The following is a 66,111-nucleotide window of genomic DNA, read 5'->3' as shown; positions in this document are numbered from 1 at the left end:
ACCTGACACAATGGACATGACACCGGGGACTGACACAGGGGATATGGCACAGGGGACATGGCACAGGGGACTGACACAGAGGACCAGACACAGGGGCATGTTTCAAGAAATTCAAAACACAGTCACTTCTAGTGCCGGTTATATAAACATGAGCAATTTCAATTGACTAGATTATTCATTCAAAACGACTTCCTTTGTGTGTTTATTTGATCATGTATTTTGAGGTATTAAAGATTCATCCTCACATCACCAGCGACCCAAACAAAATGCTGACACTCTGCTTACATTGAATAAGTATTTTCTCCAGTGATTAGTGACCAAATCTGAGACAATGTCCACTTCCTGTGAACTGGTGGGAGACTAGACTTCGGTTTATTCCCACATCTCTAGGTCAAGAAAAAGACAGGCAAAATATCTCACATCTAGCCCCCAGGGCCTGAAATATAGCAGAGATCACCTCCCCAACTCTCATTATTTAATATTCTCTGAGAGGCTGTTTGAGGGTCAGAGATTTATGATGATATTCAATAAGACCCATGTCACATATAGCCTTGGATCACTGGATTTTCAGTGTGAATTTGCTGTGTGTGTGTGTGTGTGTGTGTGTGTGTGTGTGTGTGTGTGTGTGTGTGTGTGTGTGTGCGTGTGTGTGTGTGTGTGTGTGTGTGTGTGTGTGTGTGTGTGTGTGTGTGTGTGTGTGTGTGTGTGTGTGTGTGTGTGTGTGTGTGTGGAGATCATCATCTCTAGAGAGGGGAACACTGGATTGAGAAATATAGACGGAATGGATTTGTACCACACACACTGCATCTCATTCATATTCTCTCCATCAGTCTTTCTCCTGCCCGCCCTCTCTCTCTCACACGCACACACACCACACACACAAGCCTAATGATAATGTTCACATACAGGACCATCATGAGAAACCATCATGTTCAGAAAATTTGCTTCACCATTAAACAGTTTGTGATGTCAAGAGAGACAAGACAATCAAGGCTAATTTATCACTACTACTTAAAGTTTTAGCCATGTCTTTCTGTCTTCCATTCTGTCTGCCATGGTCGTCCTTAGGAAAAGAAGTCATGCCGAGGGCAAATGTCCCCCTAAAGACAATACATCACTCTGACATTCTGTGATTTGAGGGATGATAAAAATTATAAAAAGACAAAAAGCTAAATATATGAATACTACTATTGCCCACGACTTTAACTGTCACTCCAGATGTCCAAAGACAGACAATTGCAATGACAATGACACAAAATAGTAAACAGACTGTAAACTGACATTAAGCTCAGGCATTGATCAATGGTCGCATTTGCAACATGCATATTTTGGCTAGCTACACTATATGACCATAAGTAGTATGTGGACACCTGCTGGTCAAATATCTCATTCCAAAACCATGGGCATTAACATGGAGTTAGTGCCCCCTTTGCTGCAATAACAGTTGCCATGCTTCTTGGAAGGCTTTCCACTAGATGTTGGAACATTGCAGCGGGGACTTGCTTCCATTTAGCCACAACAGCATTAGTGAGGTCGGGCACTGATGTGGGGCAATTAGGCCTGGCTCGCATTCGGTGTTCCAATTCATCCCAAAAGTGTTCGGTGGAGTTGAGCTCAGGGCTTTGAGCAAACCAGTCATTTCTGTATGGACCTCACTTTGTGCACGGGGACATTGTCATGCTGAAACAGGAAATGGCCTTCCACAAACTGAATTATCTAGAATGTCATTGTATGCTGTAGCATTAAGATTTCCATTCAATGGAACTAAGGGGCCTTGCCTGAACCATGAAAAACAGCTCCAGACCATTATACCTCCTCCACCAAACTTTACAGTTGGCACTATGCATTGGGGCAGCTAGCGTTCTCCTGGCATCCGCCAAACCCAGAATTTTCAGAGAGCATTTCCAATTGCTCCAGAGTCCAATGGCGGTTAGCTTTACACCCCTCCAGCCGATGTTTGGCATTGCACATGGTGATCTTAGGCTTGTGTGCAGCTGCTCGGCCATGGAAACCCATTTCATGAAGCTTCCGACGAACAAGTATTGTGCTGACGTTGCTTCCAGAGGCAGTTTGGAACTCAGTAGTGAGTGCTGCAAGCGAGGACAGACAATTTTTATGCGCTACCTGCTTCAGCACTCTGCGGTCCCGTTCTGTGAGCTTGTGTGGCCTACCACTTCATGGCTAAGTCATAGTTGCTCCTAGACATTTCCACTTCACAATAACCGCGCTTACCAGGGCAGCTCTAGCAGGGCAAACATTTGATGAACTGACTATAATGGTGCCATGTTGAAAGTCACTGAGCTCTTCAGTAAGAACAATCTACTGCCAATGTTTGTCAATGGATATTGCATCGCAGCGGGGGTGGCTGAAATAGCCGAATCCACTCATTTGAAGGGGTGTCCACATACTTTTGTATATATAGTGTACCTAGGCCCCTTATGAAGTATCTTAAAACTACATCAGTCCACTGTAACACACTGACTATGGGTAATTCAACAGTAATGGAATTTCACTGAGACTCAGATTGTTCACTGAAAATGTATGTCAAACAAAACCCGATTTAAAAGCTTAACAAACCATACATCAAATCAAATGTTATTGGTCACATACACATGGTTAGCAGATGTAAATTTGAGTGTAGCGAAATGCTTGTGCTTCTAGTTCTGACAGTGCAGCAATATCTACCAAGTAATCTAACAATTCCACAACAACTACCTAATACACACAAATCTAAAGGGGTGAATGAGAATATCTACATATAAATATGGATGATCGACAACTCTATTCACAAGGACTACTTTCAACAATTTACACTGAACATTTTATTAAAACACATTTACTGGAAGAACTGTACAGACGCAAAATTTGTTAACAGAATTTCGGTTAAATGTTTTATGCGTCTGTTATGTATCTGCTCCGAGATTCAGAGATGTCTGCAGAAAGAATGGGCGTCAGCTATGACATGACACATTGACTAAGACATTTGGGGGGGGGGGGGGGTTATTGAACTACAGTAAGTGAAGAGGATTTACAACCGGTAACGGTATTGCGGTAACAGAATATTATCATGGGTTCCTGATCTGTACTATACATAAATACATAATTATAGATATAATGCAAATGTCATTCTCTTCATGGGGATGTATCCTAAATAGGTACACAAAGGTAAAAATATGCAATTTCCTCCTTTGCATATTTGGTTATTATTCTACACACGGGCTATTATTTGAATAAGCTCTGCCCCCAAACAAGACCAAATTTTGTTGGTCAGGACCAGACCAAATCTGAACCAATCATAGATGTCTATGTTTCACAAGTTTGGACATCAAAGTACAGCACAGCAGAGCTCAGTATATTACAGTAGAATATAGTACAGTACAGTATAGCACAATAGAGTACAGTACAGTACAGCACAATAGAGTACAGTACAGTGAAGCACAGTAGAGTACAGTACAGCACAGTAGAGTACAGTAAGGTACAGTACAGCACATAACAGTAGAGTACAGTACATTATAATTTAGTACAGTACAGTTAAGTAGAGAACAGTACAGTAGAGTACAACAGAGTACAGTACAGCACAGTACATAACAGTATTTTATTTATTTATTTCACCTTTATTTAACCAGGTAGGCAAGTTGAGGTCAAGTTCTCATTTACAATTGCGACCTGGCCAAGATAAAGCAAAGCAGTTCGACAGATACAACGACACAGAGTTACACATGGAGTAAAACAAACATAGTCAATAAGACAGTATAAACAAGTCTATATACTATGTGAGCAAATGAGGTGAGAAGGGAGGTAAAGGCAAAAAAAGCCATGGTGGCAAATTAAATACAATATAGCAAGTAAAACACTGGAATGGTAGTTTTGCAATGGAAGAATGTGCAAAGTAGAAATAAAAATAATGGGGTGCAAAGGAGCAAAATAAATAAATAAATAAAATACAGTTGGGAAAGAGGCAGTTGTTTGGGCTAAATTATAGGTGGGCTATGTACAGGTGCAGTAATCTGTGAGCTGCTCTGACAGATGGTGCTTAAAGCTAGTGAGGGAGATAAGTGTTTCCAGTTTCAGAGATTTTTGTAGTTCGTTCCAGTCATTGGCAGCAGAGAACTGGAAGTAGAGGCGGCCAAAGAAAGAATTGGTTTTGGGGGTGACTAGAGAGATATACAGTATGCTATAATTTTGTATAGTAATGTGCTTTACAGTAGAGTTCAGTAGAGTACAGTAGAGTATGGTTCAGTACAGTATAGTAGAGTGTAGTTCAGTACAGTACAGTAGAATGCAGTAGAGCACAGTACAGTAAAACATAGTAGAGTATAGTGCAGTACAGTAGAGTATATTAGAGCACAGATCACTACAATACATTATAGTGTACTCAACTCTAGTGTGCTCTACTGTTTACTGTACTGAACACTACTGTACTGAATTATATTGAACTGTACTGTCCAAACTTGTGAACCCAACTGTGGTGTGTGGCTACTATGATTTCCCATTGTAGCCAATTAGATTTTTCAGAAATTCCGTTACCGATTTGGTCATTTCAAATCACAAGGCAATGTTTCTTAAACTTACAGAAGGCTTCAAAACTACATCTAAGTGTTGATATCAGTTGGCAGGGGTCTTTACTTCAACATTAATGTGCTTTGATGTATTTCTAATACCTTGTAAGACATTTTCTGCTAGATGTTGTCTAAGACCCCTTTTCCATCTGCTTGACCAGAAATCAAAGCCTTTGATCATGCCTAATTTGTAGGATGGAAAATGGTTTTAAAAAAATTATATGCCTTCATTTCTCAAACATATAGACTCTTAGCTTTCATTTGACGCCCAATTTGACATGCTCCTATGACCTTCACGTTGGTGCTCATGGGTCCTTTTACATGGAAATGATCCTAGTACCAACGGGTTAAACAGAAAGAACTCCTCCAGAGACAACAGGTAACCATCTATACCATGGAGACAAGACACACTGCAATCAGAGACCTTTCACACTCCCAGGGATCGATCAGCAGCTAGTCAGGACGGCCTGATGACCATAATGCTGTGCAGTGTCCAGGCCATTATCTGACACAGTGACAGTCAGGCTGAGGTATTAGCGCACGTCGTTCCACACATAACCAGGCCTGCTGTGTTCAATACACAACTAAAATAAGGTAATCAGGTAATATGATATTGATGGGCTCCCGATGATAAGGGGATAAGGAGAAGGGTTTGTGTGTGTGTGTGTGTGTGTGTGTGTGTGTGTGTGTGTGTGTGTGTGTGTGTGTGTGTGTGTGTGTGTGTGTGTGTGTGTGTGTGTGTGTGTGTGTGTGTGTGTGTGTGTGTGTGTGTGTGTGTGTGTGTGTGTGTGTGTGTGTGTGTGTTTAACTTAATGTGTCTTTTAACAATGTAAATGTATGTTCACACAGGATGACATTCCAATGCATTTCTAACTGCCACTTGCTCAGTTCCATCTTGCCTGAGTTGATCAAGCTGAAGTATTGGTGTGTTCAGACTAATGGAAATCAATGAGACAGAGAGCGTGCTGTTAATAAGAGCATTGCATTTCCACTTACTCAAGCTAAACCAGACTGAAGAGTAGCCACACCCCCATCTGATTAATGGGATAGCTCATCAGGATTGCTGAATACAGTCATTACAATGCATATGATGGAAGTCAACAATAACAGTACATGACTCACAATAGATTCTCTACTGTGGACCTTTACTACAATAGATTTTAATGTAATTACAAGCCTGGTGATGAGTTATTACATTTCATAACATGACATCTAATAACATGACAATAACATGAGCAACATACGTTTGCCTTATTTGGAAAGGAAACTAGAAGTTGTCTAAAGCAGAAAGAGACTAGCCATTCAGCCAGGGTGGCATTAAGCCCAATTTGGGGACCAAATATAATGTGACACTCAGCAAGACATAGACTACATTTAGGAGCTTATTATAAAGTGACACAGACAATCTATGAGGGAGAGTGGAGCCAGGGCCCCTCCCTCCCATGCTGTAGGTCTAACCTGTCACCTCACAGAATGGATGCTGATTTAACGACAGAGATGTCACTCCCTGTAGGGGCAGGGGTGAGGGCTTCTTTGCCCACCCACTAAGAGCCTCATTTTCACTGGCACAGTTTGTGTGGTTTGTGTGTGGGTAGGGGCTGAATGAAAGACAGAGATGTCACTCCCTCTAGGGGCAGGGGTAAGGCTTCTCTGCCCACCCACTAAGATGGTTTCACTGGCACTGCTTAGCTCTTACACTATATTCTGATGAGCCTGCCAAGGGTCTGTGCCTGTGATGTCTGTAGGCTTGCTGTGTGTTCTCCTCCGTAACCACTGTATCAATCCCAAGGGCCTGGTCGGTAATTACTGGGAAGCCTCACCAGTCAAATTCCTGCACTCTGTCATCTCTCCAATCCCTGGAATGGCTTTTGGCCACACTTCTGCTCTACATGACTGGGATAAGTCCATAATCTGTTCCATGATTATTTATCAAAACCCAAGCCACATTGGTATTCATGCTTCATGAAGGGTTGCCTATAATGTGATCCCTACCATATGGGGCATGACGACTAGTCCCAGCATACCATCCAGCAGGAGAGGAACTGGAAAAGACAGTTGCGACCGACCCTTTCTTTCTAATACCAGAGTTTGATTTGAAAGAAGCCAATGTGTCATTGAAAAGGGAAAATTAGTAAGACATTTAGTTCTTGGAGGATGGACATGTCGATACTACTACAGGTTTTCATATTTTAACATCATTTTCACAACCTCACCAATAAAAGACTCACAGATGCCCTCTCAATATTATTTCAATTTTAACACAGGAACTTATACAGTCCACCTTTAATGAGCCACCTGGATGGATAACCTGAGGAGACGTCCTCAGGGCAGGAGATTAATGATGTTTGGGCTGGTGTGATACATCAACATGAGCTACAGTGAAACTTAATGACTCCCCTAACCAACTCCCTGAGGAGCTACTGGGGGTGACAGACAGAGGAGATCTACACTAAATACTGAGAAAAACCCTCCATAGCGTTGCTCAAGTGGATGACGGATTATGCTAGAAATAGTGAATATCGATAGGTCAAGGGATCGTCAGAGCATTATGTATTTAACCCTTTGTCAGCATCAACACAGTGTTTTGGTCCAGGTACCACCTCACGTGCGTCTATGCTTGCCTCAGCTTAGTGGCTTTATAGCTAAGCACTATTTTTCTTATGCAACTTAATGCACTGAAAACACAAATATAATTGGTGATTAATGTTAAAAAATAATATTTTCAAACATGTTACATACTTAAGCTACCATATCAAATCTGCTCATAAACAGTGTAATAATTCCACATCCTGTTATTGAATGACATTATTGTAAGTACACTAACTCACCTTGTCCCATTTCATTCCATCCTTCTTGTGTTCCAGAACTAAATGGACTCATTGTTCAACAGAACACAAGCAGTAAAGAGAAATGAAAGCTTCTGTTTCATATGTTCTCCCAAATATAATTGAACAAATGTGTGTTCCCTCTTATTTGGAACTTCAAAGGCTTGTTTTACTGAGAAAATGAAAAAACTGTGAGATCAAACTCGGAGAGAGATGTTTCTGTCTGTCAAGGCCGAACTGTGGAGAACAAACCTACACATTCTTTGTTCGGATTCTGAATGCATCTCAGATAGAAACAGGCTGGACCTTTGATGTTCCTGAAATACTGCACTGGTCTTTCCACAGTAAAGATGACAAATGGAAAGAAAGCTCTCTGGGCAATGTCATACTAACAGACAGTCACTGCATTTCAAGCTGGAGATTTATTTTGAGTGGATAAAAAGTGAGTATTGAGTAAAGTTGATGCTGTTTATACAGGTATAAAACAATGCATCATGCAAGCAAGCACACACAGGCATGCTCGCTAACACACACGCTCACAAGCACACACAGGCATGCTCGCTAACACGCACGCTCACAAGCACACACAGGCATGCTCGCTAACACGCATGCTCACAAGCACACACAGGCATGCTCGCTAACACGCACGCTCACAAGCACACACAGGCATGCTCGCTAACACGCACGCTCACAAGCACACACAGGCATGCTCGCTAACACGCACGCTCACAAGCACACACAGGCATGCTCGCTCACAAGCACAACACGCACGCTCACAAGCACACACAGGCATGCTCGCTAACACGCACGCTCACAAGCACACACAGGCATGCTCGCTAACACGCACGCTCACAAGCACTCACAGGCATGCTCGCTAACACACACGCTCACAAGCACACACAGGCATGCTCGCTAACACACACGCTCACAAGCACACACAGGCATGCTCGCTAACACACACGCTCACAAGCACACACAGGCATGCTCGCTAACACACACGCTCACAAGCACACACAGGCATGCTCGCTAACACACACGCTCACAAGCACACACAGGCATGCTCGCTAACACACACGCTCACATGGTCACAAGCACACACAGGCATGCTCGCTAATACACACGCTCACATGGTCACAAGCACACACAGGCATGCTCGCTAACACACACGCTCACATGGTCACAAGCACACACAGGCATGGTCGCTAACACACATGCTCACAAGGTCACAAGCACACACAGGCATGCTCTCTAACACACACGCTCACAAGCACACACAGGCATGCTCGCTAATACACACGCTCACAAGCACACACAGGCATGCTCGCTAACACACACGCTCACAAGCACACACAGGCATGCTCGCTAACACACACGCTCACAAGCATACACAGGCATGCTCGCTAACACACACACTCACAAGCACACACAGGCATGCTTGCTAACACACACGCTCACAAGCACACACAGGCATGCTTGCTAATACACATGCTCACAAGCACACACAGGCATGCTCGCTAACACATACGCTCACAAGCACACACAGGCATGCTCACTAACACACACGCTCACATGGTCACAAGCACACACAGGCATGCTCGCTAACACACACGCTCACAAGCACACACAGGCATGCTCGCTAACACACACGCTCACATGGTCACAAGCACACACAGGCATGCTCGCTAGGCATACACACGCTCACATGGTCACAAGCACACACAGGCATGCTCGCACAACACACACGCTCACATGGTCACAAGCACACACAGGCATGGTCGCTCACAAACACACATGCTCACAAGGTCACAAGCACACACAGGCATGCTCGCTAACACACACGCTCACAAGCACACACAGGCATGCTCGCTAACACACACGCTCACAAGCACACACAGGCATGCTCGCTAACACACACGCTCACAAGCTCACAAGCACACACACAGGCATGCTCGCTAACACACACGCTCACAAGCACACACAGGCATGCTCGCTAACACACACGCTCACAAGCACACACAGGCATGCTCGCTAATACACACGCTCACAAGCACACACAGGCATGCTCGCTAACACACACGCTCACAAGCACACACAGGCATGCTCGCTAACACACACGCTCACAAGCACACACAGGAATGCTCGCTAACACACACGCTCACAAGCACACACAGGCATGCTCGCTAACACACACGCTCACAAGCACACACAGGCATGCTTGCTAACACACACGCTCACAAGCACACACAGGCATGCTTGCTAATACACATGCTCACAAGCACACACAGGCATGCTCGCTAACACATACGCTCACAAGCACACACAGGCATGCTCGCTAACACACACGCTCACATGGTCACAAGCACACACAGGCATGCTCGCTAACACACACGCTCACAAGCACACACAGGCATGCTCGCTAACACACACGCTCACATGGTCACAAGCACACACAGGCATGCTCGCTAACACACACGCTCACATGGTCACAAGCACACACAGGCATGCTCGCTAACACACACGCTCACAAGCACACACAGGCATGCTCGCTAACACACACGCTCACAAGCACACACAGGCATGCTCGCTAATACACACGCTCACAAGCACACACAGGCATGCTTGCTAACACACACGCTCACAAGCACACACAGGCATGCTTGCTAATACACATGCTCACAAGCACACACAGGCATGCTCGCTAACACACACGCTCACAAGCACACACAGGCATGCTCGCTAACACACACGCTCACATGGTCACAAGCACACACAGGCATGCTCGCTAACACACACGCTCACAAGCACACACAGGCATGCTCGCTAACACACACGCTCACATGGTCACAAGCACACACAGGCATGCTCGCTAATACACACGCTCACATGGTCACAAGCACACACAGGCATGCTCGCTAACACACACGCTCACATGGTCACAAGCACACACAGGCATGGTCGCTAACACACATGCTCACAAGGTCACAAGCACACACAGGCATGCTCGCTAACACACACGCTCACAAGCACACACAGGCATGCTCGCTAATACACACGCTCACAAGCACACACAGGCATGCTCGCTAACACACACGCTCACAAGCACACACAGGCATGCTCGCTAATACACACGCTCACAAGCACACACAGGCATGCTCGCTAACACACACGCTCACATGCTCACAAGCACACACAGGCATGCTCGCTAACACACACGCTCACAAGCACACACAGGCATGCTCGCTAACACACACGCTCACAAGCACACACAGGCATGCTCGCTAATACACACGCTCGCAACACACACGCTCATGGTCACAAGCACACACAGGAATGCTCGCTAACACACACGCTCACAAGCACACACAGGCATGCTCGCTAACACACACGCTCACAAGCACACACAGGCATGCTCGCTAATACACACGCTCACAAGCACACACAGGCATGCTCGCTAACACACACGCTCACAAGCACACACAGGCATGCTCGCTAACACACACGCTCACAAGCACACACAGGCATGCTCGCTAACACACACGCTCACAAGCACACACAGGCATGCTCGCTAACACACACGCTCACAAGCACACACAGGCATGCACGCTCACAAGCACACACAGGCATGCTCGCTAACACACACGCTCACACACACAGGCATGCTCGCTAACACACACGCTCACAAGCACACACAGGCATGCTCGCTAACACACACGCTCACAAGCACACACAGGCATGCTCGCTAACACACACGCTCACAAGCACACACAGGCATGCTCGCTAATACACACACTCACAAGCACACACAGGCATGCTCGCTAACACACACGCTCACAAGCACACACAGGCATGCTCGCTAACACACACGCTCACAAGCACACACAGGCATGCTCGCTAATACACATGCTCAGAAGCACACACAGGCATCCATGCCAACACACACGCTCACAAGCACACACAGGCATGCTCGCTAACACACACGCTCACAAGCACACACAGGCATGCTCGCTAACACACAAGCTCACAAGCACACACAGGCATGCTCGCTAACACACACGCTCACATGGTCACAAGCACACACAGGCATGCTCGCTAACACACACGCTCACATGGTCACAAGCACACACAGGCATGCTCGCTAACACACACGCTCACATGGTCACAAGCACACACAGGCATGGTCGCTAACACACATGCTCACATGGTCACAAGCACACACAGGCATGGTCGCTAACACACACGCTCACATGGTCACAAGCACACACAGGCATGGTCGCTAACACACATGCTCACAAGGTCACAAGCACACACAGGCATGCTCGCTAACACACATGCTCACATGGTCACAAGCTCGTCTGCTCGCGCTTGCGCGCACACACACACACACACACACACACACACACACACACACACACACACACACACACACACACACACACACACACACACACACACACACACACACACACACACACACACACACATACACACACACACACACTGAAACCTATAATTACACCAGCTAAAGTCTCAGCATTGATGTACTGACTGCTGACATCATGCAGTGTAATGTAACTGCTCTCTCCCTCTGCGCTGGTTTCATCAGCACCCTTATTAAGACTATTTCAGACCTCAGTCAGAGTAATATCAGGTCAATTGGACCTGATGGACAAGTGACAGAGAGCATAGTTCTACTAAAGCTCCCAGCTGGACTAGGCCTAAAGAACAGCAGTTGGACAGGTGGTAGGAATACTCGAGAGAAGTGCACACATAGTAGCCTACCTCTACAGTACTTTAAACTTGTTCCTCTTTGGAAACACACACCCATACATGCACCACCATGCTCCTTGGCAAATGCTTGTAAAATGCTATATTTTCTGGTTGTTACGTTTTGTCACCATTCGTTCATTAGGCTCTGCATTCGGCAAATGTATGTTTTTCTCATATAAAAAAACTATCATGATTGCTTCGATTTGATCTCTTCAGCATCACTGTATTACCATTTTGCACAACTGATTTGACTCTTGACAATAGTTCCATTGTTGGTATGTGGATTCTAGCTCTTTGTTCCACCTGTAACCCAACACCTGAGAATGTTAAGATGTCCTGCTCTCCCTCCAGTTTCCAAATGGCACATAACTGTAAAACAACTTTGCTTCTCTCTCCTCTGTTTGGGAATATGGAGTGACAGATAACGGTATTACTCATGTAACCAAGATAAAAACTGTCTTAAACAATTGTTCAAAAATCAACTGATATAATACAGTTTCAGATTATACTTTCCGTAAAATCCTTTCACTGGAGGGTCGGGTGAGAACAACTCTGATAATAGCGTTACCATAGAGAGTGTTACAGTCCCAGTGACAATATGGACCTGGCTTTGGGCGAGTCAGAGTCAGGTGTAACATGGCTGCCCTCTAGACAACTGAAATACATAAACTGGTTTGATTAATAGCTCAGGAGGGTCAAGTGTCAGGGGTCAGCAGACCCCTCCGGCCCTCCCTGGTGTGGACTCATGGAAGCCGACCCTCAGACAAAGGGCTGGCCAATCACAGAGCAGGTCATCAGTGACTCTGTTTGGAAACTTGTGCCTTACCTGCTCTACTCAGAATGAGTAATGAAAGCAAATGTCATAAGTGGCATTCCAAAACATCCAATAGGTGAAAAATGTGATTTCTAAATTAACACAAATGATCAATTGTAGGGGCCGAGTAAACATTGATTTTCCATTATGTTGAATATAAAATCCAAGTAAATTAGCATACTGTATTCATTATGAATAAACCATGCAATAAAAAAAGTAGATTTCACATGATACATTTTCGGTGCGATCAATGGAATCACAAACCCTGTTAGGAAATGCCTGATGAAATTTGAATTTGTAATGTGATAATTGAATAGGCCTACCTAAATGACAAATCCGTACTTTACTCTCGTATGTCAGCCTGCACACCTTTGTATGGAATTTTAATGTTGATCATTACTTTAAAGTTGTCAAAGAATAACTATATTTACCATTTATAACATTCAGTGTAAGGCTAAGCTAAAAACAGAAAACATAGTCCAACCTATGAACACCAACACCAGTCAGGATCTGATCCAAAAACACAACACACAGCGAAAAGGATTAGAGTAAAGAACTTGACTGACGATAACCTGAATGCGGTTTCCAGTTCCACCTTTTGATAACCATTCAGCTGTGTAACACACTGTATCGTGTTCCAGCTCCGGCTTAGCGTATCAAAGCAGCTCCCAGCATCTGGTGAAGGGTGGAGCTGTCATAGCTGTCTCATCAAATACACACACCAACGACTGACAGGTAGGTTGGATCATTTTAGGCCTCAGAATAGGGACAATACCGTAGCCTGAGGCACTGCGGCTATCCCCTCTTTGTAATGGAAACATCTAGAACGTCAACGCTACGGAACAGAACAGACAGGCCATGCCAAATAATGCTTTGATATTCTACTTGTAGAATGCACCTGTGCATCATTGGCAGTTCGTCATTGTTCCTGCCGGTTTTACGTGTTTGCACAGCTGCCTGACTTGACTGTTCTTTGGAAGGTGTATTGAATGTTGTTGTATCTGAAAGGTAAAGGTTAAGTCTAGCCAAAATATTAGGGTGGATAGATTTACAGTATAAAAGTTTGAGTAAAATCTCAAACTGAGTAACTCAAAGGTGGAGAGGCATAGCCTTTACATATATTGTTTGCCCATAGTCCATAAGGATTTGCCTGCTTGTAAATCACACCTCTTTGTCTTTACATGCAAAAGACAGGTCAGTGATTAAGATACAGTATATTTACCTTGTAATAAATATGCTTTGGATAGGTCTTCATTGGCCTCCTCTATGATAGTGTAATGTAATGGTGGGCTATCACTGAGTACACTGTACTAGTGTATTTACTTTCTTTTTATTGTCACATACACACCGGATAGGTGTTTTACGGTGTCAGCCATTGTAATAAGGGGCCTGGAGCAAATTAAGGTTAAGAGCCTTGCTCAAGGGTACATTAACATATGTTTTACTGTCGGCTCGGTATTCGAATCAGTACACTTTCGGTTACTGGCACAACGCTCTTACGGTTAGGCTTGCCTGTCTTAACGAACAAGGAGAAATCCAAAACGAGGCTTTCTCAATGCAGATGAGACAAGAATATTAGCCTCTTAGACCATAAAGTATTATTCACCCCCCACCACCAAAACGAACACTTTAACCGTAAACAGCGCTGCAAAAACAGCAAGGCTACTGTACCATTTCGAACTGCTTCTAGTCTATCATCAATCCACAAGGGCCGCGTGCGGTGGACGGGTGAACACCCGCGAAATTCACTGAACTAACTCCTGAGGCAAACGGAACCAGGTAATCTCAATGGCTTTTCTAACAAACACTAACAGTAGGCCCCATTTGCTTTGTATCTATTACCGGCATTTTATCTGACATCGTTTGTTATTCTTTCCTTAGAGAAAATAGGTTTGCCTTACCTGGCTTTTAGCTTGCAAGATGGTTCGTGGCAGATAGTCTGTCAGGAAGCAGAGGGTCGCCAGAGTAGTTAGCTAATTTAGCTAGCCCAAAAATGTAACGTTGCCAATGTTTATTGTTCCACTAAAAGAGTACCTCTTGCGTCTGGTGATATTTTAATTAGAAATTGTGCACCAATATTGAATTTTAAAAGCCTGTTATATGAATTGAAGTGCCATTTAAAATATACCACATGTACGATTCAATCAATTAGATTAATATGAATAAGGGCTTGATAAAATGCCCAAATTCAGGATTTTGACATGACCTCTGTCAACACTGTCTCTTCTAGAAAGATGTTAACCCATTTAATCCCAACATTTCTCCCAAATTACACCACTATTGTAAAGCCCTAGTAATTTTGTTGCTTTGACAAAGTCATTTCTGAAGATTATTATTTAATGTGATTAATGATTAATTTACGTCAGTCCCTAATTTTAAGGTCAACTCTGTTTCATGAACTGAACACTCATGAAACTAGTACTTTTAAAGTATTTTTTAAAAGAAACATTGAACATCTAATAGTTCAATCATAGAGTAGAAGCAGGTGTGCTGGTTCTATTCTATGTCAAATGTTGGGTGTTTTTTTGTGGAAAACTGAGCGGGTTGAGCATTAAAACCTGTTACCCATAGACAGGCTAGAAATGTTTTAACAATTATAATTTTTTAAAGCTTGCATTCAATTGACAATCCTGTTATGATCAACCCTGTTATGGTCAACCGTGTTACTTTATTTGGCACTTACTGTAGTTTTACTATTTTTGTATTTATCCTCTTGAGATGGGAAAACATGTTTTTTATGAAGTTTAACATTTTCTCTTTATGACAATGTTAAAATGAGGTAAAATCAAAAGTTTGTTTTGCCCAAGTTACACTTCTCAAAGGCAGTGAATTGATGGAATGACCTATTTACTAACTCACACAGGTAGAATATCTGACACGTGTGTTTTCTATTCAATTTATTTCAGCAACTTAGACCTTAGAACTGGATAAACACTTGGAAAATGGCATACAGCAGGCAAGCTAAGGACTTCGTTGCCATTTCTGATTTACATCCAAATACAACACATCCGGTGAGTCATGTGATATGATACAATTGTTACAGTAACCTAACTTGTGGGTGGATACACCGCCTTGAAAAAAATGATTCAACCAATTTGATATCTTGAAGTGAAATAAACTGTCAAGACTACAACAATCATTTTGAATTGTGACTGTTGTATTGATTAGGCTAAATTGGTTTGAAGCATACAAAATGTTGAAATATCTATTCTGTTTTTCAGAGAGTGGCTGGAGTCATCATTGGAAAAACTGATGTCAAAAGCTTTCCAGACAGGAAAAGTTGAGGATTCAATTTCATTATATTTCCCCCATAATTTAATATTGGTGCATACTGGCATCAAATAGTCTAAATACAACTTCCACGTATTCATGTAGTATCACTGGTATCAAATTCAGCCTGCTGTCCACTGAGGCCTCCTGCCTTTGTCCTCCCAAAACATAGACTTATCCCCAAGGCATGCCTACGCTGTAGCCTACTGTGCTCAAGTTTATGGCTTGCTCACTAGAACGCTCTACTGGCAGTTTTCTGAACTGATCTCTGGCATTTCAGGTATTGGTTTTGACAGATTCACTTTCGGCTTCACAATCAAGGACTCGCCAGACTATTTCATTAATGTATCCTTGTGGGGCAACGATGGATACATAAATGGACTCTCTAACAGCTTCCACATAGGAGACTGTGGTAAGATTATGCATTCAATTAAATTCTATGAAGATGTAAAATAATACATCATGTAGAAACAATGTGTTCGTCTTTTTGATAATTACACTAATTTATCTGTATTTTACCCCCTTCAGTTATTATAGAAAATCCTTTAGTTGCTACCAAAGATCCTGAGAAAGAGGATAGATTCTGCCCCTCAACTCCCAGGTGCAGTGTACTGAGTGGTTAGTTCTCTTTTTAAACATGACTATACTCTAGTAATACAAGTAACAAAACCAATTTCTCTGTTCAGCTTCTACAGGTTGCTGGTGAGTGAAGCTCACTCCCAGCTATCAATAGGCTCTGACATAGAGATGATGAACAGGCTGCTGCCTCTGCTCCACCTGCCTGTGAAGGACTCCCGGGACTTCTACTCTTTGGGAGACATCGTGGCCAACGGACAGAGTCTGGACAGGACCGTCATTAACATACTCGCCGCCGTTCGATCGGTAAGAACTGAGAGTGCATAGAGTAAAGTAGGTCTTGAGGAGGGTAGTATCCGGTACACTAGTGTGACTTTAGACTATCATTATATAGTTGTATCTATTAATATAGGAGCCACAAACTAGGCCCTATTTTCACATGTCCTGTGGCATAAGTACCATATGTATTGGAAAAGCTAAAAGTGTTTCCAAACCACTATTTCTGCCCTCCAGATTGCAGAGCCAAAGTTTTTCACCACGGCGGACGGACGCAAAGGGCAGAGGCTAGAAGTGAAGCTCTTTGATGATTCTGTCACATCTTTTCCCTTAGTATGGTAGGAATTGTACCACTGTACCCCACATGTCTTCAATATCACCATCCTCTCCCCTGAGTTAACATAACCTTTGTATCACACAGCTGGGACAGAGAGGCCATTCAGCTAGTTCAGACTCTGATACCAAGAGAAACAGGTTGGTATACAGTGGACTCTAATTATTTGTGAAATGGAAATGTGAGATTTTGTGTTTGTTTTAAAATGTCATTGACTGAATAACACTTTGTTGTGTACTTTAAGTGCTCTTTATCTCGGATGCCAGGATTGGTTTTGACAGCTTCCGGAACTGCATGACAGCTACAGTCAATTCTAAAACCATAATCACTGTCAACCCGGGTAAGGATATCACTTTATTTGGATTGATCACATCTGTTTACAACATATTCTCCATTGAGACACAGTAGACAATTGTTTTCAAATAGAATATTTTAATTTTCCAATACCTTATGCTGTAATTAATGTGATTCTGTTTTGAGATACATAAGATACAAAGGAAGCCAGCCTTCTGTTCAGCTATGCCAAAGAGGTCTCTGAGTCTGGTGTGTTGCATGAGGATGACAGGCCTGGAGATGTGCCTGGTAGGTAACAACTATGACTGTAGTATTATCATACAATTGAGACTTTGCACATTTTTAAACATTTTTTAAATTTAACTAGGCAAGTCAGTTAAGAACAAATTATTATTTACAATGACGGCCTACCCCGGCCAAACCTGGACCAATTGTGCGCTGCCCTATGGGACTCCCAATCACGGCCGGATATGATGCAGCCTGGAATTGAACCAGGGACTGTAGAGACACCTCTTGCACTGAGATGCAGTGACCGCTGCGCCACTCAGGAACCCTAATGAGTTAGGCCAGAGAAGAAGAGGCAAAGCAAGAAGGTTAACTCCACCCAAAATCTGTTAATGAAAATAAGAATGAATGAAATTCATGAAAAAAGAATGTCAAATTTGGTCAACAAAAACTGGAATTGCTAATTTGCTACATAAGGTTTATTTGATCTAATAGAAGTTTGGTAATGGTTAGGTTGGTACGAATGCACACTGATATAGGTGGACGCACGTGGAATTTCGGCAACTACTGAAAGAAACAACTTTATATCGGAGTGTTGTCTGTTCACTCGCGTGTCTGCCCTCTCATTGGCTAGAATGGCCCCACCTGATCTCACTTCCTACGACCTGCCTTCCATCTTTAAGGACATGTGTTTCCATTGTTAGAGCGGTAGGGTTGCAAAATTCCAGGAACGTCCAATAAATTCCCTGGTTTTCCCAAAATCCCGGTTGGATCAATCACAGATATCAGGAGGGAATAAGCAGAAAGGCCGGTATCCTCCATCCAGGATTTCTGGAAAACCATGGAATTTATTGAAAGTTCCCCGAATTTTGCATATAGAGCAGTCACTCGACTATCATGTCAATATAATTTTCCTTCTTCTTATTATACCTTTATTTCAACAAAGAACACAGACTGAGACCAAGGTCTCTTTCACAGCTGGGCCCTGCGTATACATGTTTACACATACAGTTGAGGTACAATGATTAAGAAACTACACAAGACAAACAAATCGATCACAGATAACACAAAACAATACAGCAACAGATTACATTTACACACAGGTTATTCCCCTAACAGCACAAGAACTCGCATTACCCGAAACAGTTACAAGCAATACAAAAATAAAAATCCTCCAATAAATATTTAAAATGGGCAAAGGGGACAAGAGTCTCAATAATAGGTCATCTTTGGTTAGGCCTACATGTATGATTCTCTGTTATTGACACCACTGTTCTCCTCTCTCCAGTGGAATCTATCAGTGATGTGTATACAGTGAGCCAGCTCAAACTCAAAGCCCAGGAGAACCCGGAGGTGTTCTGTGGAATCACCTACAGCTTCATCTCCAAACTAGATCTAGACACCTCTGTCTCCAAAGTCATCAGAAGCAGGTGGTAAGTTTAAACAGTGGATACACTTTGACACATGATTATTGAATTCACCATTTCTCAGCAAATCCCACATTTTCTGACTACACATTTCATCTCATTGAAACGTAACTACATTAGCACCCTTTCTTTTTCCTGATTTACATATTGGTGCTGGTCTCCTCCCTGCTCAGTTCCAAGTGCAGGTACCAGGTGAATGAGGAGATTCAGAGCTGCTCCAACACAGCCTGCCCTGGGGGAGACCAGCCTCTAACTGTGACCACAGGGTTTGATCTTCTGGTGGATGTGACAGACCACACAGGAACCCTGCAGTCCTGCTCCCTGAACGGCACTGTCGCAGAGAAGACTCTGGGATGCAATGTGAGGGGAAATACAATATATAATAAGTGGGCTCATGCTGGATTTGTGCAGTTGCCCTAATGTGCAACCATGGTTGACAGCTCTGCCCTCTTTTGTTGCAGCCCGAGGAGTTTGTGAGTTTAACAGAGGATGAGCGAACGGCGATGAAATGGAAGATTCTCTTAGAAAGATGCAAAGTATATATCAAGGTGTGTAAAATCCTTATGTCATTGGTACTGATTAGCTTTGAAAAAGTTTTGAATGAACCTGTCAGTGGCAGCCTTGTCAAGTATTTTTCTCAGAATTTTGGGGTGAGGAACATAAAAAAAATGTCATTCTACTGTATCTTTCAGATCACTCCCTCTCCCAAAAGCAGAAGTGGAATGAGAGGCAATGTCCTGCAGTGTTCTCTCGCTGATCCAGGAGAAGTGAAGCAGAACATGTCTGCCCTGCAGTAATCACGTTTACCAGTTGTGTGGTTGGGTCCAAGTGTGGCGAGTCCTTCAGTAGCTTTCTCATATTAGGTGAATAATGGTTGAGATGCACCTTTGACATGGCTTGTAGGTTCTGTAGCTAGGCCTAGATAGAATGTACACATTTTTCATATTTATTTCCCTTTATTTATTTGGTATTGTATATGTGCTGTAATGTACTTTATTTATGTGTATAGTGATATATATATATATATATATATATATATATATATATATATATATAGAATAAAAATATTTTTGAAACCATTGCATTATTCTCTAATGAGCTTGGAGGCCTATCCAGTTTACTGTGCAGATACAGTTGAAGTCGGAAGTTTACATACACTTAGGTTGGAGTCATTAAAACTCGTTCATTAAAACTCGTTTTTCAACCACTCCACTAATTTCTTGTTAACAAACTATAGTTTTGGCAAGTTGGTTAGGACATCTACTTTGTGCATGACACAAGTAATTTTTCCAACAATTATTTACAGACAGATTATTTCACATATAATTCACTGTATCACAATTCCAGTGGGTCAGAAGTTTACATACACTAAGTTGACTGTGCCTTTAAACAGCTTGGAAAATTCCAGAAAATGATCTGATGGCTTTATAAGCTTCTGATAGGCTAATTGACATCATTTGAGTCAATTGGAGGTGTACCTGTGGATGTATTTCAAGGCCTACCTTCAAACTCGGTGCCTCTTTGCTTGACATCATGGGAAAATCAAAAGAAATCAGCCAAGACCTCAGAAAGAAAATTGTAGACCTTCACAAGTCTGGTTCATCCTTGTGAGCAATTTCCAAACGCCTGAAGGTACCACGTTCATCTGTACAAACAATAGTATGCAAGTATAAACACCATGGGACACGCAGCCGTCATACCACTCAGGAAGGAGATGCGTTCTGTCTCCTAGAGGTGAACGTACTTTGGTGCGAAAAGTACCATTCAATCCCAGCAAAACAGCAAAGAACCTTATGAAGATGCTGGAGGAAACAGGTACAAAAGTATCTATATCAACAGTAAAACAAGTCCTATATCGACATAACCTGAAAGGCCGCTCAGCAAGGAAGAAGCTACTGCTCCAAAACCGCCATAAAAAAAGCCAGACTATGGTTTGCAACTGCACATGGGGACAAATATTGTCCTTTTTGGAGAAATGTCCTCTGGTCTGATAAAACAAAAATAAAATGGTTTGGCCATAATGACCATTGTTATGTTTGGTGGAAAAAATGGGGATGCTTGCAAGCCGAAGAACACCATCCCATCCGTGAAGCACAGGGGTGGCAGCATAATGTTGTGGAGGTGCTTTGCTGCAGGCGTGACTGGTGCACTTCACAAAATAGATGGCATCATGAGGCGGGAAAATATGTGGATATATTGAAGAAACATTTCAAGACATCAGTCAGAAAGTTAAAGCTTGGTCTCAAATGGGTCTTCCAAATTGACAATGACCCCAAGCATACTTCCAAATTTATGGCAAAATGCGTTAAGGACAACAAATTCAAGGTATTGGAGTGGCCATCACAAAGCCCTGACCTCAGTCATATAGAAGATTTGTGGGCAGAATTGAAAAAGTATATGGGAGCAAGGAGGCCTACAAACCTGACTCAGTTACACCAGCTCTGTCAGGAGGAATGGGCCATAATTCACCCAACTTGTTGTGGGAAACTTGTGGAAGGCTATCTGAAACTTTTGACCTAAGTTAAACAATTTAAAGGTAATGCTACCAAATACTAATTGAGTGCATGTAAACTTAAATAAAAGGTGAAATAAATCCTTCTCAACTATTTTGACATTTCACATTCTTAAAATAAAGTGGTGATCTTAACTGATCTAAAACATTGAATTTTTACTAGGATTAAATGTCCGGAATTGTGAAAACTGAGTTTAAATGTATTTGGCTAAGGTGTATGTGAACTTCCGACTTCAACTGTATATACGAAATAACGATGAGACAAGATTCTGGAAAACAGTCATGTTTGATGTGAAGCACATTTATGTGACTAAAAATGATTATACACTACTAATCTATCTTGGACAGATGCACATAACACAAAAAGGTAGTAGCATTAACCGAGGATCTTATGCAATTATGCAAGATATTAGTTCTGCGTGTCCAAGATTAATACATTACATTCAGGTGCCTATCAGACTATCTCTTGCGAATCCAAGGGGCCATTCTGGCCTTGTGTTCCCACACCAAGCGTTGACAACAGTGCGACCAGCGTACGAAAGTCCTGACGCTCTGCCCACATATAAAAACATGTTACTTGCGATACGGTTTACAAACGTTTTGGAACATTACTTTCATATCAAAAATAAATATTTTGGGGGTGACAAGGCATCGCTCTTCTTGTTTATGGAAGAGAGAGAGATATAGGGTCCCCGAATACCTGCGTGTAACGGAAGGACGTCAGAAAAGTGTTGTAACTGAAAAATACTATTAGCTGCAGCAGTGGTAAAATAGTGTACAGTAAGTTGATATTTTGCATTTGTGATATTATTTTTATGTGATATGTAAGTAGCGGGCCTTATGTTTCTAGAACCGCGATTGAGAATCAAATCACGTTTAGATGGAGTATCCGGCTGTTTTGGCTGCCAGAGACAGTTTACCTCTCTCTGAACAATCTCTTGTGGACAGATGCACAAACACATGGTAGTAGCATCTGACGAAGGACCGTGGGATGCTACGACTAACAAGGAACTTATTCTATTATGCTTATTTTTCATCACTGATCATTTGGTTAAATCACGATTTCGCAGGCGCTCGCGTCTTTCGAATTTCGGAAGGGGTGGGTACATTTCGACCACTTGTCCGAAACTGGTTGAGTTTCCGTTTAGAGAGGTGGAGACCTCCTAGTGTCCTTGGTGCATTTTATAACTACATATTCCCCCAGAATTTCATCGAGCATATGATGTGACTTTTTAATTGTGGGTGTCTGAGATTACCTCTGAACATAGGGGTTGGGTTCCTGCCAACTACATTGCAGATGCATGCCAAATTTTAGAACGCCTGGACAGGTATTTAAAATATCAGCTAACCAAATCATATGCCACAGCAATCTGATTCCCGACTGCACAGTCAATGACGTGACACCAAACCATTGGTTGATGCAATGCAACGCCTGCCCTTCTAGTCCGCATGAACTCAACCAACAAAAGGACACAGAGTTTCTAAACCCAGAGGAGCAACATCGTGAGTAATTCCATGAACGCTTGCAAACAGACCAAGCAGACCTTGCCGGGGTTTGAGAAGTCTGAGGTGAATTTTTTTTATCTAGTTGTACATTTTCTCAAATTCTAAAGGCACAACCTAAATCCGAGCCAATGTTTTATGTATTTGAATATGTTATTACTCCAACCCCGTGAAAGTGACAAACTGACGCGTTTTGTAATGTTCGTCAAATAACGAAATGAGTGACTGATTTGACGGCCGCACATGCGCAGTTTTGACGCGAGACGCCCGTTAAACCCGATGACATGTTTCTGGCACGAGTTTAGCTTGACAACGTTGCCATGAAATGGCCTACTCGTGTGATCAGGGATTTCTACTGGAGAATCAGTTTCTGCCTAACTTGATCCTGTACTGTATTGGATAAGGATATTGGACGTTAAAAGGAGTAGCTAGCTACAGTATGTGATGTCATTATTCAGAATGACGACAACGTCGTTATCAAGGTCCCATTTTTTTAGTCTTTTGATTCAAATAATTTAATAACAGTTTAATTGTTTGTTAATAAAAAATAAAATACATGCCCTACCCACCATGGAATACACACCATGGAATACAAGATTGTGAGTATTCAATTAATTATACGGCCATATTTGCTACCAATATTCTTATCTGAATTAATGTATGCGCAGAACATTTTAAATTGATGAAAATATATAGGATTGTTAAAGGCATCAAATTGATGTAATACATTTTTCAAAACACAAAGCCCATTGGTCAAAACGGCATAAGAGTTCATTTTTGGCGTCTGTGATTGGTGCATTGACACACACCCTCGATAAGTCTCATGTCCCAGTACAGTCACCAGTCAACCACAGATGGAAGAGGGAACCTTATAATAAGTAATCTTTGGTACGTAGCCTACAGTCCCACCCAAACATGGCTGATACAGAGACAGCCGAGGAATCTTCTTCAGGAATTTTGCAAGAAATGTTCACGTCCCCGTTGAATTTGAGTCTGCTTGGCCTCTGCATATTTATTTTACTCAGAATCTTCTGCGGAGACAAGCCTGCAGATATGGGCGAGGTTGAGGAACCTCTGCCTAAACTCAAGAACAGAGATTTCACTTTAGCGGAGCTGCAACCGTACGATGGGCTTCAAAATCGAAGAATTCTCATGGCTGTCAATTCAAAGGTGTTTGATGTAACCACAGGAAAGAAATTATACGGGCCAGGTAAAAGAAGTTGTAGGCTATTTACATTGGTTATTTCTGCTCAAATGAATGGTTGGCGCAACTGTAGCCAAGTGGCTTACCCAGTAAACTTAATACATACGTGTCTTACTTTGTGTCTATTGAGTATGTGTATAACTAGTACGACCATTCTAAAACGCCACACCCCCTTCTTCTTCATAAATCATTGCCCGCGATCGAATTTCACAACACGCGAGCTGCAGCCTCGAGAGACCGCTGACGGGCGTAGTTCTTCCTGACGTCGTTATTCCGGGTAATGAGAAACGGAACAACGGAGCCCTCTGGCGGAGGTGCGACTACACAAGCTGCAACTGGAGTGTTAAACCGAGTTGGCATGTGCTAACCTCTCACGGAGTTGATTAATCATGCCCTCACTGAAAATATGTAGAAGTTGCATATATTCTAAGTCTGTATAATAAGGTAAACTATTTATCTTATTGATGTTCCTCGCTTTTGAGGTGCGCCTCAGTTCTCTTCATGTCAATTCAGCACAAATAGCTTGAGGTGTAATGTTCAATTCAGCCAGACCAGATAGTTGCACAAAGTAAGCCTTGTTGAGGCCTATTGAAGAGCAATAATAGGCCTACTGGCTGACTCTCATTCCAAGAATTCTTATCTTTCAGTCTCAACATCGAGAATAGAGGGCTTGTTGTTGGGCTATTTTTGAAGCCATCTGATCTTAGAATAGAGCAAGGTATGTCTGTTGGAGGGTGGAAGTTTAACTTTATTTTCACCAAATTTAAGAAACATTGCATACTTGTTTCATTAACGGGGCAATTTGCAATTGCTACCTCAAATTTTGGACTTTTAAATGCATTATATAAATCCATTGATTGAGATAAAAGTTTGGTTCTTGAAGAATATAATTGATAAATGCCTCATGTGCTTAGTTGTACCCATCAGAACCCCAAATAGAAGCTTGTTTTACTCCAATGTTTGTAGACAAAGTAAGTAAACATGGTTAAAACAGTTTTATATAGTTTTAAAATCATGGATGGTCAGTATTTGCATCCATAGCTCTGTCTATGAATTTGAGTGGGGTTACATTTCTCCAGCCTCATCCTTCTCATTTTTACCAAAACGGGCTGGGTGGGCGTATGCTTCTGTTTCCAACGGCTGATTGCCGCTTTAAATGGTAGTCATCAGCAAATGTATAAACCTTGACAAATAGTTTGTCTATTCACAATTACATTTCAAATTAATCTCTTTGTCTGTGTTGTTCTCCAGTGGGTCCATATGGATTGTTGGCTGGTAAAGATGCCTCCAGGGGCCTGGCCACTTTCTGTCTGGAGAAGGAGGCCCTGAAAGACACCCACGATGACCTCTCGGACCTCAATGCCATGCAACAGGAGAGCCTCAACGAATGGGAGACCCAGTTCACCCGTGAGTTAATGGACGAGTTGGTAGAAGTTGGTACAAAACACTTTAGATACTGTATTTTCAACTTCTACCTCAAGCGAAATGGACCTCTTGCAGTCAACATCACATGCACACACTCCACTCAACAGAATGTAGTGCAAACTGTTGATGCACCTCGTGGGGTGTCTGTTTCTGCAGTCTGTTTCTGCTTCAGCCAACACCTCTTTGGTCTGTTGTTTTACTTGACTATGATAGAAGAGTTAGCTACAGCACATTCAGTATGGCACCATACCTGGGCATAATGTTGTAAACACTACTTCGCATCAAATGAACACCTTCAATCAATTACATTGAGTAGTGCTGTGAATTGAAACCCAGACATGGGAGGCAGTCTTTGTAGGCTAAGGCTAGTAATTACAATGTCCTAGAGCTCAACTGTGGTGTCGTGTGTAGCGAATGTCTCTCAGGAACTCAATGTTCTTTTCTTCTACTTCCTGCCTTTTACAGAAAAGTATGACTATGTTGGCAAACTTCTGAAACCTGGAGAGGAACCCTCTGAGTACACTGATGACGAGGAGGTCAAGGACAAAAATAAGGACTAGAACTCACAAGTGCACACAGGAAATTCAGATGCTTTAATTATTTTGGATAATGTGATGCATATTGGCTTGTGCTGCGGCCATTGAGCGAAATGCTTTCTCCTGGATGGCTTTTGCATTATATCAATGTCATGGACCATCACCTCTTATGCTATGTTCATATGCCACAGACCTTAAAGCCGCAATCAGCAGTTGAAACAATAACAAAGCATTATCAAGCCCCTGTTTAGGTTAAAAAAAAAACTAAAAAAACTGGATGCAGCGACTGACCATCCATGATATAAATGTATAGTTTTAACTATGTTTTTAGGCTAAAAGGGGTTTGTTTACATTGACTTTGTTTACACACATTGGAGTAAAAGAACTTTATATGTTGGGTTCTAATGGGGTACGACATTTTAACTATTGAACTAAACTCGTGAGGCATTTATGTTATATTTGTCAAAAAATAAGGGGTTAATATCATTCAATTATAAGTCCAAAAGTGGATGTTGCAACTGCAGATTGCCCCTTTAACTTACCAAAATGCACCAGATTTTTATGTTCAGGTTACAATAACTTTTGAATACCGTAGTGTTTTTGTAAAAGCAGTATACAGGTAGTATACACCTTTCTTGTATTTCTCTACATGTTTATTTTTTGTATATGGTGATGTTTTGTATGTGATCTTGCCAGATTGTTTCTATATTTTATTGTTCATTTAAAAAACAAACATCTTGGGATACCTATCAAACAATCTTTTGTGTATAAAACCAGTAGATGATGGTAATACCACGGAGGGGAACCACCAGGCCACCTAATGATGGCTGCCGGTGTGGCCATGAGGTGGGGGTAAGATGGTGGACTGGAAAAAAAGGAGAAAATTGGAACATGTTTTGAGTGAATATGGATTGGTGGATCACACAGAACATTTGGAAGAGCTACAGAAGCAAATTGAACGTGACCAGAGTTGGGATGAATTAACTGTGGTGGCAGGTGCGGTGAAGACCGCAGAGTTTGAGCCTCATCATGATGATAAAGATGATTCTAGCCCAGTGGGGCTGAGATTTTTGGAGAGAATGGATCCTTGCCTTCTGGCAGATCAATATGTGATGTCAGGTTGGGTGGAGAAGAGGTTTGGGAATGTTAGGTCGGTGAAAGTGACTTGAAGTGGAATCATTTCAATTTTTTGCATTTCTGTCATCCAGAGGGAATATGCACTCTGCATCACACGACTGAGGACAAGAACTGTGACTTGCTTTCCTCTCTGGAGCAGGGCGCCGCTGAAAGGAGTGATAACTGGAGTGCCGTTAAGTGTTGAGGTGGATCAAATGAAGTTAAAGATTCTCAGTGTCTGTGACGCCCGCCGTTTGGTGTGACGCAGACCCGGTGGAGAGTGGTGAAACTGAGAAGACACTGTCTGCACTACTGAGTTGTTATGCAGAGTTTTTACCAAATAAAGTCAAGTAATGATGCCCGTTATCCAATGAGAGCTTTTGTCCCAAACCCATTACAGTGTTGTAGGTGTAAAGGTTATAGTCATGTTGTAGGAGGGAGATTCCTAGATGTGAGAAGTGTGCAGGAGGAAATGAGACAGGAATGTGTAGTTTCTGTGGAAAAAGTTGTGTATAAACTGTAGGGGTAACCATGGTGCTGGAGATCAGAGGTGTCTGGTGAGCGAAAGGCAGGTTGAGGTTGCCAGGATCAGAGTAGTGCAGAAGGTGTCATATGCTGAGGCAGTGAAGAGAGTAGTAGAGGAAGATGGGTCCAAGGTGAGGGATCCTAAGAGGATCCCTGTGAGTAGGCCAATAGAGAGTGATAGGAATAACGTGCTTCTGTAAGGTTGTTTTTTTGTTTTTGCGTTCATTGCCATTGCTGTCAACTTTACCGCAGGAATGGATCATGGATCACAGAGGATAGATGTTGCGGTGGCAGCTGCAGAGATGTACTTGGGTGTACGAGATTTTACTGAAGAAGAGTTACAAGGTGTTTGAACGATAGTGTCCCGTCCTTCCAGGCTGCTGGCCTCGGATCAGCCAAAGTAGTGGAATAGTGGTGTTGGGTTAGTTGGTAGGACAGTTTTTTTTTCCTCACAAAGTGTAATGAATTCATACTACAGAATTGTAGACTGATGCACAGCCAATACAATAGGTGGCTGCATGCATCTATAACATTTGTTTGCGGACCACCATAATACCAAAGAAGAAGAAGGCAGAGGTGGGATGGTGCGTTGAGTAAAGTTTATGGAAATTAGTGTAAAACTGTAGCATTGAAGAATGGCGCAAAACGGGTTAGTTGTTCATAAAGATAAGACTCGGTTTGATAATGCCTCATTCTTGTTGGAGTCATTTTTCATAGATAAAAATGTGATTTTGGGAGATCTATTTGCGGTCAAGGAGAGAGTGGAGGGTGTACTAGGAAAGGTGGACTCAATCAAACTTACCAGGAGTGGTATGGTATTGATTTATTGTATATCACAAGAACAAAAATAAACTGTCTCTGGGAGTTATCAGAGTATGATGTAGAAAGCTTTGATTTTTTGAACAGGGTGTCATCTCTGGCGTTGTGGTGGAAATTAAGGCTGAAAATCTAAAGCACCACGTTACTCCGTACCAGGAGTAGTGGATGCAAGTCCATTGAACCTTATGGTGAATGGAAGAAACAGTGGTGACCTGTAATTTTTTGCCTGTTTTGCATGTTATTTTGGCATTAATACGTGTCACAAATAATTTTTCAAACAATGTAAAATACATATATTGAGTTAATTAAGTGTAGCTCAGTGCTTTCTGTGGTGGAGGGGCAGCCAGCGGAAAATACAGAGTGTAGGGGTTGGTAATCTTCTCTAGTTGCGCTGTGATTGGCTTAGTGTCCCCATGAGTGACAGAACACTATGTCACAGCAACATCTACAGGGAGAGCTAGAAAATTCAAGTGCTGCCATATAAACCCAGCAAAAAAGAAACATCCCTTTTTCAGGACCCTGTTTTTCAAAGATAATTCGTAAAAATCTAAATAACTTCACAGATCTTCATTGTAAAGGGTTTAAACACTGTTTCCCATGCTTGTTCAATGAACCATAAACAATTAATGAACATGCACCTGTGGAACGGTTGTTAAGACACTAACAGCTTACAGTAGGCAATTAAGGTCACAGTTATGCACATTTAGAACACTAAAGAGACCTTTCTACTGACTCTGAAAAACACCAAAAGGAAGATGCCCAGGGTTCCTGCTCATTTGTGTGGACGTGCCTTAGGTATGCTGCAAGGAGGCATGGGACTGCAGATGTGGCCAGGGCAATAAATTGCAATGTCCATACTGTGAGACGCCTAAGACAGTGCTACAGGGAGACATGACGGACAGCTGATCGTTCTCGCAGTGGCAGACCACGTGTAACAACACCTGCACAGGATCGGTACATCTGAACATCTCACCTGCGGGACAGGTACAGGATGGCAAAACAATAGCCCGAGTTACACCAGGAATGCACAATCCTTCCATCAGTGCTCTGACTGTCCCCAATATGCTGAGAGAGGCTGGACTGAGGGCTTATAGGCCTGTTGGTTGTAAGGCAGGTCCTCACCAAACATCACCGGCAACAAATGGGCACAAAACCACCGTCGCTGGACCAGACAGGATGGACAAAAAGTGCGGTTTTGTCTCACCAGAGGGGATAGTCGGATTCACGTTTATCGTCGAAGGAATGTGTTACACCGAGGCCTGTACTCTGGAGTGAGATCAATTTGGAGGTGGAGGGTCCGTCATGGTCTGGGGCGGTGTGTTACAGCATCATCGGACTGAGCTTGTTGTCATTGCAGGCAATCTCAACGCTGTGTGTTACAGGGAAGACATCCTCCTCCCTCATGTGGTACCCTTCCTGCAGGCTCATCCTGACATGACCCTCCAGCATGACAATGCCACCAGCCATACTTCTCGTTCTGTGCGTGATTTCCTGCAAGACAGAAATGTCAGTGTTCTGCCATGACCAGCGAAGAGCCCGGATCTCAATCCCATTGAGCACGCCTGGGACCTGTTGGATCGGAGGGTGAGGGCTAGGACCATACCCCCCAGAAATGTCCGGGAACTTGCAGGTGCTTTGGTGGAAGAGTGGGGTAACATCTTACAGCAAGAACTGGCAAATCTGGTGCAGTCCATGAGGAGGAGATGCACTGCAGTACTTAATGCAGCTGGTGGCCACACCAGATCCCGACTGTTACTTTTGATTTTGACCTCCCCTTTATTCAGGGACACATTATTACATTTCTGCTAGTCACATGTCTGTGGAACTTGTTCAGTTTATGTCTCAGTTGAATCTTATGTTCATACAAATATTTACACATGTTAAGTTTGCGGAAAATAAACACAGTTCACAGTTTGAGGATGCTTCTTTTTTTGTTGATTTTATTTACATTAGAAGTGCCAATCCAAGAAGGCTCAAGGTCATTGGCCACAGATAAAATTACTTCAAATCACATATCTACCGTAGCTTTCATTTGGACTGATCATGTCAACATTATACTTTCAAAATCTTAGCTAGCAAGCTAGACAAGCAGTCATCATCATGAATCACGTTGACAATCTACTAGCAAAACCTTTTTAATCCTTGTCATATGAAGAGAAATGATAGACCAAATGTATCGGTGCTCATTGGCCATTGGATCTAAACATTACACAACAAGTTGGAAATCGCAAATTCAACAATGAGTGGTTTGAAAGGAATCAGTTGCAAGCGTTGCAAAGCAATCACTATTTTGCTTCCCCTGTTATTCGATGGAGAGGGTGTGTAGTCCAAGTCTGGGTTTTAAGGGTCTCTTTTCCAAGCTTAAAAGGATAAACATTCACACTCAACACTGTGGGCCAGAAAAGGTTGAATACATTGGCCATGCTGTCAATCCAGCATGACTTCTGCCACGTTGAAAACAACTGGAAAGTCAGAACTGGGAAATCTCAGACTTCAGTGAGTACAAGACAACTGGGAACTCATTAAAAAAACTATCTCCAGCTGGGAAAATACATTTTCAACGGTCATCCAACTCGGAATTCCACGTCGGGAACACAGGCCTCTTTCTAGAGCTCCGACCTGAAGATCACTGACGTCATGATTTGATCTTGTTTTTTTCCAGAGTTCACAGTTGTCTTGAAAGCACCATAAATCCAGAGAATGCCAAACTTTGATGACAAAGTTTCATGACAACATTTTTCCATACGAAGGAATGCTGCGCCCCCTTCCTGTTCAAGTGAGCACAGCACAACGGTGAGTCCAAAAATGTATTGTATGCTGCTGCATAAATTATGTAATGTTCAAGGTAGATTTGTATACTGTAGCTAAGAAAGTAATACTAAGTGTATGTTGTGTTGTAAGCTTTTAGTAGCCCATGCGCCTCACCCTAATAATTTGGTCCCTTTCCCTCTCATAACTTAGCCTACTGTTCTGACTTGGCGGTGCACATGTAGCCTATAGCCTTTTTTAGAGAAATGTCATCATTGAATATTGTAAGAGCTTTCATTGTCTGCTTATCTGCCCCCTTTATTTATCCTACGGTTCTGACTTGGTGTACAGGGAGAATACTGTAAGAACGGCTCATGTTATGAATTATGCCGCTGTACATTTCAAATAGTTATATTGACTATGTCAGTCTTAGCTCGCTCATTAGTGTCTTATTCAAAATTACGATTTGCCTCTTATGTGCTCATCGTGTCCTTATGCCATAGTTTGTACATCTCAATTGTCAATAGAAACCACATTTGTTTAAGCAAGTCAGCCATATTAGCTATGTTTTTTAAAAGGCATTAAATGAGGCTGAATAAACTGTTTCGCTGTCAGACAAGGCACCCCTGATAGCCAGGTGTAGCGGTGGTAAGGATTCACTCTATAGTGCTGAAAAGAAAGCTCTGCTATTGGGACAACTTTATGTAGGCACCTTTTGTCACCGTTATAGTACAATTAATGTATTATTTAGTGTTGTGTAGTAGCTTTGCTGCATGCATCCCCAAAAATATTTTGGTATTTTGCCCCACCAAGATTTACATGCTAAAATCGCCACTGGGAAGGAAAGATGAAAGCCTATGGGTGCTATTGCTAATTTATGAAGATTCTCTTCCTAAACATGTAAAGCTGGGGCATATGAGATACGTGGTGAGAGCTTATGCGAACAGACCGTTACAGTCTCTTAAATGTAAAACGTGGCAAGTGTGTGCAGATGGAATAAATATGTTGTGGAAAAGTCAGTGGATACACTGTGCTGCAATTGTGGTGGGAACCACGTTCCCGAGTTCCAGGAGTGTCATGTAAGGGTGAAGATAGTCGAAGTAGCAAGAATCCGGGCTGTCCACCAGGTCTCCTATGCATAGGCAGTGTAAATTGTGGAAGCAAGTGCAAACAGTGGTGTAAAGTATTTAAGTAAAAATACTTTAAAATACTGCTTAAGTCGTTTTTTCGGGTGTCTGTACTTTACTATTTATATTTTTGACAACTTTTAGTTTTAGTCCACTACATTCCTAAAGAAAAGAATGTTATTTTTACTCCATACATTTACCCTGACATCTAAAAGTACTTCAAATGCTTAGTAGAACAGGGCAATTGGCCAATTCACACACTTATCGAGAGAACATCCCTACTGCTTCTGATCTGCTAGACTCACTAAATACTAATGTTTCGTTTGTAAATCATGTCTGAGTGTTGGAGTGTGCCCTGGCTATTTGTAAAAAATATTTTAAAAATCAAGAAGGCATGTGAAATTATTTATACTTTTAATACTGAAGTATATTTCAAACCAAATACTTTTAGACAATTACTCACGTAGTATTTTACTGGGTGATTTTCACTTTTACTGGAGTCATTTTCTATAAAGGTATCTTTACTTTTACTCAATTATGACAATTGGGTACCTTTTCAACCACTGCGTGCAAATGCCTTTAAGTAACTCAGTTTTCAACCCACACGGAAGGTTATTGCACCTATAACGTATTGTAATGAAACAGCAGGGAGCAGGTCTCGAACCCTCGACCTTCGAGCCCGAGGTCCGGTGCGCAATCGATTGTGCCGCAAAAACATGCTCGTGCGGCAGGGTCGATTTCGGCGGTTATAAACCCAGGGTCGTTACACCACTCCCTCCTTTGTAAGAGCACGTCCTCGCGCTATCTTGCGGCTCTACGTCGTACAGGAACGCGCTCACCGGCCAGGCACACGCACTGTCGTGGATGCAAGGTCCGATCACTTCTGACACCAGTGTAATGAAACAGGCAGGGAGCAGGTCACGAGCCCTCGGCCTTCTAGCCCGAGATCATTCTCGTGCGGTAGAGTCGATTTCCACTCAGGGTCGTTACAGTATGTTTGCGGACTGCAATACTACCATAGAAGAAGAAGAAGAAAAACAACAACCGCCACCACAGTATAACATATTTGCCACAACCAGTGACTGAAGAACCTAGCCGGTACCCCCAAAAATATTTGAATCCGGAACTTATTGTACAGTACTTGTTGTAGTGGGGATCTATTTGACGCCCTTAAGTGTTTCCGGAAATAACACATGCAAGGGTAATCTTTACATAACGTTTGTCATTAAAATACTACACATCTTGGAGGTAAGATGATATATTTTCATTGGTGCTATTTAGACACGATTTGTGTGACTGTCATCTGGACCATGCCACCAAATGGTTTAAACTAAATTGACAAGGCGACTAGCTAGCATAGCTAACTTTTCTGTGGTCCGTCGCGCGATAGCAATACGAGTTATCTCTGCGCTCTTGTACGTTAAATTGTAAATTATTTGCTTTAATATACTTTAGAAACTCATCAAGGTAAAAATGTTACTACTGTCCTGGAGAAAAAAACTAAATGTAGCTCTCGTTGACGCGCTATATCCAACGCGTGCGCATGGACCAGAGCTAAAAAAGCCAGCTAGGCTAATGAGTTGTTGACATTATAAATACCTGTTAGCTAACAGTGATAGAAAGTTATTGTTCGCTAGCATTATTTTTCTTCAATGGCTCTAATATTTTATGCTGTTCACCGCTCGTTTTACAGTGACAACATACCTGCACTCAAGCATGAATGTGAACCAGGGCCAGGGGACAGTGGGTAGCGAACCGTTGATTCTGGCTACCGCTGGATATGACCACACAGTGCGGTTCTGGCAGGCCCACAGCGGCATCTGCACCTGGACAGTCCAGCGCCAAGACTCGGTATCCTTACCTTCACTTGCTTCACACGAATTTATTATCAATACTTTCTTGCAGATTAAGCCTTCATTTAGTTTCTAGACCAGCTGTTGTAACAATTTCAAAAGTGCTCAAAGTCTCCAACTCCTGGATAAATTTTTGTGAACATCCCAGTGAGCACAATACTTTTAAAATATGTATTTTTCTCATAGGGATGTTGTTTCACAATTACTATAGCTAGCTACCTTTTTAATATGTATGTTGTTGCACAATGATTATAGCTAGCAACCATTAATTATATTCTTAACCAGTACTTTCAGCAAGTGAACTCCCTCGAAGTTACTCCCGACAGAAGTATGATTGCAGCTGCAGGTTTGTTCAGAAATAAAATATGCAAAACCATACATATAATTATCATAATTAATGTGGGCTTGACTGTGTCTTTTGTTCTGTTCCAAAGGTTACCAACACATCTGTATGTGTGATCTAAACTCCAATAACCCAACCCCGGCCATAAACTATGATGGCGTCAGTGGGCTGGATCGCTGGATGTACACAGGAGGAGAGGACTGCATGGCTCGCATCTGGGACCTGAGGTACTGTTGATAATACTGTCTGCCTGCCTGTGGGGCATGTTATGGTATTCTCACCAAGCTGAACATTGCTCTGGTCCAAGGTCAAGGAACCTGCAATGCCAGCGGATCTTTCAGGTCAATGCTCCAATCAACTGTGTGTGTGTCTTCATCCCAACCAGCTAAGTCAGTGACTGCGGTCCAAACACATAAAAGACACACCCTATCCCGTCACTCATTCAACCTGCGATGATTGTGTTTTCAGCCACCGGTGGCTTGTGGGTGCTTTATATGCTCCACATTCAATTATGAGTGCATGTCTACTTATATTAAATATATAATTATTAATATATGCCTACTGTATGATAGCTAGCAAATTAATTAGCTAACTAACGTTAGCCTGGGTGTGTCATTTTGGACTGCAAAAGTGATTTGATATATGCCACCACTAGAGGGAGCACTGTTACTGGACTGTCAGCGTTAAACAATAAAAGGGCAATAAAAGGGCAATAAAAGGCCACTCTAAAATGTGCAGTTTTGTCACAACACAATGCTACAAATGTCTCAAGTTGAGGGAGATTGCAATTGGCATTCTGACTGCAGGAATATCCACCAGAGCTGTTGTCAGAGAATTTAATATTAATTCCTCTATCATAAACTGCCTCCAACATCGTTGTAGAGAATTTGGCAGTACATCCAACCAGCCTCACAATCGCAGACCACGTGTAACCACACCAGCCCAGGACCTCCACGTCCGGCTTCTTCACCTGCGGGATCATCTGAGACCAGCCACCCAGACAGCTGATGAAACTGGGTTTGCACAAACTGTCCCAAACTGTCTCATCTGCATTGTCATAATCCTTACCAGTGTCTTGATCTGACTGCAGATTGGCGTCGTAACCAACTTCAGTGAGAAAATGCTCACCTTCGATGGCCACTGGCATGCTGGAGGAGTGTGCTCTTCATGGATGAATCCCGGTTTCAACAGTATCGGGCAGATGGCAGACGGCGTGTATGGCGTTGTGTGGGAAAGTGGTTTGCTGATGTCAACGTTGTGAAAAGAGTGCCCCATGTTGGCAGTGGGGCTATAGTATAAGCAGGCATAAACTACGGACAAGAACACAATTGCATTTTATCACAGGCAATTTAAATTCAGAGATACCGTGACGAGATCCTGAGGCCCATATTCATAACATTCATCTGCCTCCACCTCATGTTTCAGCATGATAATGCACGGCCCCATGTTGCAAGGATCTGTACACAATTCCTGGAAGCTGAAAATGTCCCAGTTCTTCCATGGCCTGCCTACTCACCAGACATGTCACCCAATTAGCATGTTTGGGATGCTCTGGATCAACATGTACGACAACGTGTTCCAGTTCCCGCCAATATCCAGCAACTTCACACAGCCATTGAAGAGGAGTGGAACAAAATTCCACAGGCCACAATCAACAGCCTGATCAACTCTGTGAAGGAGATGTGTCACGCTGCACGAGGCAAATGGTAGTCACACCAGATATTGACTGGTTTTCTGATCCACAGCCCTACTTTTTTTCTAAAGGTATATCTGACCAACAGATGCATGTCTATATTCCCAGTCATGTGACATCCATAGATTAGGGCCTAATGAATGTATTTCAATTGGCTGATTTCCTTATATAAACTGTAAGTCAGTAAAATCTTTGAAATTGTTGAATGTTTCTATTTTTGTTCAGTGTAGTAATTGTGATCTCGCTCCACCTCACAGGGAAACTGTTACGTGTGGAATCTGGCAGGAGGGATCGGTGACGAGGTGACACAGCTCATCCCCAAAACCAAGATCCCCGCTAAGTAAGCACTACTCCGTCTGCTGCAAATTCAGCCGTGATTCTACGTGAGTACAACACACACACCTCTTTTAAGGAATGTGTGCATAATGCAACCTATACTAATATGTAGTAGTCAGATTTGATTGCACATCTTGTATAGTAAGTTTTTTTTTTATGTGACTTAACTGTGTTATTCCCAACAGGCTGCCGGCGACCTGCTTGGCAGACCAGACGTGTAAGAGGAGGATATCTAACTACTCTACGACGGAGTTGAGCATGGAGTCTCAACCCTGGCGAGGCGTCTCGAGGCTGGATGTGGGACTGTGCCTTCTCTGGAGACTCACAGTACGTTGTGACAGGTCAGTGCTAAGTTGTATTATGGTAATACTATGATCATTACTAAATGAGTTGTGTATTGACAAGATCTAGCTCTGTTCCTGGAAAGCTACCATCCTGGAGGTTTTCACTCCAACCCTAATCTAGCGCATCTGATTCTAATTATTAGCTAGTTGATAAACTTAATCAGATTAGTTACAACTGGGGTTTGAGTAAAAAACCTATAGGAGGGTAGCTCTCTAGGGACAGGGTTGAAGTGAAAACCCATAGGAGGGTAGCTCTCTAGGGACAGGGTTGAAGTGAAAACCCACAGGAGGGTAGCTCTCTAGGGACAGGGTTGAAGTGAAAACCCACAGGAGGGTAGCTCTCTAGGGACAGGGTTGAAGTGAAAACCCACAGGAGGGTAGCTCTCTAGGGACAGGGTTGAAGTGAAAACCCACAGGAGGGTAGCTCTCTAGGGACAGGGTTGAAGTGAAAACCCACAGGAGGGTAGCTCTCTAGGGACAGGGTTGAAGTGAAAACCCACAGGAGGGTAGCTCTAGGGACAGGGTTGAAGTGAAAACCCACAGGAGGGTAGCTCTCTAGGGACAGGTTTGAAGTGAAAACCCACAGGAGGGTAGCTCTCTAGGGACAGGGTGAAGTGAAAACCCACAGGAGGGTAGCTCTCTAGGGACAGGGTGAAGTGAAAACCCACAGGAGGGTAGCTCTCTAGGGACAGGGTTGAAGTGAAAATATACAGGAGGGTAGCTCTCTAGGGACAGGGTGAAGTGAAAACCCACAGGAGGGTAGCTCTCTAGGGACAGGGTGAAGTGAAAACCCACAGGAGGGTAGCTCTCTAGGGACAGGGTGAAGTGAAAACCCACAGGAGGGTAGCTCTCTAGGGACAGGGTTGAAGTGAAAATATACAGGAGGGTAGCTCTCTAGGGACAGGGTTGGAGAGACCTAATCTAGAGTGAATGATTGTTTTGCGGTTGAAAGTGACTGACTTCCTTCCTAGCGTGGCTAGATTGACTTAACTGACTTTGGGCAGTTCTGACGTAACGATTAATAAATGTGTGATGTATGTGTTACAGCCTCTTCTGAAAACCCGGCACGGCAGTGGTGTGTGGAGACTGGGGAGATTAAGAGGGAATACAGCGGCCATCAGAAGGCTGTGGCGTGTCTGGGCTGATGAGGAGGAGCTACCCTATAGCGAAGCTCTGTGACTAGATAAATATCCACCTGTCTATGTTTGTCTCACAGCTTCTGCTTGCACAAAAGTTGATTATTTATTGGGGGGGGGGCTGTTTTTATATTTGTCAAAGGGACTACATTCCGGGAGAGAGTGTAATGGCCTTGTTTGTCTTATAGCTTGGGCAAGGAGTTTTGTGATGGGTCACAGCTTGATGAATGTATTTAGATTCACTAACTTAATCAAACGTGAAAGGTCTCAAAAGTTAAGTCTTTTAAAAATCTGATGGATATCTGGAAAGAGGACTGCATCCCACCAGTGACTGTTCAGGATATAAGAGGACTGCATCCCACCAGTGACTGTTCAGGATATAAGAGGACTGCATCCCACCAGTGACTGTTCAGGATATAAGAGGACTGCATCCCACCAGTGACTGTTCAGGATATAAGAGGGCTGCATCCCACCAGTGACTGTTCAGGATATAAGAGGACTGCATCCCACCAGTGACTGTTCAGGATATAAGAGGGCTGCATCCCACCAGTGACTGTTCAGGATATAAGAGGACTGCATCCCACCAGTGACTGTTCAGGATATAAGAGGACTGCATCCCACCAGTGACTGTTCAGGATATAAGAGGACTGCATCCCACCAGTGACTGTTCAGGATATAAGAGGACTGCATCCCACCAGTGACTGTTCAGGATATAAGAGGACTGCATCCCACCAGTGACTGTTCAGGATATAAGAGGACTGCATCCCACCAGTGACTGTTCAGGATATAAGAGGACTGCATCCCACCAGTGACTGTTCAGGATATAAGAGGGCTGCATCCCACCAGTGACTGTTCAGGATATAAGAGGACTGCATCCCACCAGTGACTGTTCAGGATATAAGAGGACTGCATCCCACCAGTGACTGTTCAGGATATAAGAGGACTGCATCCCACCAGTGACTGTTCAGGATATGAGGGCTGCATCCCACCAGTGACTGTTCAGGATATAAGAGGGCTGCATCCCACCAGTGACTGTTCAGGATATAAGAGGGCTGCATCCCACCAGTGACTGTTCAGGATATAAGAGGGCTGCATCCCACCAGTGACTGTTCAGGATATAAGAGGGCTGCATCCCACACGCTGTGGTGCTTTTGGCTTGATACTCTTGTTTTTTTTTGTGTGTGAAGTGTTAGCATCTTTCCATTTTCTTTCTTTTTAGTACCCTAAAGAGAATCTGTACACAACTTGGTTTATTGAAGGGATCAAGTCATTTTAAGATATTCCAGCAAACCAGAATGGTTACACACATGATGACTCATCTGCTGTGGGTTACGGTACAGGAAATAACAAGGACAAAAAAACAGACAAGTCTGCCACAAGGAAACGTTTTAAAGATTTAGGAAAGGTGACGAGGGTAGTCTGCAGATAAACTTTACAGCTTGTTACCGTCACTTATCTCTCAGAAGGGAAAGGACTGGAGCGGAGGCATAGGAGGTACTAAGGTGGCAGGGGCTGCAGTATTGAGAGTGAAAGCCGGCTCCTGTTCCCGGTTGTATTCAGTGTTTCTTGGAGCTGGCGACACTCTGGTTTCTTAGCAGGGATGAGAAGTAGCACTTTGTTTCCATGATCAGAGCTGGTATGTGCTGCCTGAGACCGGATGATGGTAGGTCACTCTGGCAGGTAGTAGAAGCAGACAGACACACAGATGTTACTGGGGAAGCAGATGTCTATGCAGAAGTAGACTAGTGGAACCGTATCTCCATTGAGTTTTACTCACTTGGTGATTAAGAGTAGCAAATTCATCCTCTGAAATAGTTGGCTATCAGTGCTCTCTGCTATAGAGAGAGTTAGATACTGTATTGGTCATCTACCTGCTGTAGTTAGGTAGCAGTGAGTTCAGCCTAAAGGTTGTTCTTCTTATTTACTGCTTTGACTTTGTAAAGGTCACACCACTGTTTTTCAGGATTATGTTTCTCACGCTGTTCTGAAAACATCCGCCAGCACACAGACAGGGAGCTGCTTTATTCTGGAAACATCCGCCAGCACACAGACAGGGAGCTGCTCTATGCTGGAATCATCTGCCAGCACACAGACAGGGAGCTGCTCTATGCTGGAAACATCTGCCAGCACACAGACAGGGAGCTGCTCTATGCTGGAAACATCTGCCAGCACACAGACAGGGAGCTGCTCTAAGCTGGAAACATCTGCCAGCACACAGACAGGGAGCTGCTCTATGCTGGAAACATCTGCCAGCACACAGACAGGGAGCTGCTCTACATTTACATTTACATGTAAGTCATTTAGCAGACGCTCTTATCCAGAGCGACTTACAAATTGGACTCTATGCTGGAAAAATCTGCCAGCACACAGACACTTCTTTAACAAAAGCGCTCAGGTCTTTGCTTTGACTTCTCAGAATTGAATATAACATTTGACACACTTTAAAATAAAATCCTTCACAGTTTCATCTTTAATGCTTATGTCATTGTAATTGCCAAGGCAAGTGAATGTGTATTTAGCATGTAGCTCATGATGTGAAGAAGGGTAGTTCCACTCCCTTGTCTCACCGTTTTGTCTCCTGGTGCAGTGGATGGAGCTGTTTTGACACAGGGCCTAAAGAGGCTCCTTCAGGAGCTCACACGTCCACCTGACTGCCCCCCATCACACCCAGAAACTCTGTCTGTCTCTGGGTCTCATTCCCCAACAACACCAACTGGCTCTCCTGGCAGGAGATGACCACATTTGTAATTGTTGGAGCACATTATTTCAGGATTATTAGGAATGATGGGAATAAGCAACATGTACACCAGAGGAGTTATGATTGAACTCAGTGGTTTTTCAAACGACAAATAAAAATGGTGTAAATTAACATATAATGACAGAATGGTTCAAAATAGCTGTTGCAGACAAACTCAAGTTGTAATTATAGTGCAGTATCTTTGTTAGATCACTTCAGTGGTCTGCCAGGTTATTGTCTCAGCTCTAGTCTCTCATTTGGCACAAAGACCATTTAGTAATTGCACCATGTACACTGTTGATGAGTCCGATAGGGACCACTTAACATGCCGTTATGCCTGAGCAAACCTTCTAACAACCTGTTTCCCTCCACTCTGAAGAGCATTGTGCTGCAGAACGAAGAGATTGACCCCAGAAAGGCCCAGCATTAAGTCTATCCAGTAAATCGGTCACGAATGACCACAATCAGTGGGTGGGTCTGATGATATAAAGTCTAGTTTTATGAGATACTTTATACCATGCGAGTCACAGCTCAAACGACTCCGATAGCATGAGAAAAGCATGAAACACTTAGGATTTTGACATATTTATCTTTTGGGAGAGCTATTCTATGTAAGTAACTAAAATCTATACAACCAATGAATGATTGAGTCCAGCTGCACAGTGACCCTTCACTATGAGGTAGCTTCATCATACACAAGCTCTTGTGAATTGATGAATTAGCCTAGGCCTAAATTAGATAACCATTATTCAATTTGATATGAGCAAGTAATCATCTCATGAAGTACAATAACTAATGAATAGGCAGCAAGGACACAGTTGGATGTCATCATGGCCCTGTAGATTCACAGTTCCACAGCAGAAAAGCACCCTATCCATTCTGTAATGACCATTGACCACACATAACCAAAAAGCATACCTCATTAAAAGTTGTCCTCTGCCAGATTGGCCCTTCCCTCGCTAACCAACCATAGTTTCTCCTCTTTCTCCAGTACAGCGAAGCCTTAACAAACCAAGTAGTCCCCAAACAGAGTGGCCATTGTGCAGGTCTGAGCCTCACTGCTGTCCCAACCTGTAAGGGGAGAGAGGGGGCTAGGAGGATCAGATGCCCTGAGGAATTCAGTCCTGGAGAGGCTCACTACACTATAAGCATGTAAAGCCCCCCTCTGGACTGGGAGAGGAGAGGGATGCCAAAATCAACACCCCTAAATCCAATAGGGTCTGGCTGGGTATGGAGAGGGAGGCAGAAGTGGCACTAAGCTATGAGTCCCTTCCTATGAACCACCCCTACTGCCACTTCACACATTAGCAGCAACAGTGTGACTCACCTCAGCTCCAATAAAACAGGTTGGTTTGGAGAGTGGCTGACACAGTAGGCTGTTTCTGCATACCCTTTAGTTGTTGCCATGCCAATTTAAGTCCCAAAACGGCATAGTTCCTCTGAGACTCATATGATGTGAAATCCAAAGTAGTATGTTTCATACGCTGTTATAAATGGAAAGAGTGACCATCTATACCTGTTGCGTTGATTGCTGGAGGAGGGAGTGCACATTTTCAGAATCAGATCTCTCCATCTTACGCAGGAAGCAAGTATCCCGGTTCTCAGTCTTGTAACATATCGAACCCGGCACAAACATGAGTCAGTTCAGTGAAGTGTTGTTGAATACCGAGAAACAGCCACACCAATAGAAAGGTTGGAGCTTGTCTCAGTTCAATAAACTTTCAACTCAGAAAAGTCTTCCTACATGTTTGACATGAAAGAGCACGGTGGACGTGTGGTTGGCCTGCGAGGTCACCAGGTTGTTGTGCTTGCCCACCAATGCTGATCGGTTGATCAGGGTTCCAGTCTGATCCGGAACTGTGATTCTAACAACCTGTAAAGACTACAGTAGAGGGATAGGTTTACTCAGTGTAAACTCACTATCATCATTGTGATTGTACAAGTGTGAGCAAATATTTTGTCCATCAACTACAGTCATGTAGGCTTCTATGCTTGATTGGGCTACAGCAACTCGTAGTTTAAAAGACAGATACAAAGCACTGCGTTCCGACAGGTGAATCAGATGTGAGTTGTCTCTCCTACCTCTTCGTCCGGATGTCTGAGCCATAGATGCCCCGTGACGCTGAGGGCGATGATGACAAGGAGGAGAGTGGCACCGAGGGTCACCCAGAATGCCTTGTGTGGGAACCAGTAGGACACTGCTGGACCGTTGAGGATGAGACCATTCACAACGACAGCTTATCACAATCTACATAGTCATTCTTGTCTGGGTGGGTGTCTGTTTATGGATTCAACAATATTGTTGACTTCAACAACACATGTTCTACAGTTGAAATGACCCACCTATACTCGGAGTACAGCACAAATAATCACAACTTTGTGTTTCTATGAAAATGACCTTTCCAAGAGCAATATGTAATAAAAACAAACTTGAGTCCAATAAAAAAATCCTAATTTTGCCACACATCATTTAAAGCACCACTGAGGTACAGATGAATCCCACTCCTACCACACATTGTGAGTCCTCCAACCTGCCAGTTTCTGAGCATTTCCAGCACCTCACCATCCTGCGTCTCGTGACTTCTCCTCTCTCACTAACTTCACCCTTCCCTCAACTATCTGCATGGAGCTGTGGTCATGACCAGCACTGAGACGCTCTGTGATACACCTGGTCAACTTCTCTCTCTCCAGACCCGTCTCCCCCTCTCACAGAAACACACGGGTGACAGGACAAACCCTTCAGCCGGCTACCCTCACCCCAGACAATGGACAAAGGGGCGAGACAAACTCATCTCTGTGGACAGGCTCTGTCAGCCAGGGCAGGGTTATATGAGGAACAGTCCAGGTCGATGAAAGGTCGAGGTGACTTGAAGAGCTGTAGTGTTAATAACACCAGGGTCCATCGCAATCCACAGGGTAGGCTTTGATTTTGGAAAAAGTATGTGTTTATTTTTTTGTTTTGACTTGGGTCAAGGTGAATACTGTTGTCAAGGACAGAGGATAATAGTTTGATTATTGTATTGGCAGTACAGACAAAGTGTTTAATGTATTATAGACACTAAGTTACTAAGACTTACATTTCAATAAACACACTTAACAAGACAGTTGATTATTGTGCAAACCCATAACCTTCAAATTGAACAAATCAAATGTAGTTATATCTTAACATTCACAACACATCAGGATACAATATAAGAGTATAATCCAGTTAAGTATACACCCTCAGATGAATGGGTAATGTAAACTCAGCATTGGTACAGGGAACATGACAGTGGACAACATTAGATATATCATTCCTGATTCATTGTCAGTGCACTCCAGTATTCTGTATTTCTGCATAGCTCTCTGCCTTAGATCAATATTTAGTGACATATGATTGCAAATGTTAGCACACAGATGAGGGAGTGCGTCCACATTTCCCATGACTGTGCTTGAGATCATTGCTACAGAGGGATATTGAGCAAAGGATACAGGCCTTGCCCTTTTCCCTCTTCACACAGCACAGACCTTTCTCTGCCATTTCCCGAACAACTCATTTGAAAAAAGGTTTTATCAACACTGGAAATCAGGAGTGGCTAACTCGCCCTGGAGAACTAATGGATGTGTAGGGCAGGTTTTTGTTCCTGCCTTGCGATTTGTTTCCTTTTTTTGCTGCTGAATCTATGCGGTATAATGCAGCAGGGCTGGAACAAAGGCTTGCACACCCAGTAGCGCTCCAGGAAGAGTCAGCTACATCTGCTGTAAATCTTGAATATATATTCAGAATATCTATAGCACCCTGTAGTTAAAATAACTTCAATCTATACTGAACAAAAATATAAACGCAACATGCAACAATTTCAAATATTTTACTGAGTTCATAAGGAAATCAGTTCATTTAAATAAATAAATTAGGCACTAATATATGGATTTCACATGACTGATATGTATCTTTTATTTCATTTTTATTCAACTAAGCAAGTCAGTTAAGAACAAATTCTTATTTACAGTGACGGCCTTGGAATAGTGGGTTAAATGCCTTGTTCGGGGGCAGAACAACAGATTTTTACCTTGTCAGCCCTGGGATTCAATCGAGCAACCTTTTGGTTACTGGCCCAATGCTCTAACCACTACCTGCCGCCCCATCTGTTAGTTACAGATACCTTAAACGATTTGTCTCATGCAGCGAGACACATCTCCTTCAAATAGAGTTGATCAGGCTGTTGATCGTGGCCTGTGGAATGTTGTCCCACTCCTCTTTAATGGCTGTGCAAAGTTGCTGGATATTGGCGGGAAATGGAACACACTGTCGTACACGTCGATCCAGAGCATCCCACACATGCTCAATGGGTGACATGTCTGGTGAGTATGTAGACCTTTGAAGAACTGGGACATTTTCAGAATATTAAATTATTTTGCAACAGCTCTGGTGGACATACCAGACATTTGTGGCGTTGTGTGACAAAACAGTACATTTTAGAGTGGCCTTTTATTGTCCCCAGCACAAGGTGCAACTGTGTAATGATCATGCTCTTTAATCAGCTTCTTGATATACCACACCTGTCCGGTGGATGGATTATCTTGGCAAAGAAGAAATGCTCACTAACAGGGATGTAAACAAATTTGTGCACATTTTTAGAGAAATAAGTTTTGTGCATCTGGAAAATATCTGTGGTCTTTCATAACAGCTTTACATGTTGCATTTATATTTTTGTTCAGTGTAATTTTGAGTCACTTCCACAAACATTAGTTAATGATAACCAATAATGGTGAGGTAAATGTAAGAACGAGAGTACACCTGATGGTAAATTTAGTCACTACTACAGTTTGGCGTGATGGTAACATTCTTACATTTTTTATTAGACGACCAGTGTTGGAATCACAGCCTGCAACATGTAACGTCATAAATACATTGAGATTTCGTTTCGATGGTGGATTAAAGTAAAGATTTGTATACATTAGTGTAGTTTGTTTCCTGAAGTCTTAGTATTATAGAAGCGGTTGATTCTCTTATATTCCTTAATTTTCACATCCATAACCCAGAAACACACAGGGATTTCAGACGCACATAGTCCTTAACGGTCTTTTATAATTAAATCAATTTTAAACCGTCATCAACCCAGACTCAAGTCTCACTGAGATAAAACCTATTAAGACTGGTTATCCTTGTAGAGCAGGCAGGGGTTCTGAAATTCTCTCCACGTAGTAGTCAGGCACCAGCCCCAGCCGCTCCGGACAGCCACTCTCCTGATGGGCCTCAGCGTCAGCCACAGTGGACACCCCGGTCAGGGTCAGCAGGGTCTTCAGGCCACAGTTGGACCCCAGAAGAAAGTCTGTGTCCAGCCGGTCCCCCACCATGAGGCAGCGGCGGCTGTCCAAGCCGAACTGGCTGGCCACACAGTCATACATGATGTGGTTGGGTTTGCTCACAGTCTGGGCCTGGCGCTGGGCTGCAGTCTCCACAGCCTTCAGGATACAGCCGTCCCTGGTGGAGACAGAGAGAAGTGGACAACACATTCAGTGTTGTTGACACTTGAACATAGAGTAACAGAGATGAAAGATCTAACTTGGGGCAGTGGAAAAACCCTCATGGCTCGCTGTACGCTATTACAGATCATTAACACAACAGTCATGTAACCTCCCTGTATGTGAGCACTACTGTGGCAGAGATGGTGCACACACCACGAACAGTAACCACAGTCTGATTGGTTCATACTCCAGCTGTTGTCTCTGCACAGACATCCTCCTTACCGGGGACAGCTTTGCCTTCTTCCAGGGGCAGTCTGGTGTCAGTGTTGGTTCCTACCAGTAGACAGTCAGGATTGTTGAGGTACTGCAGGGCTCTGTTCAGTTTCATGTAACTGAAGTGTTCATCAAACCCAACAACCACAGCCTTCACCTCAGGGTCCAGTGGCATGTTGGCCCAATCCATCTGGACACCTGATATAGGATCAGGCCCCACCCCTGTCTGCTGGATCCCAACCTTCTCTAGTTCCTGCCTCATTGCATTGCTTCCTATGAGATACACTTTGCCATGCAGTTTGGAGACCTTTTTGAGGTACATTGCTGAGCAGTACACCGTTCCAAACACATCATCCTCTGTCACGTTGAATCCCATCAAAGCCAGTTTGTCTGCATACATCTTTCTAGCTTTAGTGTTGTTGTTGGTGACGAAAAACACTTTCTTTCCATTCTTCTTTAGCAGATTGATAATGTCAGGGGTGCCAGGGATGGCCTGATCCCCTCGCCAGATGACACCATCACAATCGAAGAGGACATTGTCCATAGAATCAAGCATTTTCTTTATCAAGGGACCGCTTAAACGGGTGCATTTCGACACAGTAATTGGGAAAACGTGTGCGTGCTGTCAACTACCGGTACCTCTTGTCCCTAACTAGATCAGTCAGTGTCCAAAAATAACTGCCAATAAACGTTACTGTAGGCTACCACTTGCTTGCAGACAACCCACGACATATAACGCAAAATGTACGAGAACAATCTCCCCCGACTAAAAATATGACATTCAATTAAAACGAGTACTATTTAATGTGATCTTGCAATTGAAAGTTAAGCAAAGCGTTTCCTGAACTTCGAGCATTACATCAAATCCATACTGTAACACATTTACGCACCGGTTTAAAGTGGCAGGAACGTCCACGGGGTCGTCACTGGTTAACCCAGCCACACAATCATAATTTTGGCTAACCCCAGCCCAATCCTACAATTTCACATCTGATTTTAAACATAACCTTAACCACACTGCTAACATTATGCCTGTCCTTAAATTAAGATCAAAATGCTAATTATTTTAGACAATTCTGACTCTGTGGCTGTGTTAACTAGCATCCATGCGCTCCCTTCCGGGTTCCGGTAATCTTGTCCACAAGCCGGCTCTCTTTGTCTTTTTAAAAATGGATTGAACCTTTATTTAATTAGGCAAGTCAGTTTAGAACAAATTCTTATTTACAATGATGGCCTACCGGTAGCAATTGAGCCTGGGGACGAGGTTAGGTTCCTTGTGGGTCAACTTGTGCAAGCAGCAAGCAAAGTTCCATATGCATGTTTCTGTGTACACACTGAAATCATTGAATTGAATGACTTGTTGGCGTGATAATATGATTATGCATCCTTGCTTCCTCTAATACAACGATAGGCTTACACCATCTGTAATGCATTCATCCCAAGGGACAGACACCAGCCTGGGAAAAAGTGTCAAGAGAAGCTTTATTGCCAGTTAGAAATTCTCCAAAACACATACACTACAACAATATATTTAGAAATAATAATAATACATACATACATTCAGTAGTGTAGTAGACCTACATCAGCCTCTGTCAAACTTAATTGTCTTTTTTCTCCACACGACGAAGAAGGAAAAATACACTATATATACACAAAACTATGTGGACACCCCTTTAAAATAGTGGATTGGGTATTTCAGCCACACCCGTTGCTGATAGGTGTATAAAATCAAGCACACAGCCATGCAATATCCATAGACAAACATTGTCAGTAGAAGGGCCTTACTGAAGAGCTCAGTGACTTTCAACATGGCACCGTCATAGGATGCCACCTTTTCAACAAGTCAGTTCGTCAAATTTCTGCCCTGCTAGAGCTGCCCGTCAACTGCAAGTAGTAGGCCACACAAACTCACAGAACGGGACCGTCAAGTGCTGAAGTGAGTATCGCATAAAAATAGTCTGTCCTCAGTTGCAACACTCACTTCCGAGTTCCAAAATAGCTCTGAAAGCTAAGTCAGCACAATAACTGTTTGTCGGGAGCTTCATGAAATGGGTTTCCATGGCCGAGCAGCTGCAGACAAGCCTAAGATCACCATGCACAATGCCAAGTGTTGGCTGGAGTGGTGTAACGCTCACCGCCATTGGACTCTGGAGCATTGGAAACGTGTTCTCTGGAGTGATGAATCACGTTTCACCATCTGGCAGTCCGACGGATGAATCTGGGTTTGGCGGATGCCAGGGGAACGCATAGTGCCAACTGTAAAGTTTGGTGGAGGAATAATGTTTTTCATCGTTCGAGCTAGGCCCATTAGTTCCAGTGAATGGAAATCTTAACGCTATAGCATACAATGACATTCTTGACAATTCTTTACTTCCAACTGTGACAACAGTTTGGAGAAGGCCCATTCCTGTTACAGCATGACAATGCCCCCATGTACAAATTGAGGTCCATACAGAAATGGTTTGTTGATATTGGTGTGGCAGAACTTGACTGGCCTGCACAGAGCCCTGACCTCAACTTCATTGAACACCTTTGCAATGAGCTGGAATGCCGACTGCGAGCCAGACCTAATCGCCCAACATTAGTGATGTCACTAATGCTCTTGTGGCTGAATGGAAGCAAGTCCCGGCAGCAATGTTCCAACATCTAGTGGAAAGCCTTCCCAGAAGAGTGGAGGCTGTTATAGCAGCAAAGGGGGGACCAACTTCATAATAATTCCTATGATTTTGGAATGAGATGTTCGACGAGCGTGTGTCCACATACACCACATGACCAAAAGTACCCCAGGTTTCTAAGCACCCCGTTACTATAGAACCACCTTCTGGACTGGTCAGAGGCTGGGGGACCACAGAAGTAGTCAGGTGAGGGGTGGCAGTGCTGGCAGACATTCCTTCGTCCCTTGTACCATTCGTTGGAGGTCTGGTTGACCAGAACTAAGAAGGTGTAGAACATGGCATAGCCCGTCAAGAGCTTGAACACAACAACCAGGAAACCCAGCAAGAAGACGATCCTAAGGAAAATCAGGAACAGGTGCTGGCGAGAGACAGAGGAAATATAGTGCATTCGGAAAGTATTCAGACCCCTTGACTTTTTACACAATTTGTTACGGTACAGCCTTATTCTAAAATGGATTAAATCGTTTTTTTTTCATCATCAATCTACACACAATACCCCATAATGACAAAGCAAAAACAGGTTGGATTGGAGGAGATTTGCTGCACAGCTATTTCCAGGTCTCTCCAGAGACGTTAGATTGGGTTCAAGTCCGAGTTCTAGCTTGGCCACTCAAGTACAGTTAGAGACTTGTTCCGAAACCACTCCTGCATTGTCTTGGCTGTGTGCTTAAGGTTGTTGTCCTGTTGGAAGGTGAACCTTCACCTCAGTCTGAGGTCCTGAGCGCTCTGGAGCAGGTTTTCATAAAGGATCTCTGTATTTTGCTCCGTTCATCTTTCCCTCTATCCTGACTAGTCTCCCAGTCGCTGCCGCTGAAAAACATCCCCTGCTGCCACCACCATACTTCACCGTAGGGATGGTGCCAAGTTTCCTTCAGACACTTGACGCTTGGCATTCAGGCCAAATAATCTTGTTTCTCATGGTCTGAGAGTCCTTTAGGTGTCTTTTGGCAAACTCCAAGTGGGCTGCCATGTGCCTTTTACTGAGGAGTGGCTTCCGTCTGGCCACTTTTCCATAAAGGCCTGTTTGAGATGCAGAGATGGTTGTTCTTCTGGAACGTTCTCCCATCTCCACAGAGGAACTCTGTCAGAGTGACAGAGTGGAGCTCTGTCAGAGTGACCATCGGACTCTTGGTCACCCCCCTGACCAAGGCCCTTCTCCCCCGATTGCTCAGTTTGGCCGGGCAGTGGTTCAAAACTTCATTAAGAATGATGGAAGCCACTGTGTTCTTGGGGACCTTCTATGCTACAGACATGTTTTGGTACCCTTCCCCAGATCTGTGCCTTTGACACAATCCTGTCTCGGAGCACTACAGACAATTCCTTCAACCTCATGGCTAGGTGTTTGGTCTTACTTACACTGTCAACTGAGAGACCTTATATAGACAGGTGTATGCTTTTCCAAATCAAAACCAAACAATTACATTTACCACAGGAGGTCTCCAATCAAGTTGTAGAAACATCAATGGAAACAGGATGCACCAGAGCTCAATTTCAAGTCTCATAGCAAAGGGTCTTTATACTTATTTTTAATACATTTGCAAATATTTCTAAAAACCTTTTTTCACTTCGTCTTTAAGGGGTATTGTGTGTAGATCGATGAGGGGGAAAAAGTATTTAATCCATTTTAGAATAAGGCTGTAACCTAACAAAATGTGGAAAAAGTCAAGGGGTCTGAATACTTTCCGAATGCACTGTATATATGTGGGAAGTGCATTTAACTTAGGATATAAAACTGAATAAAAATAATTAGTATTCTATCTTTTAGCCGTACCAAGTGTGTGGGGGTTTCTGTGGCACGTTAATGGAACTAGAAAGGATTTCATTCATGACATTTTAAAATCAGACTTGCTGTGGAAAAACTGAGAGCAGGAAAGCATGGAAACATCAGGCACCAACATCCTTGTGTGCATGCGTATCTGTATATCCAGTCTGTATATCCAGTCTTTTACCTGTATGACAAAGAGCATCCCTGCCTGCCGTAACTGCCCATCATCATCTACATAACGGTCTCGTAGGATGCCTGACCGCACCACAGCGTGCAGGAACATGTTCCCCATCAGTAGTACCATGTCTGCTGTCATGACACACACTCAGCAGGTAGAGAAGTATTTTAAGCTCTGATGCAGTTGTTGACCCAGAGACAGTGGTGGTCACACACCTGTTGCAGACTCTTGGACAACACAAAGGGAAAACATTGGATATTCAATACAGTTTGAAGACAATAATAGTGGCAGTTATACATTATCTTGTAACAATCTTAATATTTTTTATGCTGTTCGGAGAAGTGTAGTTTAGACTGTACTATGCCTATAGTAGACATTCAGAGGTACAGTATTCAGCCTTAGATCTGTGACTAAAAGCTGAAGGACCAACCTGTACTACGTACCACAGTGTTGTGAGAAAATTTGACCAGCTGACAGGGTGGACAGCAGACTCCAGGGTGGAACATCCTCTTGTCACATGGGTATGCCTGGAGCTGGCCTGCATGTCGCTTCTTTGTTACTGTAGCTACAGAGAAAGAGAGTTCTTCATTTAATTCATGGTGGGATTGTATTGCACATTACAATGTGCACATCAACACGACCACCACATAGATAGCAAATAGTGTGAGTAAATATATTTGTTAACCTGTCTGAGTTGGAAAGATGTCAGGGACATCATGTAGAAAACTTGGTGTAGCTACCTGGCTGTCAAGCACTGACTGACTACAAATACAGTAACTAGCTAGCTATGCTAACTTATAATTTAGTCTCCTTACATTACGAGATAATAGCTTAGCTTAACAATAATCATTACAATAAACCTAGGCTAATGTAATTGTAAAGGGTGCAGGTTAGCAGCATCAGGATGCTTCCTTCCACATTTCACTAACATAGCTAGCTAGTCTAGCTGAGAGTAAGTTAGCTACTTATTGTAACATGACTTAATTGAGCCATGTTGTTACTTACCCTATTTGTGGGATGTACAATTCATAATTTAAATGTGTGCCTTAACTAGTGTTGCAGTAAACTCCACTCACTTCTGTGGACCATTCTCATGCACGGTGTGGGTGGCTTCACTTCTGTGGACCATTCTCATGCAAGGTGTGGGTGGCTTCACTTCTGTTAATCATTCTCATGCACGGTGTGGGTGGGTTCACTTCTGTTGACCATTCTCATGCACGGTGTGGGTGGGTTCACTTCTGTTGACCATTCTCATGCACGGTGTGGGTGGCTTCACTTCTGTTCACCATTCTCATGCACGGTGTGGGTGGGTTCACTTCTGTTGACCATTCTCATGCACGGTGTGGGTGGCTTCACTTCTGTGGACCATTCTCATGCACGGTGTGGGTGGCTTCACTTTCACTTCTGTTGACCATTCTCATGCACGGTGTGGGTGGGTTCACTTCTGTTGACCATTCTCATGCACGGTGTGGGTGGGTTCACTTCTGTTGACCATTCTCATGCACGGTGTGGTTGGCTTCACTTCTGTTGACCATTCTCATGCACGGTGTGGGTGGCTTCACTTCTGTTGACCATTCTCATGCACGGTGTGGGTGGGTTCACTTCTGTTGACCATTCTCATGCACGGTGTGGGTGGCTTCACTTCTGTTGACCATTCTCATGCACGGTGTGGGTGGCTTCACTTCTGTTGACCATTCTCATGCACGGTGTGGGTGGCTTCACTTCTTTTGACCATTCTCATGCACGGTGTGGGTGGCTTCACTTTTGTTGACCATTCTCATGCACGGTGTGGGTGGGTTCACTTCTGTTGACCATTCTCATGCACGGTGTGGGTGGCTTCACTTCTGTGGACCATTCTCATGCACGGTGTGGGTGGCTTCACTTCTGTTGACCATTCTCATGCACGGTGTGGGTGGCTTCACTTTTGTTGACCATTCTCATGCACGGTGTGGGTGGCTTCACTTCTGTTGACCATTCTCATGCACGGTGTGGGTGGCTTCACTTTTGTTGACCATTCTCATGCACGGTGTGGGTGGCTTCACTTCTGTTGACCATTCTCATGCACGGTGTGGGTGGCTTCACTTCTGTTGACCATTCTCATGCACGGTGTGGGTGGCTTCACTTCTGTTGACCATTCTCATGCACGGTGTGGGTGGCTTCACTTCTGTTGACCATTCTCATGCACGGTGTGGGTGGCTTCACTTTTGTTGACCATTCTCATGCACGGTGTGGGTGGGTTCACTTCTGTTGACCATTCTCATGCACGGTGTGGGTGGCTTCACTTTCACTTCTGTTGACCATTCTCATGCACGGTGTGGGTGGCTTCACTTCTGTTGACCATTCTCATGCACGGTGTGGGTGGCTTCACTTTCACTTCTGTTGACCATTCTCATGCACGGTGTGGGTGGGTTCACTTCTGTTGACCATTCTCATGCACGGTGTGGGTGGGTTCACTTCTGTTGACCATTCTCATGCACGGTGTGGTTGGCTTCACTTCTGTTGACCATTCTCATGCACGGTGTGGGTGGCTTCACTTCTGTTGACCATTCTCATGCAAGGTGTGGGTGGCTTCACTTCTGTTAATCATTCTCATGCACGGTGTGGGTGGGTTCACTTCTGTTGACCATTCTCATGCACGGTGTGGGTGGCTTCACTTCTGTGGACCATTCTCATGCACGGTGTGGGTGGCTTCACTTTCACTTCTGTTGACCATTCTCATGCACGGTGTGGGTGGCTTCACTTCTGTTGACCATTCTCATGCACGGTGTGGGTGGCTTCACTTTCACTTCTGTTGACCATTCTCATGCACGGTGTGGGTGGGTTCACTTCTGTTGACCATTCTCATGCACGGTGTGGGTGGGTTCACTTCTGTTGACCATTCTCATGCACGGTGTGGTTGGCTTCACTTCTGTTGACCATTCTCATGCACGGTGTGGGTGGCTTCACTTCTGTTGACCATTCTCATGCACGGTGTGGGTGGGTTCACTTCTGTTGACCATTCTCATGCACGGTGTGGGTGGCTTCACTTCTGTTGACCATTCTCATGCACGGTGTGGGTGGCTTCACTTCTGTTGACCATTCTCATGCACGGTGTGGGTGGCTTCACTTCTGTTGACCATTCTCATGCACGGTGTGGGTGGCTTCACTTTTGTTGACCATTTTCATGCACGGTGTGGGTGGGTTCACTTCTGTGGACCATTCTCATGCATGGTGTGGGTGGCTTCACTTCTGTTGACCATTCTCATGCACGGTGTGGGTGGCTTCACTTTTGTTGACCATTCTCATGCACGGTGTGGGTGGCTTCACTTCTGTTGACCATTCTCATGCACGGTGTGGGTGGCTTCACTTTTGTTGACCATTCTCATGCACGGTGTGGGTGGCTTCACTTCTGTTGACCATTCTCATGCACGGTGTGGGTGGCTTCACTTCTGTTGACCATTCTCATGCACGGTGTGGGTGGCTTCACTTCTGTTGACCATTCTCATGCACGGTGTGGGTGGCTTCACTTCTGTTGACCATTCTCATGCACGGTGTGGGTGGCTTCACTTTTGTTGACCATTCTCATGCACGGTGTGGGTGGGTTCACTTCTGTTGACCATTCTCATGCACGGTGTGGGTGGCTTCACTTCTGTTGACCATTCTCATGCACGGTGTGGGTGGCTTCACTTCTGTTGACCATTCTCATGCACGGTGTGGGTGGCTTCACTTTTGTTGACCATTCTCATGCACGGTGTGGGTGGGTTCACTTCTGTTGACCATTCTCATGCACGGTGTGGGTGGCTTCACTTCTGTGGACCATTCTCATGCACGGTGTGGGTGGCTTCACTTCTGTGGACCATTCTCATGCACGGTGTGGGTGGCTTCACTTCTGTTGACCATTCTCATGCACGGTGTGGGTGGCTTCACTTCTGTTGACCATTCTCATGCACGTGTGGGTGGGTTCACTTCTGTTGACCATTCTCATGCACGGTGTGGGTGGCTTCACTTCTGTGGACCATTCTCATGCACGGTGTGGGTGGCTTCACTTTCACTTCTGTTGACCATTCTCATGCACGGTGTGGGTGGCTTCACTTCTGTTGACCATTCTCATGCACGGTGTGGGTGGCTTCACTTTCACTTCTGTTGACCATTCTCATGCACGGTGTGGGTGGGTTCACTTCTGCTGACCATTCTCATGCACGGTGTGGGTGGGTTCACTTCTGTTGACCATTCTCATGCACGGTGTGGTTGGCTTCACTTCTGTTGACCATTCTCATGCACGGTGTGGGTGGCTTCACTTCTGTTGACCATTCTCATGCACGGTGTGGGTGGGTTCACTTCTGTTGACCATTCTCATGCACGGTGTGGGTGGCTTCACTTCTGTGGACCATTCTCATGCACGGTGTGGGTGGCTTCCCTTTCACTTCTGTTGACCATTCTCATGCACGGTGTGGGTGGCTTCACTTCTGTTGACCATTCTCATGCACGGTGTGGGTGGCTTCACTTTCACTTCTGTTGACCATTCTCATGCACGGTGTGGGTGGCTTCACTTCTGTGGACCATTCTTATGCACGGTGTGGGTGGCTTCACTTCTGTTGACCATTCTCATGCACGGTGTGGGTGGCTTCACTTTTGTTGACCATTCTCATGCACGGTGTGGGTGGCTTCACTTCTGTTGACCATTCTCATGCACGGTGTGGGTGGCTTCACTTTTGTTGACCATTCTCATGCACGGTGTGGGTGGCTTCACTTCTGTTGACCATTCTCATGCACGGTGTGGGTGGCTTCACTTCTGTTGACCATTCTCATGCACGGTGTGGGTGGCTTCACTTCTGTTGACCATTCTCATGCACGGTGTGGGTGGCTTCACTTCTGTTGACCATTCTCATGCACGGTGTGGGTGGCTTCACTTTTGTTGACCATTCTCATGCACGGTGTGGGTGGCTTCACTTCTGTTGACCATTCTCATGCACGGTGTGGGTGGCTTCACTTCTGTGGACCATTCTCATGCACGGTGTGGGTGGCTTCACTTCTGTGGACCATTCTCATGCACGGTGTGGGTGGCTTCACTTCTGTTGACCATTCTCATGCACAGTGTGGGTGGCTTCACTTCTGTTGACCATTCTCATGCACGGTGTGGGTGGGTTCACTTCTGTTGACCATTCTCATGCACGGTGTGGGTGGCTTCACTTCTGTGGACCATTCTCATGCACGGTGTGGGTGGCTTCACTTTCACTTCTGTTGACCATTCTCATGCACGGTGTGGGTGGCTTCACTTCTGTTGACCATTCTCATGCACGGTGTGGGTGGCTTCACTTTCACTTCTGTTGACCATTCTCATGCACGGTGTGGGTGGGTTCACTTCTGTTGACCATTCTCATGCACGGTGTGGGTGGGTTCACTTCTGTTGACCATTCTCATGCACGGTGTGGTTGGCTTCACTTCTGTTGACCATTCTCATGCACGGTGTGGGTGGCTTCACTTCTGTTGACCATTCTCATGCACGGTGTGGGTGGGTTCACTTCTGTTGACCATTCTCATGCACGGTGTGGGTGGCTTCACTTCTGTTGACCATTCTCATGCACGGTGTGGGTGGCTTCACTTCTGTTGACCATTCTCATGCACGGTGTGGGTGGCTTCACTTCTGTTGACCATTCTCATGCACGGTGTGGGTGGCTTCACTTTTGTTGACCATTCTCATGCACGGTGTGGGTGGGTTCACTTCTGTTGACCATTCTCATGCACGGTGTGGGTGGCTTCACTTCTGTGGACCATTCTCATGCACGGTGTGGGTGGCTTCACTTCTGTTGACCATTCTCATGCACGGTGTGGGTGGCTTCACTTTTGTTGACCATTCTCATGCACGGTGTGGGTGGCTTCACTTCTGTTGACCATTCTCATGCACGGTGTGGGTGGCTTCACTTCTGTTGACCATTCTCATGCACGGTGTGGGTGGCTTCACTTCTGTTGACCATTCTCATGCACGGTGTGGGTGGCTTCACTTCTGTTGACCATTCTCATGCACGGTGTGGGTGGCTTCACTTCTGTTGACCATTCTCATGCACGGTGTGGGTGGCTTCACTTCTGTTGACCATTCTCATGCACGGTGTGGGTGGCTTCACTTTTGTTGACCATTCTCATGCACGGTGTGGGTGGCTTCACTTCTGTTGACCATTCTCATGCACGGTGTGGGTGGCTTCACTTCTGTTGACCATTCTCATGCACGGTGTGGGTGGCTTCACTTCTGTTGACCATTCTCATGCACGGTGTGGGTGGCTTCACTTCTGTTGACCATTCTCATGCACGGTGTGGGTGGCTTCACTTCTGTTGACCATTCTCATGCACGGTGTGGGTGGCTTCACTTCTGTTGACCATTCTCATGCACGGTGTGGGTGGCTTCACTTCTGTTGACCATTCTCATGCACGGTGTGGGTGGCTTCACTTCTGTTGACCATTCTCATGCACGGTGTGGGTGGCTTCACTTCTGTTGACCATTCTCATGCACGGTGTGGGTGGCTTCACTTCTGTTGACCATTCTCATGCACGGTGTGGGTGGCTTCACTTCTGTTGACCATTCTCATGCACGGTGTGGGTGGCTTCACTTCTGTTGCCTGTTCATCTTCTTCTTGTTCTTTTTGGTGTTCCTCTTTTTGTTGTTCTTGTTCTTGTTGTTGTTCTTTGTTTTGCTTCTTCTTCTTCTGTGGATGTTAGCATGTTCTTGTTCTTCTTTTTGTTCTTGTTCTTCTTTTTTTGTTGTTGTTCTTCTTCTGTGTGTTTTATGGCAGACTACAACCTAAAAAGGTGTATTGCTGCCACCAACTGGACAGGGTTGAAACAAACAAGGTAAAAATAAAACCCATAGGTGATAGGGAAAACTTAATCCACCCAAAAAAAACAATAAATAAAAAACACATTGACAAATCCGTAGCCTGTTGCTAAGTGTTTTTTGTTGGTTTTTGTGACACTGATGTTGCTGGTGGGAAACTATAGCATCACTTCACTGCTCCTTTGGCGACGTCATGAGGGACTGTTACCAGACAAATTGTAAACATGGATAAATGGATATATGATAAGTAATTGATTATTGATGTTTTATCTCATGCATGACAAGGTTTGTTGTTAATCATTCACAGTCAAGCTAATTAAATTCATTCAGATAGACTAAATTGCTATAGATTTGACTGACTTAACATGAACTTTTTGCAAAGATTGAAAATGAATGGATAAGTAGAAATGTTCACAGTTTTACCCCATTTCAATATTGTGCACCTGCTCCTCAGTTGCACACAACACAAAGGCATCATGACACAGGCTGTTGGATCTGGTTCCTGAGTTTTGCCTGCGTTTTCAAACAGGCCCTGCTCTCAAGTTACACATACAGTTAGTGAGAGGAGTGTTACTTAGAGGCACTTGCTCTGTAGGCTATGTATTTCTTCATCGTCTCAGGGTGTTGAAAGGTAAGACTGCATCTTATTTATAAAATCATGATGGGAGCTCAAACCATTCTGGGCAGTTACAATAAGTATCTTCATTCAATAGAATTGCATTGAAGTTTTTCCAGCATCAGCAGACTGAATATTCATGAATTTGTTGGCTGTAGATGTAAACAGCACAGTTTGTTTACTGTTGGGAACCTCCACATTATATTCACTTTCACACTGAGTCACATGCTTCAATTCAGGCGGTAGTTACATGATGATGGGTCCTATCAGCTTTAGCAGTTCTAGTCATTTGTTTCAGTATCTAAATGACTTGATTCTTTTTGGCTCTGGGAATGAATATTGCTTTCATTTAGTTCTAGTCCGTCTCTGCTTTAAACAGGTTGATGTCTTGCCAAAACAGTCAGGTACCCACCGACCAGGCTCAGTCATCTTACCTCAGGCTCAATGACCTGTATAATGTCACTCGGTCTCTCTTGCTCTCCCATATTCCCATATATAAGTCAAGTGGCCATCTTAGGTTGGGCAAGGTGTAAGATGAGAGTTTGATTGAAGGGAACAGTGTTTGTTTGGAGATACAAGCATGGCTGTTGAATAATTCACCTGGCCCAGTATGTATTACTAGGACTAAGCTGTTACTTTTACTCAACTATGAGGTACTTTTTTCACCTTTGCTGTTTTCTGTGTTGGAAAATAAGTACTTTACATTGCTGTTTTAGCAGTCTTAGCTGTCATAACAGTCTTAGCTGTCATAGCAGTCTTAGCTGTCATAGCAGTCTTAGCTGTATTTAGGCCATTATAAACCATATGTTATTACTGTTACTATATCCATTAGATATGACTATGTTATTACAATATTATTACTGATTTCCTTTAGAAGAAAAATGCTAAACTACTGTCACAGTAGTCCTGTTCCATGCTCCATAAATGCAATCATCTCCGATAAACGTCTCTCTCTACAATGAATCCTTCTCATTAACCACCTGCTTTTATTAGTAGGTTTATTTTATGTCCTCCTGTGATCTGTAATTCCATTATCCATATTGTGTGATTAACCTTTTTCTGCACATACACTGACAAATATACCACAACTCACTGGCAGTTCTCAATTACCATTGACTGATGGCCATGTGACTAGTAACTAGCCTGCTGATTGGAACTGTGTTGCCCAATACTATCTTACTGTAAATTGCCTCAGGGACAAGTTGCTGCAGCACTGTTTAAAAAAAACAGATCAGAGGCATTCATGCGCACCACTGTGAGTCTGTGTGGATATCTCCACATCCCTAACCCTAATAAAGGGGGGCATATGTCCCTGTCCTGGTGGGGGGTGGAGAGGGATTTAAAAATTCAGCCCATAATTCCACTAATCCAGAGCAAAGTCTTAAATTGCCACTGCTCCTTCTCAATGGGGCTGAGCATTGAGGAACACACACACACACACACACACACACACACACACACACACACACACACACACACACACACACACACACACACACACACACACACACACACACACACACACACACACACACACACACACACACACACACACACACACACACACACACACACACACACACACACACACACACACACACACACACACACACACACACACACACACACACACACACACACACATAAGAGCGCCCAGGCACACGCTCCAATTAGTGTTCATCAACCCCTTTCTGTATGACACACACAGTGATTCTGGGCCAGTTTCCGTCCCTTGGAGGACGTCACCTAGCAGTGAGAGAGAGCAGGAAAAAAGACAGAGGAGTATTTATAGAAGAAAATGGGGGCCCTTTTTGGAGAAGGGTTTTATTAAGGAGCGGAGTAGAGCGAGGGCATCCCAGTTGTATTATTAACACTGTGCAAACGGCCTGCAGGACTGCAAGGACACACTCTGGGAGGAGATTCTGGAGTAACTCTGTGACAAGTCTTCATGTACTGTCACCCTTTTCTTGTGTTGCGGTGGCAGTGTGGATGACTCTGTAGAGGACTCTGTGGATGACTCTAAGATGGGGTATTTTGAATTGACAACCCCTCTTGTTTGAATGGGGGCTGTTGGTATGGTCCAAGAGGCTTTTTTACTGTACAGCCAGGTTGGATACTAGCTCAAAGATAGGCCACCTGCAGTTTGATACAAGATGAAGACATTTCTACAGAACAAGAAAGGCAGATATTCTTTCAGGAACCAGAACAAGCCTGCTGTTCCTCGCTATCCATCTAAAGATGACTGTAAGTCTGTCTGTTTGAATGTCATTCACTTATTGAAACACATGACTGTTTCAAGGCTTTGGAGGTTGAACAGCAGACGCTGGCTCTGTTTTAAAGTTCATGTTACATTTTCAGACAGAATAGATATTTGTATAGTTCTATATTTGGCATGTGTGACCTGTCGTATCAGGGACGTTTTTGGAAGCAAACTCGTGGAGGTTAATACATGCTGATCCTGTTTTAATGCTCTATAAATGTAATAGTTTATATAATGTTATAAAGGTTCACAAATGAAGCGTTAGGGATTGGAGTGTATTACCACAAAATGCAGGATAACCTGCACTCCTAGATTTAAATGTGTTTTCTGTGTTTGGTTATGGCAGATATTTTATGCTTGAGTCGCTCTCATGCAGGCAATAGAGTGCCCTCTATCAGAGCCCTCCATCAGAGCCCTCTATCAGAGCCCTCCATCAGAGCCCTCCGTCAGATAGAGAGTCAGTGAATTTTGATGTACAGTAAAATGGATTAACTTTGGAAGAGAGCACTTCATGCTTCTCAAGGTCAAATACTCTGAGATGCCTTTGGAGTTGTGAACAAGGTCAGTGACCCCAAGGGTTCGACAAGGGTTCAACCCCCCACTGAGAGCACCATACTGCTTCTCATTCGCATCTCAATCCAGAACATCTTTCTCATCAGACTCCCTGTGGGTTTCTTCATCTTCCTCTCCTCTTCGTCATTCTTCTTCTCTCATCTAGTCATTGCGATGCCGACATCCAATCAGGGCTGGCCAGAGGAGTTTGGCTTCCAGCTGGGAGGAAGTGGTCCTAGCTACATCCTGTCTGTGGAGGAGGGGAGCAGTGCCTACCTGGCGGGGCTGCAGCCAGGTGACCAGGTCAGAGAGATTCTAGGTCCTAAACTAAACCAAAACTATTTTTATCCTTTGTTTAACCATTATTTAACAAGGCAAGTCAATTGACAAATATGCAGTTAATAGTATTATGTTAAGACTTTGATAATATTATGATGAGAGTGTAATAGTATGATCAGGGATTTATACTGGAATAGCTGTTTCTGGGTGTCTTCATTCAACGGTCTTTCTCTGACCAGGTGCTGGAGATCGAGGGCCAGAATGTGTCCTCTCTGGGAGTCCAGGCTGTCATCTCCATCGCTCAGACCCAGAGGAACATCCCTCCCAGCATCGGAGTGGTGTCTCGCATCCAGCAGGTCTGAACTCACTCTGACTGGGACTCACCTGGCACCATCATACTGTAGTAGCACAATGTTTGATACTTCTAACTGTGCCAACTGAACATCTGACTCGTTGTATTTCTGATACCTCATGTAACCCCAGAAACTGTAGTGGCAATGCTAAACTTTTCAAGTCATTAGTCAAAATTATTTCTCTCTATCTTGACATAATACAAAGAAAGTGAAATAAGAATTCAATCTCTGCCTCTCAGATGGACATCACCCCGGGTCCTGATGGTCGTTTCGGCTTCACCATCATGGGAGACTGCCCCCTCCTGGTGGAGGACTGTTCGCCCTGCTCTCCGGCGGGACGGGGTGGCCTGGGTGCCGGTGACTACGTCATGGAGGTCAACGGGATCCCGGTGAGGCAGCACGAGATGGCGGCGGCGCTGATCAAGGCGTCCCAGGGGCGTACGCTGAGGCTGGGGGTGCTGTGTCTGGGGCCCAGACAGAAAGTACGCAGCAGTGGGAGTATGGATGGGATACAGCCTGGAGGAGACGGGATGAGGAAGGACCGCAAACACAAGGCCCTGGAGTTCAACAGGAAGGTGAGGCTTTCTTTTAAACTAACTGTTGTATGAGTTATACAGGGGAACATGGATGTTATTGATTATACAGGGGAACATGGATGTTATTGATTATACAGGGGAACATGGATGTTATTGATTATACAGGGGAACATGGATGTTATTGATTATACAGGGGAACATGGATGTTATTGATTATACAGGGGAACATGGATGTTATTGATTATACAGGGGAACATGGATGTTATTGATTATACAGGGGAACATGGATGTTATTGATTATACAGGGGAACATGGATGTTATTGATTATACAGGGGAACATGGATGTTATTGATTATACAGGGGAACATGGATGTTATTGATTATACAGGGGAACATGGATGTTATTGATTATACAGGGGAACATGGATGTTATTGATTATACAGGGGAACATGGATATCCAGAGGAAACAACAGTTTGAAAGAGACACTGCTGTTCAAAAAGCATTATGCTTACTGAGCTTACTTCCTCAGTCTGATAATTGGAAGCTTCTTTGTAAATGTATACAATGCTTCTTTAGGGAGGCTGTGTAACTATGCGCCTTTCAACAACAATTGTTATTGATATCTTTCAGATTGACCAGATTTTGGGGGAGGAGCCGGAGGTGAAGGAGAGGCTGTTTGCGGTGCTGAAGCAGTATGCTGCGGAGAAGAAGGTTGATTGGCTGGCCTCTGTCCTTCCAGACATCCTCACCACTGTCGAGCAGCAGACGCTCATTGGCAACATCAGGTACAGGAGTCTCTGCTCTCTGGGCATTATCCAGACTGTGTTCAGTATAGGTTCTTGAGATAGATATCCTAGTACAACCCAGGTGGGATGCATCCTTCTAATATCCCCATTTCGGAGTCCCAGTGAAAAGTAATAGTCTGTGGGGATTATTGTGCGATGGGTGATGAGTGTTTAAACAGGCTTTTCCTTTTGCTCATTTTGCTGGTGGAGGGATTACGGGGGTCTTAATTAGTGTCAACCATTATCACACTGTGCTTTAGGTGGACGCCATCTGCTGCAGATGGGGCTCAGGGTAAACCCACAGTGACCCTCCTGTTAGGTCAAACTAGTAGGGGTTTGAGTGAAACTGCATAGCCTCAGAGCCAAAATGGAGACTAGTCTTGAGCCAAATCAAATGGGTTAGTGACAGAGCAGAAGATTTGACGGTGTTCATAATAATCACTGATGATCAGAAGTTAAGCTCAACCAAGGTAAAGACAGTTTTTGTGGGGCTGTTTGAAATTCAACCTGATGTATTCAAATTTTGCTAGCACTGTTTTTGTCTGAGATCAGCTCAACGATCTGCCAATATTGTAATCATTACTGTCTCTACCTTTTTGCATGAGATTTGTTTCTTTGTGACTCATATTGTGACTCATATTGTCTGACATTTCAATGAAGAAATACTTGCATAATCATTTATCTTATGTTAGTGTGGGAAAATGAGCAACAGGACTCTCACTAAACCTTAATCCAAGTACACTAAACCCTTAATCCAAGTACACTTTTTCCTTTAGATGTGTGGAGATTACAGTTACTTCCATACCCTATGAAGGGAGTTAGTTAGAGAGGGAGATGGGCATCTGTCATGTAAAATGAAAAGTCTTTAATCTGATTGGTTGGTATGAGGAATCCATCTGAGGGATTGGTTGGTATGAGGAATCCATCTAAGGGATTGGTTGGTATGAGGAATCCATCTGAGGGATTGGTTAGTATGAGGAATCCATCTGAGGGATTGGTTGGTATGAGGAATCCATCTAAGGGATTGGTTGGTATGAGGAATCCATCTGAGGGATTGGTTGGTATGAGGAATCCATCTGAGGGATTGGTTGGTATGAGGAATCCATCTGAGGGATTGGTTGGTATGAGGAATCCATCTGAGGGAACGTTGACCATGTGGTCATCCGGCTGGGGTCTTACCACAGTGGAGAAACTTTACCAATGAGCTATAGCCAGACCACAGCTTTGATTATCTGACCATAACCTCTCTTTACTCGAGGAAGTCAACTACACAGGTAATTAAGGTGGATGTGGTGGATTGTGTGGATTGTAGTTCCACGTAACGCAGTTGAATCATCTCAGCGTCACTTACTGGTATATCAGGTAGGTAGTGATACCTTTTGACTGGGGCCTTGAGTTTTACTTGATCACGTGACCAGACCAGAAACAAAACTCTGTGTCCTAGTGATGTGATTAGATATCTCGTTTGGGGCGGCAGGGTAGCCTAGTGGTTAGAGTGTTGGACTAGTAACCGAAAGGTTGCAAGTTCATATCCCCGAGCTGTCGTTCTGCCCCTGAACAGGCAGTTCAGGATGTCATTGAAAATAAGAATTTGTTCTTAACTGACTTGCCTAGTTAAATCAATAAAAAATAAAGATTGTTATACTGTAAGATACGGTACTATTTAAGGTTATGTGTGAATCATTTAATATTTAAATGCAAAGCTATTTTGTCCAATAAGAACATAAGGCAGTGATTCCAGATCACCAGAGGACAGTGAGACTTTCCTTTGGCATCGTTCTAAATATAGACTGAGTGGCATTTAACAAACAATGGAGATGTTTGTTTTAGTCCACTGACTCTCTTCCTTTCTCTTGCATCCCTCGCTCTCCTCCTCCCTCTCTCTTTCCATCTCTCTCTTCCACCTCCATCTCTCTCTCTCTTACTCTCTTACTCTTTCTCTTGCTCTCTCCCTTCCTCTTTCTCTCACTCTCTCTGAGGGATTTCTGTGATGGATTGTATCCTCATTATTCTACTTTAAGCTCTTGCTCATCTGTGGTTGGTGAGAGTTCACTGCTGGCGATGGTTCCTGGATGCACTATGCAGATTCTACCCCATACCATTATAATGCATTATTATTTCAAAATTCAGTTTGTGAACCTATGCACTTACTCACGTTTATTGATTTATAATCCTGATTCTGAATTATGACAGAGTACTAACTCTAATGAGCTGTTTTGGGTGAGTACAGGTTTTTATTTTGTATTATTGATTGTTTTG

General features: G+C 43.7%; 4 protein-coding genes and 2 pseudogenes across 4 annotated transcripts in view; 4 read left to right on the top strand and 2 right to left on the bottom strand.

The window, feature by feature from the left end:
* The first annotated feature begins 14,625 nt into the window (after positions 1-14,625).
* Positions 14,626-20,389, top strand: meiob (meiosis specific with OB-fold). The gene is made up of 14 exons (XM_046352021.1): positions 14,626-14,744; positions 15,872-15,976; positions 16,187-16,244; positions 16,516-16,647; positions 16,764-16,836; positions 16,922-17,117; positions 17,325-17,425; positions 17,509-17,561; positions 17,666-17,761; positions 17,911-18,003; positions 19,229-19,373; positions 19,541-19,727; positions 19,829-19,915; positions 20,060-20,389. The coding sequence occupies exons 2-14, from the start codon at positions 15,908-15,910 to the stop codon at positions 20,162-20,164; spliced, it is 1,395 nt and encodes a 464-aa protein (XP_046207977.1). The 5' UTR covers positions 14,626-14,744; positions 15,872-15,907; the 3' UTR covers positions 20,165-20,389.
* Positions 20,390-24,220: 3,831 nt separating this feature from the next.
* On the top strand, positions 24,221-28,022 carry LOC124037309 (membrane-associated progesterone receptor component 1-like). The gene is made up of 3 exons (XM_046352020.1): positions 24,221-24,592; positions 25,838-25,993; positions 26,477-28,022. The coding sequence occupies exons 1-3, from the start codon at positions 24,298-24,300 to the stop codon at positions 26,569-26,571; spliced, it is 546 nt and encodes a 181-aa protein (XP_046207976.1). The 5' UTR covers positions 24,221-24,297; the 3' UTR covers positions 26,572-28,022.
* A 5,812-nt stretch (positions 28,023-33,834) lies between these two features.
* LOC124038766 lies at positions 33,835-44,426 on the top strand (annotated as a pseudogene).
* Positions 44,427-46,463: 2,037 nt separating this feature from the next.
* On the bottom strand, positions 46,464-47,646 carry LOC124038765 (glycerol-3-phosphate phosphatase-like; the record flags this gene model as incomplete). The annotated part of the gene is made up of 2 exons (XM_046354836.1): positions 46,464-46,786; positions 47,052-47,646. Coding segments are annotated over 2 exons (918 nt in total), but the record flags the coding sequence as incomplete, so codon positions are not given.
* Positions 47,647-48,643: 997 nt separating this feature from the next.
* On the bottom strand, positions 48,644-52,752 carry LOC124038764 (annotated as a pseudogene).
* An 8,039-nt stretch (positions 52,753-60,791) lies between these two features.
* grid2ipb (glutamate receptor, ionotropic, delta 2 (Grid2) interacting protein, b) overlaps positions 60,792-66,111 on the top strand; it is a 69,381-nt gene continuing 64,061 nt past the window's right edge. The window contains 5 exon segments of the mRNA XM_046354569.1: positions 60,792-61,328; positions 62,063-62,199; positions 62,415-62,531; positions 62,768-63,103; positions 63,698-63,852. Of these exon segments, the coding sequence (XP_046210525.1) occupies positions 61,238-61,328; positions 62,063-62,199; positions 62,415-62,531; positions 62,768-63,103; positions 63,698-63,852 (836 nt within the window). The 5' untranslated portion in view covers positions 60,792-61,237.

The sequence above is a fragment of the Oncorhynchus gorbuscha genome, linkage group LG06 (genome assembly GCF_021184085.1).
Source record: "Oncorhynchus gorbuscha isolate QuinsamMale2020 ecotype Even-year linkage group LG06, OgorEven_v1.0, whole genome shotgun sequence".
NCBI classification, from domain to species: domain Eukaryota; kingdom Metazoa; phylum Chordata; class Actinopteri; order Salmoniformes; family Salmonidae; genus Oncorhynchus; species Oncorhynchus gorbuscha.
This window is presented reverse-complemented; position numbering and strand designations above follow the sequence as displayed.

Excerpts from the sequence above, each read along its gene's own strand:
- meiob (XM_046352021.1), top strand. The coding sequence starts at position 15,908 with ATGGCATACAGCAGGCAAGCTAAGGACTTCGTTGCCATTTCTGATTTA. Across the intron at positions 17,118-17,324 it reads TACTCGCCGCCGTTCGATCG|ATTGCAGAGCCAAAGTTTTT; the intron begins GTAAGAACTGAG and ends TCTGCCCTCCAG. Across the intron at positions 19,374-19,540 it reads AAAGTCATCAGAAGCAGGTG|TTCCAAGTGCAGGTACCAGG; the intron begins GTAAGTTTAAAC and ends CTCCCTGCTCAG.
- LOC124037309 (XM_046352020.1), top strand. The coding sequence starts at position 24,298 with ATGGCTGATACAGAGACAGCCGAGGAATCTTCTTCAGGAATTTTGCAA. Across the intron at positions 24,593-25,837 it reads AAAGAAATTATACGGGCCAG|TGGGTCCATATGGATTGTTG; the intron begins GTAAAAGAAGTT and ends GTTGTTCTCCAG. Across the intron at positions 25,994-26,476 it reads ATGGGAGACCCAGTTCACCC|AAAAGTATGACTATGTTGGC; the intron begins GTGAGTTAATGG and ends TGCCTTTTACAG.